We start from the raw sequence: 72089 nt of genomic DNA, 5'->3' as shown, positions 1-72089 counted from the left end.
CATCGGCCTCTATATAACTGTCCTGGGTGAGCAGTATGTCCTGTACTGCAGACTCATTGCAGAAACAATCTTCATCCAAATCGAGGTTAGTGATCTCTTTTCTGATGTCCAAAAGCTCTTTTCAGTCATAGGAAACGATGGCGGAAACATTATGTACAAAAAAAGTTAAGATCAGTGCAAAACAAAACCACAACAAATGACAGAATTGCTCAGACCCCCTTAAAACGTCCACTGGACATTCCAACGCCATTTTGAACATTGAAAAGATCAGCATTAAGATTAGCAAGATCTACTTGCCTTTTCCCAATAGTGATGAAGCCTTCCTTGAGTGGCTGTCATTATGCTGGTGCTGTGTTTTTTTAACACTTGACTGGAATAGCTTTGATTCAGTAACCTCAGGTTACCCCTCATTCACAACCATTTAGCAGGACTTTGAAAAGGACCTGTGATTTCAGGACCCTGTCAATAAGTCACATGTGGAGAGATGAGACTGTTTTCATGGAGAGACCTACTGCTGGGAATAGAGGAAAAGCTCTCCCAGAGTGACGGCTTTGATAGATCCTGTTAGTCAAAAGGTGCTTTAACATGAGTCCTCAGAGTGTGTGACAGGCCCAGTCGATATTGGACTATCATCACTCAGCTCAAATAATGAAACTCTGCTCTCTGACTCCCGTCCCTCTCCTGGAGTTACCTGGCTCAGAGAAAGGGCTTGGTCCTGTTCTAGTTTGGTGTGGGCTCAGTGAAGGCCTCAGTCTTGTTCTAGTCTGGAGTGGGCTCAGTGAACACCTCAGTCCTGTGCTTGTGAAATTAGCTCGAGCTGTTATGAGAGATGAACGGCTATGCATGCTCTCTGATTGGTCAACTTCCTCTCATTAATCAGAGCCAAGATCTAGGACCGAGGAGCTGCAGCCCAACGCACGGCCGCTGACAGCTACTCCAGCCAGAGTTCTCTGGGCTCCTCAGCCATTTACATTTTTGTTATGGACCGATTTGTCTTCTTCTGGGGCAACTTCGTTTCACTGGCTTCATATAATTCTGGCAATTCATAAAAGGCTGCAATATCCAGCAATACCCTTAAGTAATGGATGCTTGCAATCTAATTTGCCCTATTTGAGCTGGCTGAGGGGAACAGCAGAATAACTCCAGAGTGGAGAGTTTTTTGGGAGAATACTTAAGTCCCCGGGGCATTCGCAAGGATACACACAGTCCCTTTATTAAGCACAACAGAGTCTCTGTGTTCAAACCATTCATCAACAGAAACAGGAATGAGCCATTGGCTAGGCTGTAGCTAATATTTCATAGGCAAACTCAATAGTTTTTCTTTCTTTTTTTTCTTTGGGCTGACCTAGCTAGACTAGACTATGTTGGAGAGCCTCCATTGATTCCAAATGTTGCTAGCTGTTTAACTATGAATTTACAGAGGAGTGTTGCTAGTTGAGTAATAGCTTGGCTATTAATGGCTATCCCTTCTTCCATAAATTCTTCTTCATGTCACATGAACCATAATATTGTACCAAACCTGTGGAGGGCCTTTAACACATGCATCTTTTATTATTTATTTGTTTATTCCTTATTTTACCAGGTGAGTTGACTGAGGATACATTCTGATTTACAACAACAACCTATAAATGTGTTATTATATAGCCTACAGTCAAGGAGATATTCTTAGATAAACCGCAGATAAAGGTGAAATAAAATAAATACATTGTCATGAGAGAGGGGAGATATAACAGAGACAGAGGAGAGAGAAGGGATTGGGGTGGTCTCTGTAGGATAGACCCTACTCTGTCTCCACAGTAGAGTATAGAGGAGTAAAGCAGAGTGTAGGGAGGCTACACAGTCTTATCAGTGTTGTGCTGACTCAGCTGAACTCTCCCTCTGAGAGGCTGATGAGGAGGAATGGCCTCGTGGAGGAGCCGGTGATGTGCATCCATAGCTGTCATCATCAACTCCATTCAGGACTGTTGAGTGAAAACATAATCTAGGCCATGAGACTGCTTCATTGTGCTCTGACCTGTTGATTGTGAGGCATGGTGCTTTCAGGAGCTCAGCAGGAACATGTCTATGGAAGCTTTCAGTTCCAGCTGCTGTGGTCTGCCAAGCTGGCTTGGACCTCAGTATTGGAGAGGGGGCAGGAGGTGGATAGGATGGGTTGTTGGCTACTGGCCCATGAATGAAGCATTGAGTTGAGAGCCTCAGGGAAGAGTGAACAGGAATATCTAGAGCACTGTGAATATGTGTACTGTGTTGCATGTGCATGTTTCTCTTTCAAGGAGATCAGAGTGAGCCTGAAATTCACAGCCCTACTGTTTGGATGATTTAACTTTTATGTATACTTTTGGGTTTGGAAAATAGTATGAAAATAGCAACCTGTTTAAGTTATTGGGAATGTACAGGTAGATTTGCTTCCTGTACGTGCCCTAATTAATTGTTTACAATCAATGTCCCACTGTCTCAGAAATGGAAAGCCCCTCAACCTTTCCCCCAGCCACTCAAATAAATACACATGAATTAAAAGTTTTAAAAAAGCAATGATTTGTATATTATTTGATTGCAGTTTGTGGACCGAATCCATATTTATGGGCGTCTGTCAGCATTCTTTGCCTTCAGCATTTTGTGCTGAGCTGTAAATCGAATTCTGTCATGGTAGATCTCTTTGACAGAAAGCTAAGTAAGTGAAAGGATCTAAAATTAATTGAACAGGTTGAACCGAGATCAGCATATAATACTGAATATGAGTGATATTTAGCAAATTAAAGCACACACCTGGCAGTTCAGTGGAATAGTGATGGGGCCTTAAGGGAGAGCGAAACACATTTTTTATATTTGAACTTCTTTGTGTATTGACTATATTGTGAGGTCTGATATGTTATTACTGAGTAATATGAATTACGGTTCAGCTTTTTCTAACTTGATTAACTATTGATGCTGTCTATCAGACACAATTTCACCAAACATCGTAATCTCTACTTGGCTCAGAATCGTACCGCAGCATTATTGATATCAATAGGATTGCAATTGGTGTAGTCTGAAATAGCCTGAAATAACACCATTGACAGTAATTAATAATAGATAAGCAACAACATAAAACTGAAGCTCACAATAAGACACGTTTCCCTGTTCCCCTGAATGTTCTCTGAGAACGTTTGCAGTGTTTTGCCATTGAGGAATCTATTGATCTGTCAGATTTCTTAACTAAACCCTGTATCATCAAGAGCTTTGCTTTAATCTTACTGATACCGTCTTTGCAAATACAAGATCACATTTCACTAACATACACACACAATACCCTTTGGTAATGTAGAATAACCAGGACTGATTGGAAGAGATACCTTGTACTGTCAACAAATCAGAACAAAAGCAGCAACAAAATTAAAGTAGCATCTCCAGAAAACCATTGTAACATTTGGCTAAAGGAAACAGTTTGAATGGGATGTCATCAAGTAAAACAAAAGGATTTAGCTCAACAGCCTTAATGGGATCCACTTATCAGCTATTGATTGACAGAAAGAGAGTTGAGGTGTCAGCAGAGAGCTAATAAGGCTAAGCCACACTCTCCAGGGCCACCGTGGGCAGTGGTGTAAGTATAAATACTTGGAAGTACTATTTAAGTCGTTTTTGGGGTATCTGTACACTACTTTACTATTTATATTTTTGACAACTTTTACTTTTACTCCACTACATTAATGAAAATAATGTACTTTTTACTCCATACATTTTCCCTGATACTCAAAATGACTCGTTACATTTTGAATGCTTAGTAGGACAGGAAAATGGTCCAATTCACGCACTTATCAAGAGGGAATCCCTGGTCATCCCTACTGCCTTGATCTGGCGTACTCACTAAACATAAATGCTTTGTTTGTAAATTCTGAGTGATTGTTGGCTATCCGTAAATAAATACAAATATTTATACTTTTGATATTTATATTTGAGCAAATACATTTACTTTTAAGTGTATTTAAAAGCAGATACTTTTAGACTTTTACTCAAGCAATATTTTACTGGGTGACGTTCACTTTTACTTGAGTAATTTTTTATTTAGGTATCTTTATCAATTGAGCATGGCTCAATGCCAGTCACATGTCAAAATTGTACACTCCCAAAAGAGAAGACACTGTAAACTCTCTTTACAAAATGCAAAGGACGGGATATACCTGCTAATCACTACACTTCCTCAATGACTGTGTTGTATCTACAGTATACAGGTATTCATTCACTCTAATCAACTACTGGGGGAGTGTTTAAGAGCAATTAAAACAGCTAGAAATTATATTGATCACAGACATAGCCATTAGTCCTTATCTAGGCTCCTCAATTACCCAGAAACCCCCTCACAACTTTCCTCTATAAAGGCTCATGTGTGAACACTGAAGAGTGAGGAGTAGGCGGGAATAAAACTTTCATTAATTCAACTGTGGGGTCTTATGTATAACATATACAGTCAGTATTGTATACATGACACATGATTCTGGAGGCTAAAGAAGCAATTTAAATGCATTGCATTATAGAGAGTGTGTTGGCAGAGGATCGATTCTAACACTGGAATATGCAATGCAATGCTGATGTGTGGACTAGGTCACATTAATGGTAAGTAGTGGTGAGCGACTCAGTGAATAGACATGCTTCTACTCTTTAAGTTAAACTAGTAAGATTTACTCACTATTCAGGACATACCCACTATGTCTACATTATTCAGTGTAGGTCCATCTGCTAAATTTGGGTCATCGAAGGGAAACCCACAATGGAAGATATGGAAAATGAGAGTTGAAACTATTCAGTTTTTCATATACACTGAACAAAAATATAAACGCAACATGGAACACTTTCAAATATTTTACTTAGTTACAGTTCATGTAAGGAAATCAGTCAATTGAAAAAAATTCAATAGGTCCTAATCTATGAATTTCATATGACTGTGAATATGTTGGTTACAGATACCCCCAAAAAAGTTTGGGGTGTGGATCAGAAAACCAGTCAGTATCTTGTGTGACCTCCATTTGCTTCAGGCAGCGCAACACATCTCTTTTGCATAGAGTTGATCAGGCTGTTGATGTTGTCCCACTCCACTTCAATGGCTGTGTGAAGTTGCTGGACATTGACGGGAACTGGAACACACTGTCGTACATGTTGATCCAGAGCATCCCAAACATGCTCAATGGGTGACATGTCTGGTGAGTATGCAGGCTATGGAAGAACTCAGACATGTTCAGCTATCAGGAATTGTGTACAGATCCTTGTGACATGGGGCCGTGCATTATCATACTGAAACATGAGGTGATGAATGGCACGACAATGGGCCTCAGGATCTCGCCACAGCATCTCTGTGGATTCAAATTGTCATTGATAAACTGCAGTTGTGTTCATTGTTCGTAGCTTATGCCTGCCCATACCATAACCCCACCGCCACAATGGGGCACTTTGGTCACAACGTTGATATCAGCAAACCGCTAGCCCAGGCTACGCCACTTCTCCAGCGTGCCAGTGGCCATCGAAGGTGAGCATTTGCACACTGAAGTCGGTTACGAAGCAGAACTACAGTGAGGACGACAAACATGCAGATGAGTTTCCCTTAAACAGTTTGTGACAGTTTATGCAGAAATTCTTCCATTGTGCAAACTCACAGTTTCATCAGCTGTCTGGGTGGCTGGTCTCAGACAATCCCGCAGGTGAAGAAGCCAGATGTGGAGGTCCTGGGCTGGCGTGGTTACATGTGTTCTGTGGGTTGTGAGGTCGGATGTACTGCCAAATTCTCTAAAAATGACGTTGAAAGAGGCTTTAAGTAGATAAATGAATATACAATTCTCTGGCAACAGCTCTGGTGGACTTTCCTGCAGCCAGGATGCCAATTGCACACTCCCTCAAAACTTTGGGACTGTGGCATTGTGTTGTGTGACAGAACTGCACATTTTAGAGTGGCCTTTTATCCCCAGCACAAGGTGCACCTGTGTGATCCTGGCTCAGTTAAGATGCCCGTAAGTGACATTGAACAGCTGATTGAACTGTCATGTCACCAAATGCATTCACGGGTCACTACGGAGGAGTTTTGGTTCCTGACAAAGTGAATACCCTGATATCTCCCTCTGAGCATTCGAAACAACTGGGAACTGGGAAATCTCCGACTTCAGTGCATTTAAGACAACTGGGAACTGTCATTCAACTCTGATTTCCAACTCATAAATTGGGTCTCTTTCTAGGGCTCCGACATTCCGACCTGGAGATCACTTACGTCATGAGTTTTATAGTGCTTTCAAGACAACTGGGAACTCTGAAAAATACAAAAATACCTTGTATTTTTCAGAGTTCCCAGTTGTCTTGAAAGCACTATAAAACTCATGGTACCCTTCGTCAGGTAATATCTGCGTGAAGATGGATTCAGTGCTTTCGTCTGCATTAAAAGCAAATATTGATCCAGGTTGGATGTGACTAGGTCTGTGGTGGTGACCGTATTACCACCACACCAGGGGTCATGAAGGCAGTCAAAATCCACGTGACCGTTTAGTCACGGTAATTAGGCTTCTCCAAGCTCTGATGCTGCTGATGGTCATTAATAGCATACCAAACTTGCTAACTAGCTGGTACGCAGAACTCTATTGTCCCTATAATTACGCCGACATCAATGCAAATGTATTCAAAAATCGAATCAAACACTTCACCAGAGCCCATGAGCTCATGTTGCACAACATTTTAATAGGCAGTGCAATTGCGTGAGAAAACTGAATGATGGCCTCTCCTAAAAATAGGAGGATCAGCTTTCTATAGGATATATTTATTTCTCAACTTTCCTAAAATTAAGCACATTGCTTTTTCAGTTAAAGTCGGAAGTTGACATACACCTTAGCCCAATACATTTAAACTCAGTTTCACAATTCCTGACTTTTAATCCTAGTAAAAATTATCTGTCTTAGGTCAGTTAGGATCACCACTAATTTTAAGAATGTGAAATATCAGAATAATAGCAGAGAAAATGATTAATTTCAGCTTTTATTTCTTTCATCACATTCCCAGTGGGTCAGAAGTTTACATACACTCAATTAGTATTTGGTAGCATTGCCTTTAAATGGTTTAACTTGGGTCAAATGTTTCAGATAGCCTTCCACAAGCTTCCCACAATAATTTGGGTGAATTTTGGCCCATTCTGCCTGACAGAGCTGGTGTAACTGAGTCAGGTTTGTAGGCCTCCTTGCTCGCACACACTTTTTCAGTTCTGCCCACAAATTTTCTATGAGGTAAGGGCTTTGTGATGACCACTCTAATACCTTGAATTTGTTGTCCTTAAGCCATTTTGCCTCAACTTTGGAAGTATGTTTGGAGTCATTGTCCATTTGGAAGACCCACTTGCGACCAAGCTTTCGATAAATCCACATAATTTTCCTTCCTCATGAAGCCATCTATTTTGTGAAGTGCACCAGTCCCTCCTTGCAGCAAAGCACCCCCACAACATGATGCTGCCAACACCATTCTTCATGGTTGGGATGGTGTTCTTCAGCTTGCAAGCATACCCCCTTTTCCCTCCAAACATAACAATGATCATTATGGCCAAACAGTTCTATTTTTGTTTCATCAGACCAGAGGACATTTCTCCTAAAAGTAGGATCTTTGTCCCCATGTACAGTTGCAAACTGTAGTCTGGCTTTTTTATGGCGGTTTTTGAATCAGTGGCTTCTTCCTTGCCGAGCGGCCTTTCAGGTTATGTCGATATAGGACTCGTTTTACTGAGGATATAGATACTTTTGTACACGTTTCCTCCAGCATCTTCACAAGGTCCTTTGCTGTTGTTCTGGGATTGATTTGCACTTTTCGCACCGAAGTACGTTAATCTCTAGGAGACAGAATGTGTCTCCTTCCTGAGCGGTATGACGGCTGCATGGTCCCAAGGTGTTTATACTTGTGTACTATTGTTACCTTCAATCCTTGCTCCCGAGGATGAACAAGACTTGTGGAGGTCTACATTTTTTTCTGAGGTCTTGGCTGACTTCTTTTGATTTTCCCATGATGTCAAAGAAAGAGGCACAGAGTTTGAAGGTAGGCATTGAAATACATCCAGAGGTACACCTCCAATTGCCTCAAATTATTTCAAAAAGCCATGACATCATGTTCTTGAGTTTTCCAAGCTGTTTTACCTGTTGCGACGAGCAATCCTGTATCCGGGAGCGTAATTATAGCCTCAAGCTCATTACCATAACGCAACGTTAACTATTCATGAAAATCGCAAATGAAATGAAATAAATATATTGGCTCACAAGCTTAGCCTTTTGTTAACAACACTGTCATCTCAGATTTTCAAAAAATGCTTTTCAACCATAGCTACACAAGCATTTTTGTAAGAGTATTGATAGCTAGCATAGCATTAAGCCTAGCATTCAGAAGGCAACATTTTCACAAAAACAAGAAAAGCATTCAAATAAAATCATTTACCTTTGAAGAACTTCGGATGTTTTCAATGAGGAGACTCTCAGTTAGATAGCAAATGTTCAGTTTTTCCAAAAAGATTATTTGTGTAGGAGAAATCGCTCCGTTTTTTTTCATCACTTTTGGCTAAGAAAAACCCCCGAAAATTCAGTCATTACAACGCAAACTTTTTTCCAAATTAACTCCATAATATCGACAGAAACATGGCAAACGTTGTTTAGAATCAATCCTCAAGGTGTTTTTCACATATCTATTCGATGATAAATCACTCGTGGCAGTTTTGTTTCTCCTCTGTTCAAAATTGAAAAATGCACGCACCTGGAGATTACGCAATAGTTTCGACGGAGGACACCGAGCGGACACCTGGTAAATGTAGTCTCTTATGGTCAATTTTCCAATGATATGCCTACAAATACGTCACAATGCTGCAAACACCTTGGGAAAACGACAGAAAGTGTAGGCTCATTCCTTGCGCATTCACAGCCATATAAGGAGACATTGGAACACAGCGCATTCGAAATCTGGCTCACTTCCTGTATGAAATTTCATCTTGGTTTCTCCTGTAGCATTAGTTCTGTGGCACTCACAGACAATATCTTTGCAGTTTTGGAAACGTCAGAGTGTTTTCTTTCCAAAGCTGTCAATTATATGCATAGTCAAGCATCTTTTCGTGACAAAATGTCTTGTTTAAAACGGGAACGTTTTTCATCCAAAAATGAAATACTGCCCCCAGAGGTTCAAGAGGTTAAAGGCACAGTCAACTTAGTGTATGTAAACTTCTGACTCACTGAAATGTGATACAGTGAATTATAAGTGAAATAATCTGACTGTAAACAATTGTTGAAAAAATTACTTGTGTCATGCACAAAGTAGATGTCATAACCGACATGCCAAAACTATAGTTTGTTAACAAGAAATGTGTGGAGTGGTTGAAAACGAGTTTTAATGACTCCAACCAAAGTGTATGTAAACTTCCGACTTCAAATGTATTTACAACAGGAATATAGCCTACCTGGCTGGTATGAAAAATAACCTCCATTCGCTATGCATAGATGACATGTGATTTTTCCCGCTTACCCTATCAAAACAAATTTCAAACATATATTATTTAGTATATGTAAAGACAAGATGAAATAAAATAATAGTCTTATTTTTGACAATATTAGCCTATCACTTGTGAATGATGCCCGGCATAAGAAACTTTTTCCAATCATAGTCGCACACCTCATGTAGCCTAGCTGTCTACTCGTCGCCGGTTTTATAACCAGAGGTCCTGGCAAGTATCATTATGCGCACCTGCTCCTCATAATTAGGCTCACCTGGACTACATTTCCTCTCTCATTAACTCCCCTATATCTGGCACTCCCTATGTCCGTACGCTATGTCGGTCTATGTTCGTGCACTTGCTGTTGTTCTATGTCCGTGCACTTGCTTCTCGTTTCCCAGTGTCGTCGTTACACTAGCCCATAGGTCAACTGTTACGCTCGTCGTTTGAATGAGGAGACCAAGGTGCAGCGTGGTAGGCGAACATCTTACTTTTATTAAAATGAACACCGAAAAACAACTAAATACAAAACGAACGTAAAGTTCTGCAGGCCACACAGTACCTATACAAAATCAATATCCCACAAACTAAGGTGGGAAATAGGCTGCCTAAGTATGATCACCAATCAGATACAACGATAGACAGCTGCCTCTGATTGGGAACCATACCAGGCCAAACAAAGAAATAGGAAAACTAGATTGCCCAACCTAGTCACACCCTGACCTAACCAAAATAGAGAATAAATAGGATCTCTAAGGTCAGGGCATGACACCAACATGTTTTAATAAGGTTTGTAACACAACTAAAGTGGCCAAATAACTTCTTAAAATTAAGCACATGAATCCGCTTTACAATGGGTGTAGAGCCTAACTGGCATACATAAGCAGAGAGTGAGTTTCAAGTTTGGGGAAGATCATTTTCATCATAACAATTCACCTTTATAATTAAAAGCATTACATGCATAATTACATTTGTGATCACTTTTGACAATGGTGTTTTCCGCTAATGGAACATATGCGCTTATAGCCTGCTACCATTGCTACACTTATAATGTAAAGAAATAGCCTCATAGTTTATACAAATTTTAAGCTAAACGTTCTGTTCTGTTGCGTCAGCCACATTGCGTGAAAAATGTTTTTTGATGCTAGTGGTTGTATTAATTTGGGATCGCATCCCACAACTGTCCCAGACTACTCACAGAAGAGAATAGGTCTGTCTACCTTTGTACTATGGAGGATAGTAGATTGACATAGGCTAGTGCTTTTGCTATTCATCAGGCCTACTCATATTGTTGGCTGACAAAGTAATTGTGGACAGTTCTTCCAATATCTTCAATATGCACCTCGGAACCAGATAAGGACACGCACAGTTCCATCCCAGATATGTCTGTTTTCACTTCTAGCCTGTAAGAAAGACCCGATCACGTGATGTAGTGCACAACGGCCACTGGCCGCAAAGTGCATGGATTTATTTTAGGGTGCATTACGACCACACAAAGGGGATGTCGCCGTGAAATTCTAGGCATTATCAAGTGCTTGTCAAATTGTGAATGAGTGACTGATGTAGTGTGTACAGCCTTCGCAAAAAAACTAAGCAGAGCTCATGCCTTTCAAGCAACTTTTTTCAAATCATCATTAGAGTCGCATCATGCAGCCTTACAATGTATTAAAAATCAAAACATGTAGCCCATCGTTTGTAGAACAACTAAAGTTGCATTAATAACTCTAAATTAAGCATATAGTGTTGGGTACTAACTTCAAAACATGTTACCATATCAGAATGGAGGGTATGGAAATCTACTGTGTGAGAAAGGGGAGTGCAGGAAGAACATGTTATTGTTAAATCTCTAGTATTTTATGGAGAGGAGCAGGGCCACAGTCTGGTTCCAGTCAACAGATAAAGTAGGACAGCCATGAGTTGGGGAGGAGTGAGGAATTTGGGCAGAGATTAGGTCAGATGAAGTGAGAAATAACAGGCATCACTAAAGTCCTGTCTAGAAACAGAGATGTATTGGCTGTCCAGATGTTCAAGGAGACTCAGCATAAGAGGAAGGTATAAATATACGGGCTAGTATAAACACGTCTTTGTTTTATGCAGTTGTGTGACCCAGTGGGTGAATAAACGTGGTTTGAGCTTTACTAGTCGTCCGTGAGTTGTACTTTTGTTTATTCAGAATCTAAGAATAGGAATACCTATTTCTTTGTTAACTGCTCAACACAGAATAGCCGCATGTGCGCACTCCCTCAAATCGTTTGGAGAAAATATCCTTTCTATTTTATTCCGCTTTGTTCAGTTGTATTCTTCATACTATAGAATAATTCCACGGAATTCTAAGTAAGCAAATCTTGTCTGCTAAATGAACTAGTGTAGCCCACAGCCATTTGGCATAGACCTAACATAAGGACTATTCCGAGTGTGCTATTCTGTTCTTCTGAAATAGACTATATTTTCTTCATATCATGCTTCTTTAGACCTGTCTAAAATAAATAATGATTTATTGTGAAGGTGTAGGATATATTACATGGACTCATTAGACTTTTTAAAACATAGATGTTCCTAAGGGCTGCATCAGTGGCTTTTAGGCTGTGTGGAAGCCAGGAGATGCTTCATTTGTTTATGTTAACGGTCAATTACCGTGAGATCGACAGTTATTTTCTTGACAATCACCGGCTGACGAAATTTTGTGACCGCCACAGCCCTAGATATGACAGGGGAGATGAGGTGAGCACTGTTGACCACGACCCCTGACTTTGAGAAGCTCTGATGCGTCATGCATCAAGCACACCCATCTCATTAGTGGTGGTGAGATAAGATACATTGTCAGACTAATTTGCAATTGACTGTCATTGTCCCACATTATAAGTATGTGATGGTCAGTTCAGATGACAATCATAAATACTATTCAAATATTTGTCAATTGACTGCCATAACCCCAAATACAAAAGTAAATATTGTCTGTTAATAATAAATGTAAAAAAGATCACATTGTTGGGGTCCTGAAAATGTACAGATACCAAAATGTGTTCATGGGCCCAAAAAGTTTGGGAACCCCTGCATTAACTCCTTATATCCTGGTACATTGTTCACTAAATCACCAAATAACAATATACCTTGTCTCTTGGCACAAGATAAACTGATAGGCCAAGTGGCACATCTAGGCTTAGGAATCATCATTTCAGACACATGACAAAACACAGAAATCATAACAGGCCCGAGCTAGGAACGCCCCGTAAAGCAGGAAATGCCAGCCCGTGGTCATCCATTTCCGTTAGTCTTTAATCTGAGGAGGGAGCCGCTTGTTGTTGCTGTTGTTTGGGCCCAGCTGCAGGGTAATTAATGGCACTGCTCAGACAGGAGCAGATGAAGAACGGGGAGAGGAATAAAGGTGAGGGATTGAATTGGAGACGCTGAGAGATCGAACAGGCTTACACGTCCGTCAGCACACAGATATTGATATAGTTCACTTGGGCATGGCCGACGTGAGCTGTTTCCCTGAGAGCGGAACCCAAGCAGACAGAGTCAGGGGAGGAACACAGTAGCACTACCTCACTGTGTGGCTCTGGGCCACTGTCTCACACCACACTGGACTCAAACTGTCTGGGTTGTTCTGGAGCACTTCATCCACTAGACCAGGTGGGCAGATGGGCAATTTTGATGGGGGTAGGGGCCACAGAAAATCAGAACTCTTCAGGGACACAGTGGCTCGCGGGTCTGCGTACCCACATCCATACCCACACATGCAGTCAGAACCGGCCGTAGCCTTTTGGTGTCCTGACCTGAAATTTTGTTGCCCACCTCCTCTCACACATTGGAGTTTTATTTCCTGCAAAGGTAACTATCAGAATATTGCTATGTGATGCTATTTTCCGAAGTCTAGAGACTCTTTTGTAAACATTTCTGGTCCATTTCAGCTGCCGGGCTGTCTGCAGAGAGAGAGGTAACAGGGAAAGTGAAGAGAAAGAGCCAGCCAGTAAGAAGAAGGGAGAGGTGTCTGGTGCAGTTCAGAACTTTAGTAATGGTGTTTACGTAGAAAAGTATATTCTGGCCCAGTATGTGCCCGAGTCTGTGAGTGTGCATTCATGTGTGTGTGTGTGTGTGTGTGTGTGTGTGTGTGTGTGTGTGTGTGTGTGTGTGTGTGTGTGTGTGTGGGGGGGTGTGTGTGTGTGTGTGTGTGTGTGTGTGTGTGTGTGTGTGTGTGTGTGGGTGTGGGTGTGTGTGTGTGTGTGTGTGTGTGTGTGTGTGTGTGTGTGTGGGTGTGGGTGTGGGTGTGGGTGGGTGTGGGTGTGGGTGTGGGTGAGGGTGAGTAAGCAGGAGAGAAAGAGTTGTGTTGATGGGAGGATGCAGTGAAGAAGAAGACTGGAGGAGCAGATGGTGTTGAATTCTCAGTGTTTATTTCCAGAGTTCAGTCTTTACGGCTCATATACTGACTTAATTATGAGACAGAGGGAATGAACCCCTGGAAGAGAGATTTAAAAAGGGAAGAAAATCTTCATTAAGCCCACCAGGTGCTAGCAGCACTGATAAAAAATGACTTTGCACTCCCCCCATGATCCCTTTAACTTTAACAATACAGTGGTTGTAAAAGAAGTCACAATAGGTAATACATTGATTTGTACAACAGTAGTTAAGAACAATATATGTTTGTGAGGGCCTTCAATTGGGGCAAGTAGAAATTATAGTAAATATAAAACACCCACTAAAGTAAAAACAAACAAACATTGATATCAGACAGTACTGCAGAGTAGATCAGGAAGATGATTGGAAATAAAATAAAAAACACTATTCCACAACATCCCTTTACAAAACAATCAAGACCTCACTGCAGTAGCTACCTAATTTGGACCTTTTTGATGTGCGATTGCTCACAAATAGAACAGGTTTCGTGTCATTTTATCAGTGTGTTGTTCTTCACAGAATTAAATAAACGAGGGCGGGATTGTGAAATAATCGTTCTTTTTGGAGATTCCATCCACAGTCACAAATATTCCACATACATTATGGGATATTTGAGGAAACAAAGCTGAGTTATGCGTTGATTTTGAGTTAACATTTTACTCCACAAGAGAAAAATTGCTTTTAAAATCAATAGTAAAATAGAAGTAGAATTGAAGGAGTCACAATATTGGTACCACAAAGAACTATCCTTTATGAATCATGAACAGAGTAAGGCTTACCCTCAAGTCTTTAGGGGGTAAAATACATCCAGTGCTTCTATTCATCTTGTTCTATGGCCTAATGTGTTCCACTACATGGTACTGTTTTGGAGAGGCTGAGATTCATGGGAATCCCGTAGCCTGCTGGATTATGCTTATGTCACCTTGGTCAAGATAGAGGAATGTGATAATGGGATCCTCTACTCATCATCATATTTTAATGCACAGAAGATGCTGCCACAAGAATCTCAGCCAATGCTTAAAATGGGATGCTTATTCTGATGCTTGCTCTGCAACTGTTGACTCGTGATTAACGCTGAGTGAAAATGTTCAGTGAGAGAATGAGGGGATATTCAGAGAGACCATATACAGTATTTTCCAGGACATTTGCCAGGTCAATTTGTACTTCACACATTTGTATTTCATATGTATACAACTTGGTGAAGCAGAGTGGGAGTTGCAGTAGTGCGTTTCAGTGCTGTCTGAGGGAACGAGAGTTCAATGCCCTCGACTTGTCTGTATGAGCTCAAACTCTGTGCTACATTATTAATACCTTGTTCAGCAGACAGTTCTGAATTTTTTTTTCTCCTCTGCAACATCCAACCTTATTCTCTTCCATTGAATTAACTGGATGTCAGTAAAAGAGCACTGCTAACAGTCACAAATACACACATGCGCACACACTAACAAACACACACAAAGACTGGCATGTACTACATCCTCTATTTCCTCTGATGTAATATGGAAAGGGGCATACCTAGTCAGTTGTCCAATGGAAATGTGTCTTCCGCATTTAACCCAGCCCCTCTGAATCAGAGAGGTGCATGGGGCTGCCTTAATCGACATACAAGTCTTCGGCGGCCGGGGAACAGTGCGTTAACTGCCTTGCTCAGGGGCAGAATTATTTTTTACCAAATCAGCTAGGGGATTCAATTCAGCAACCTTCCGGTTCCTGGCCCAAAGCTCTAACCACTAGGCTACCTGCCGCCCCATGATATACAGAATTAAGGCACATGGTCACATAGTGCAGTCTTTCACTACAGAGAAACATATGTGGTAACCTTATTTTGTCCAGAGAGGAAGAAAATCCATAGTTTAATGTTATCAGACATCCTACTATCAGCCAAGTACTGATCTAGACAAATAGCCAACTAAAGGAGGCAGATTAAAAGTGTGTGTGTGCTCGCGCGCATGTGTGTACACATGCAAGACAGAGTGTGAGAGAGCGAAAGAGAGGCCTCAAAATACAAACTCATATTAAACTAAATGAACTGAAAAAGAAACCGCAGACTTTGCGAATGACTTAAAGCTAGAATCCTTAATTGAAACAAGATCAAAGCGGTCACCTCACCTCAGTTTTGGCAAAAAGCTGAGAGATGGACCTGGAGAAATGCAACCACTCAAATTCATAGAGCTATGGATGCAATGATGTCAAAATGATAGTTTTACCCATGTTTTTACCCTATATAAAGTTAGTTTACATTTACATTGCTTACAAAAATTACTGTAAAACAAGCTTCTATTTTGGTTTCTGATGGCATGGCAGTTGAAGCTCATGAAGCATTTCTAAGTTATATTCTTCAAGAATCAAATGGGTATATATCAATAAGTCCAAAATGGATGTAGCAACTAAGGATTCTAGCTTTAAGGACAAATTTGGCTGGCATTTAGAGATTGGATTACTTTTACAGCGGTCTATTACCCACAAATTGATGTGGACAAAAGCAAGTCAGGCATGGCCATTACAAAAGGAAATAGGTCATTTAGCAAAATTAGAAAGCTGGTGTAAATACCACACAACAAAATGCCACAGCCCTTTTTCACTTGAAACATATCTGAGAATTACAATCCGTGAAGAGAATTCCTATGCTCATAATTCACTGTACCTATACATTGACGTGATTTAAGACAACAGCAGCAGCAGTCTGCAAAACTCGCTATGTGAACTCCTTTATCTCCAACGTTTGCGTATAATTAGCTGTTTAAAAAATCCCCAATGGTAAATCACATTTCATGGACAAGTAATCTGAGGTTGATGATGGTTCTCAAGGTAAACTGTCTTTCACAAGAAGAATATGAATATTTACAATTCATATATGAATAAATAATGTTTGGAAGCACTTTCATTGAAAGAACTCTCGCCAGAAGCACACGCTTTTAACTTTAGCCACCACGGGACATCCACTAATGGATGAGTGTTGTACTTATTATCATCCACATTGTTGCCATCTAAAACGACACAAGGCGAGACCCAGATGCAGACACAGGAGGCAGATGGTTATAGTCTCTGATATTTATTGAACAACGAGGGGCAGGCAAGAGGCAGGTCGAGGACAGACAAGAGTTCATAGCCAGGTCAGAGTGCAAACGGTACAGGGTGGCAGGCAGGCTCGAGGTCAGAGGCAGGCAGAATGGTCAGGCAGGCAGGCTCAGTGTCAGGGCAGTCAAAAGGTCAGAACTGGAAGGACTAGAAAAGAGAGACTAGCAAAAACAGGCGCTTGGAAAAACGCTGGTTGACTTGGCAAGACAAGACAGACTGGCAACAGACAAACAGAGAAGACAGGTACCCTGATACACTGAGGGTAATAGGGAAGATGGGTGACACCTGGAGGAGGGTGGAGACAATCACAAGGACAGGTGAAACCGATCAGGGTGTGACACCATCCAACCGTAAAATGGCACTGTGAACTTGATTTGCATTGAGCTGGGTTAATCAACGTAAATGACCTAACTGACACTAAAAAATGCAAATGCCAGTTATGTACAGGCATGCTAATGGATCAAATGGAATTTTTTTTCTTCTGTCATCAGAATATAATGAATAAAATGTCACTATGTATTCTAGCTGAAATGAACCTATTAGTTTTATTGAGAATGTTCCATGATGACCAAAGGCATGTACCAGTACTCAACCTACATATCAAAACACTACTACAAGAACATGTCCTGTGCACTATTAGAAGAAAATGTGATATGTAGAACCTAAAGGGGTTCTTCAGCTGTCCCCTCAGAGAACCCTTTGAAGAACCATTTTTGGTTCCAGTTAGAACTCTTTTGGTTAAAGGTAGAACCTTTTGCACAGAGGGTTTTACATGGAACTTAAAAGTGTTTTACCTGAAACAAAAAAGGTTTTGACTTGGAACCAAAAAAGGTTATTTTATGGGGACAGTCGAAGAGCCCTTTTTGAACACTTTTTTCTAAGAGTGTGCCTACATCCTATCCCTTGTTCCTATTGCAATTCCATGGGTCTATATTTAATTTCTACTTTTTTTTTTACAATCTCACAATTTATTTCATGTCTCCTTCTCTTTGTAACGACTCTCCTCTTCTGACGAGGAGTAAGAGATGTCGGACCAATGTGCAGCGTGGTAAGTGTCCATAACGATACTTTATTTACATGAACACTAAACTAGAAAATAACAACGTGAAATACTGAAAAACGAAACAGTCCCATGTGGCACAAACACTGACACGGAAAATAATCACCCACAACTCAAAAGTGAAACCAGGCTACCTAAGTATGGTTCTCAATCAGGAACAACAATTGACAGCTGCCTATGATTGAGAACAGTACCAGGCCAAACACAGAAATTCCAAATCATAGAAAAAGGAACATAGACAACCCACCGAACTCACGCCCTGACCATTCTAAAACAAAGACATAACAGAAGAACTACCCCCCAAAGGTGCGGACTCCGGCCGCAAAACCTGAACCTATAGGGGAGGGTCTGGGTGGATGTCTGTCCGCGGTGGCGGCTCTGGTGCGGGACGTGGACCCCACTCCACCATAGTCTTTCTCCGCCTCTTTAACCGCCTCCGTGGCCTCTTTAGCGCGGCGACCCTCACCGCCGACCTCGGACTGAGGACCCTAGCCACGGGTCCCGAGTCGCCACACTCCCCGTGTGCCTCCTCCAAGAAATTTTGGGGGCTGCCTCTCGGGCTTCCAACCGTGCTGCCTCCTCATACCACCGCCTCTCGGCTTTCGCTGCCTCCAGCTCCGGGCGATACTCTCCCGGCTGTACCCAGGGTCCCTTGCCATCCAGGATCTCCTCCCATGTCCAGGAGTCTGGAGATTGCTGCTGCCCGTTACCACGCTGCTTGGTCCTTTGGTGGTGGGTGATTCTGTAACGACTCTCCTCTTCTTCTGACGAGGAGTAAGAGATGTCGGACCAATGTGCAGCGTGGTAAGTGTCCATAACGATACTTTATTTACATGAACACTAAACTAGAAAATAACAACGTGAAATACCGAAACAAACGAAACAGTCCCGTGTGGCACGGAAAATAATCCCCCACAACTCAAAAGTGAAACCAGGCTACCTAAGCATGGTTCTCAATCAGGAACAACGATTGACAGCTGCCTCTGATTGAGAACCATACCAGGCCAAACACAGAAATCCCAAATTATAGAAAAAGGAACATAGACAACCCACCCAACTCACGCCCTGGCCATACTAAAACAAAGACATAACAAAAGAACTAAGGTCAGAACGTGACACTCTTGGTGCTTTTCTGAATTGAAACTGAACATAACCGACACAAATACTCTATATTATTGACAGAGAAAATACACCTTTCTGTTATAAAAACATTTATATTACCTTACATATTGCGTCAAGGTATTGATTTCCCAGTCACATAGATGATGATGGAGAAGATAATGGCTTTTTAAAGACTAATAGTACCTGGTAAGGGACATATTGCAAATTACTGGGGGGGTAGTGTTTTATTCCTGGTTTACATTCGCTCTTTGCAGGTTTTCCATCCTAGCAAAATGTCCTATTCCGCTTGCATGCGCCTCACCTATATCAATGTGTTTTGGTACTTGCCTTACTATACCACAGGTCAGTAGTCTACCAGTGTAATGGTCTATCCTGCCTTCTATCCACCATTCAGTGACAATAGTGGTAGGTGGATCGTTTGTCCAGATCTGCAATAGGCTATCTAGCAATCATGCCGCACATAAAAACATTAAAAGCTGCATCCATTTTTGAAATGAATCGACAAGAACAAATAGGAATAGCTGATAGGCAGAAGAGAGGCCAGATGCATCATTGAGCATGAAAGAACAGCTTCACTACTGATCTTGTTTAAGGGACAATACAATTATCCTACCTTGACTAGCCTACAACACCATAATGCGATGAATAGTTGCATTTTTGTTTTCAAGCGAGTACGACATTCTAGCCTACTCCAGTGAACATGTCATGTGAAGAACAGCTCAAAAGCCCTGTGATTTGAATGTTTCATTTGATTTGGATCAGTTGTGGCTCTACGCTCAACAGTTTATAAGGTCTAGAAAGGCACAAGAGCAGGCCAGTCTGGCTGTATTTTTTACTTCTGATACAGAATGCGCTGTCTGTTGCAGATCATCATAGGCTACTTCAAAAGTATCCTGTAGGCATGCGCACGTTCATCCAAAATATAATTCCAAGATCCTCAAAATGTCTTGACATGAACCAGGTTTACATGCAACCTTTTGATGCGAGTAAAGTAACCTACATGTCTGATAAAAAAGCGTCACTGCATCATGATAAGCATTCAGTTTATTATGCTACAGATGAAATAGGTTATGAACTTCATAGGGTGGTGAAAGTGCACAGTGATGAGGATGATTTTCCTTTCAATAAATATTGAGGGTCTTATTCTGGTTACATGATGATCGAAGCTTGGCTGCCATTGACAAATAAATATTATCTTGCACATTGATCTATAAAAATCTCATCATGTCGTATGCTATACCTGCACTGGCTAGATGTTTACCATTCGGCCATCAGATTTGCCACCAATGCTCCTCATAGGACACATCAATGCACAATATACTCCTCTGTAAACTGGTCATCTCTGTATACCCGTCACAAGACCCACTGGTTGATGCTTATTTATAAAACCCTCTTAGGCCTCACTCCCCCCATCTGAGATATCTACTGCAGCCGTCATCCTTCACACACAGCACCCGTTCTGCCAGTCACATTCCGTTGAAGGTCCCCAAAGCACACACATCCTTTGGTCGCTCGTCTTTTCAGTTTGCTGTAGCTAGCGACTGGAACGAGCTGCAACAAACCCTCAAACTGGACAGTTTTGTCTCAATCTCTTCATTCAAAGACTCAATCATGGACACTCTTACTGACAGTTGTGACTGCTTTGGGTGATGCATTGTTGTCTCTACCTTCTTGCCCTTTGTGTCGTTGTCTGTTCCCAATAATGTTTGTACCATGTTTTGTGCTGCTACCATGTTGTGCTGCTGCCATGTTGTGTTGCTACCATGCTGTGTTGTCACGTGTTGCTGCCATGCTATGATGCTGCCTTAGGTCTCTCTTTATGTAGTCTTGTGTTGTCCTATATTTTTATTGAATTTATTTATATTTTTAATCCTAGCCCCTGTTCCCAAAGCAGGCCATTTGCCTTTTGATAGACCGTCATTGAAAAATCTGCTAGCTGTTGGCTAGATTGCACATACCAATACCAGAGCAGGCACATTCGCTATACCTTCACACATTTTTTTTGTGTGACAAAACCATCAGTATGCCTATAGTGGAAATGAAGGAAACCCATTTAACTAGTATTTGGGAATTTGGGAATTTCACCTTAAAAGGTATGTTTATGTGCACTACATGTGTATCGATGTACAGTCTTTCATCTGCGACAAGTCCATTTGATGGAAAGAACTCTGATGGGAAAAAGCTCCAGGGTTTCCCTTAGCTGGAAATTGCCTGCATTTGGCCTATACAACAAATTCAGTTCCTGCTATGTTTGCCGCAATATAATAGCCTGTTTGTATTTTCCCTATAAACAATGGCTTGACTTCCTTCTGATATTGCCCCGATACAGTTTAGAAACTGTTGTGAAGGTTTGGTGTGGCTTTTATTAAGCTTTAACTACTGCAATCCTTTGACATAAAGGCAGTGTGCACTGACGCTCCAACTGGCACCGACAGTTGAACTTGAGGTGAGGAAGAATGTTTCAGGCCTTATAATGTAACAATTTAATGCTTATCTTTTTACAAAATATTCTGATTGAAAATGAACAAATTACCCTCCTTCTGTACACCTATATCGGTATAGCAGACGCAGTAGCCATCTGACATAATGAAATGCATGTCGGTGTCGTTGCATGACGCCGGCAAATCTCCATCTCTCTCGGGCTAGGCCTAAGTTTCTCTTCCTTTATTTACAGTATATTTCAAAAGTATTCAGACCCCTTGACTTTTCCACATTTTCCAACGTTATAGCCTTATTCTAAAATGGATTAAATTGTTGTTTTTTCATCAATCTACAAATAATACCCCAGAGTTCCTCTGTGGAAATGTGAGAACCTTCCAGAAGGACAACAATCTCTTCAGCAGTCCCCCAATCAGGCCTTTATGGTAGAGTGGCCAGACGGAAACCACTCCTCAGTAAAAGGCACATGACAGCCTGCTTGGAGTTTGCCAAAAGGCACCTAAAGGACTCAGACCTGATGAAACCAACATTGAACTCTTTGGCCTGAATGCCAAGCGTCACTTGGAGGAAACCTTTCACCATCCCTACGGTGAAGCATGGTGGTGGCAGCATCATGTTGTGGGGATGTTTTTCAGTGGAAGTGACTCGGAGACTAGTCAGGATTGAGGGAAAGATGAACAGAGCAAAGTAGAGAGAGATCCTTGATGAAAACCTGCTTCAGAGTGCTCAGGACCTCATAATGGGGTGAAGGTTCACCTTCCAACCGGACAATGACCCTAACCACACAGCCAAGACAACACAGGAGTGGATTTGGGACAAGTCTCTGAATGTCCTTGAGTGTACCAGCCAGAGCCCGGACTTCAACCCGATCGAACATCTCTGGGGAGACCTGAAAATAGCTGTGCAGCGAAACTTCCCATCCAACCTGACAGAGCTTGAGAGGATCTGCAGAGAAGAATGGGAGATACATGTGTGCCAAGCTTGTAGCTTCATACCCAAGAAGACTCAAGGCTTTAATCAATGCCAAAGTTGCTTCAACAAAGTACTGAGTAAAGTGTCTGAATACATATGCAAATACAATATTTCGAAGAAAAAAAAAACGTTTTTGATTTGTCATTATGGGGTATTGTGTGTAGATTGATGTTTTAGAATAAGGCTGTAATATAACAAAATGTGGAATAAGTCAAGGGATCTGAATACTTCCTGAATGCACTGTATTAACCCTCCTCTAAACCTGTTCAACTGCAGGTGATGTGGCAAACCCCTGACTAAAGTTATGGATAGAATAATGAAAAGGATGTGCAGTAAGCCTGTTTTTATACTTTTGTTAAAGTTAAACATAAATTACTATATCTTGCGACTCCTCAACCTCCAGGAACCCCATGTAGTGCACCACCCCACATCCTGTGGCAGACTGCACTAGCATCGAATAGTCCCCACGATATGCAACTTTTCAGGGAAGTCAGGAACCAATACACGCAGTCAGTCAGGAAAGCAATGGCTAGCTTTTTCAAACAGAAATTTGTAGTCCTGTAGCTCTAACTCCAAAAGGTTTTGGGACACTGTAAAGTCCATTGAGAAAAATAGCACCTCCTCCCAGCTCCCCACTGCACTGAGGCTAGGTAACACTGTCACCACCGATAAATCCACAAAAATCGAGAATTTCAACAAGCATTTCTCTACGGCTGGCCATGCTTTCCTCCTAGCTACCCCAACCCTGGCCAACAGCTCCACACACCCCGCAGCTACTTGCCCAAGACTCCCCAGCTTCTTCTTCACCCAAATCCAGACAGCAGATGTTCTGAAAGAGCTGCAAAACCTGGACCAGTACAAATCAGCTGGGCTAGACAATCTGGACCGTCTCTTTCTAAAATTATCTGCCGCCATTGTTGCAACCCCTATTACCAGTCTGTTCAACCTCTCTTTCATATCGTCCGAGATCCCTAAAGATTGGAAAGCTGCCGCGGTCATCCCCCCTCTTCAAAGGGGGTGACACTCTAGACCCAAACAGTTGCAAACCTATATCCATCCTGCGCTGCCTTTCTAGTCTTCAAAAGCCAAGTTAATAAACAGATCACTGACCATTTTGAATCCCACCGTACCTTATCCACTGTGCAATCCGGTTCCCGAGCTGGTCACGGGTGCACCTCAGCCACGCTCAAGGTACTAAACAATATCATAACCGCCATCGATAAAAGACAGTACTGTGCAGCCGTCTTCATCCACCTGGCCAAGGCTTTCGACTCTGTCAATCACTGTATTCTTTTCGGCAGACTCAACAGCCTTGGTTTCTCAAATGACTGCCTCATCTGGTTCACCAACTACTTCTCAGACAGAGTTCAGTGTGTCAAATCGGAGGGCATGTTGTCCGGACCTCTGGCAGTCTCTATGGGGTACCACAGGGTTCAATTCTTTGGCCGACTCTTTTCTCTGTATATATCAACAATGTCGCTCTTGCTGCGGGTGATTCCCTGATCCACCTCACCGCAGACGACACCATTCTGTATACATCTGGCCCTTCTTTGGAGACTGTGTTAACAAACCTCCAAACGAGCTTCAATGCCATAGAACAGTCCTTCCGTGGCCTCCAAATGCTCTTAAACGCTAATCAAACTAAATGCATGCTTTTCAACCGTTTGCTGCCCGCACCAACCCGCCCGACTAGCATCACTACAAATACCTAGGTGTCTAGCTAGACTGTAAACTCTCGTTCCAGACTCATATTAAACATCTCCAATCCAAAATGAAATCTAGAATCGGCTTCCTTTTTCGCAACAAAGCATCCTTCACTCACGCCGCCAAACATACCCTCGTAAAACTAACTATCCTACCAATCCTCGGATTCGGCGATGTCATTCACAAAATAGCCTCCAACACTCTACTCAGCAAACTGGATGCAGTCTATCACAGTGCCATCCGTTTTGTCACCAACGCCACATATAACACCCACCAATGTATGCTCTCGTCGGCTGACCGTCGCTACATATTCGTCGCCAGGCCCACTGGCTCCAGGTCATCTATAAGTCTTTGCTAGGTAAAGCTCCACCTTATCTCAGCTTACTCGTCACGATAACAACACCCACCCGTAGCACACGCTCCAGCAGGTATATCTCACTGGTCATCCCCAAAGACAATACCTCCTTTGGCCACCTTTCCTTTAAGTTCTCTGCTGCCAATGACTGGAACGAATTGTAAAAATTGCTGAAGCTGGAGACGTATATGTCTCTCACTAACTTTAAACATCAGCTATCTGAGCAGCAAACCGATTACTGCAGCTGTACATAGCCCGTCTGTAAATAGCCCATCCAATCTACCTACCTCATCCCCATATTGTTTTTAATTTACTTTTCTGCTCTTTTGCACACCAGTATTTCTACTTGCACATCTTCATCTGCACATCTATCACTCCAGTGTTCATTTGCTAAATTGTAATTACTTCGCTACTATGGCCTATATGTACACACTGTACATAGACTTTATTTTTTTATATTGTGTTATTGACTGTACGCTTATTTATTCCATGTGTAACTCTGTGTTGTTGTTTGTGTCGCACTGCTTTGCTTTATCTTGGCCAGGTCGCAGTTGCAAATGGGAACTTGTTCTCAACTAGCCTACCAGTTTAAATAAAGGTGAAATAAAATAATATAAAAAAATCAGGAGAGGGGAATTTGCCACTGGTGGAGCTGACAACACATGATGGAAGCATCACTTAGTTGTCTTGCCCCAGCCGCTGTCCTCACAGGTCCCACTCCAGACACAGCCTTTAGGAAGCAAAGCTGAATTGTCTACAACGAACAAAACAAGCATCTGTTCAGCACCATAGATACAACGACATTCAGGTTACCCATCTGGGTAACTCTCTCTCGATACCATCATTACCATTGATACAATGCCTTCAGAGTATTCAAACCCCTTGTCATTTTCCAAAAAATAAAATGTGTTACAGCCTGAATTTAAAATGGATGAAATTGAGATTTTGTTTCACTGGCCTTCACACAATACCCAATAATGTCAAAGTGATATTATGTTTTTAGATATTCTTCTAAATTCATTAAAAATGAAAGGCTGAAATGTCTCGAGTCAGTAAGTATTCAACCCCTTTGTTATGGCAAGCCTAAATACGCTCAGGAGTAAAATGTGCTTAACAAGTCACATAATAAGTTGTATGGACTCCCTCTGTGTGCGATAACAGTGTTTAACATGATTTTTTAATGACTACCACATCTATGTACCCCACACATCCAATTATCTGTAAGGTACCTCAGTCAAGAATTTTAAACACAGATTCAAACACAAAGACCAGGGAAGTTTTCCAATGCCTCACAAAGAAGGGCATCTACAAGTATTAGTAGATAGGTTAAGAAAAAGCAGACATTGAGTATCCCTTTGAGCATGGTGAAGTTATTAATTACACTTGGCTGGTGTATCAAAAGATACAGGCATCCTTCCTAACTTAGTTGCCGGAGAGGAAGGAAACCACACAGGGGTTTCACCATGAGGGCAATGGTGACTTTAAAACAGTTACAGAGTTTAAGGTTTGATTACCATCATTGTATTACTCCACAATACTAACCTAAATGACAGAGTGAAAAGAAGGAAGCCTGTACAGAATACCAATATTCAAAAACATGAATCCTGTTTTCAATAATGCACTAAAGTAAAACAGTAAAAAAATGTGGCAAAGAAATTTACTTAATGTTGAATACAAAGACGTATGTTTGTTCCAAATCCAACACAACACATCACTGAGTACAAATTCATTTTTTCAAATCAAATTAAATGTTATTGGTCAAATGTTCCAAATACAACAGATTCAGACTTTTCAGTGAAATGCTTACTTAGGAGCTCATTCCCAACAATGCATGTAAGACAAAGTAAGGCAAAGCTTTGTAAGACAAAACACAAGTAAAGACAAATATTTTCTGAGTAAAAAAAGAAATGAGTAAAACAATGAAACCAATAACAAGGCTATAGACAAGGAGAACCTGTACCAGTCAATGTGCAGGGGTTAGTTGGGGTAATTGAGGTAATACAGTATGTACATGTGGGTAGGAGTAAAAGTGCCTAGGCTATCAGGATGTACAGTATAATAAACAGAAGTGAAGCATGGGGGTGGAAACATCCTGCTTTGGGGCTTTTTTCTGCAAAGGGACCAGGACGACTGATCCGTGTAAAGGAAAGAATGAATGGGGCCATGTATCGTGAGATTTTGAGTGAAAACCTCCTTCCATCAGCAAGGGCATTGAAGATGAAACGTGGCTGGGTCTTTCAGCATGACAATGATCCCAAACACACCACCCGGGCAACGAAGGAGTGGCTTCGTAAGAAGCATTTCAAGGTCCTGGAGTGGCCTAGCCAGTCTCCAGATCTCAACCCCATAGAAAATCTTTGGAGGGAGTTGAAAGTCCGTGTTGCCCAGCAACAGCCCCAAAACATCACTGCTCTAGAGGAGATCTGTCTGCATGGAGGAATGGGCCGAAATACCAGCAACAGTGTGTGAAAACCTTGTGAAGACTTACAGAAAATGTTTGACATCTGTCATTGCCAACAAAGGGTATATAACAAAGTATTGAGATAAACTTTTGTTATTGACCAAATACTTATTTTCCACCATAATTTGCAAATAAATTCATAAAAAATCCTACAATGTGCTTTTCTGGATTTTTTCTTCTCATTTTGTCTGTCATATTTGAAGTGTACCTATGATGAAAATTACAGGCCTCTTTCATATTTTTAAGTGGGAGAACTTGCACAATTGGTGGCTGACTAAATACTTTTTTGCCCCACTGTAACTGCGGACATGCAAGGTAACGTTACTCATTTCAAAACCTTTATAGTGTTATACTCAATGCATAGGTAGCTAGCTACATTCTTCTATTAGCTATGGAAAACAATTCTAATTGTGTCAGAAGTATTAGCATGTGTTGTATTTTGAAGCTACCCTGGCCGTATGGCTCCCAAGTGGTGCAGCTGTCTAAGGCACAGCGTCTCAGTGCTAGAGGTGTCACTGCAAACACCCAGGTTCAAATCCAGACTGAGTTTCTATCAAAGTAAGTGCCTTATTTTGCTATAATAGTTTCTGTATGTCGTGTTATACCGTTTCTACTGTAGCTCACTGTGTGTGGAGCATAATATATTTGTGTATGTTCCTTATAACCGTGGACATGCAAAGTAACGTTACTCATTTCATAACCTTTATGGTGTTATATTCAATTGTGCTTATGTAGCTAGCTACATTATTCTATTAGCTCTGTAAAACAATGCTAATTGTGTCAGACAAGTATTGGCTAGTTGTATTTTGAAGCTACCCTGGAAAAATAAAAATTATATATTCTTATACCACTTGGTCGTTTTCTGAGTGCATTCCACAAAACTGTTTATCATGTCTGCATTATCCCCTGCCCCCATTTTGAGTTTATAGCCAAGCACACAGTCTGGTTAGATTTTTCTCTCTCCCATCAGGTGGTCCACCTTCCCTGTGGCCCACATGGTTGCTGTATGGAAAGGACATGGATGTCTCGTATGTCATGCCACTTTACTGCCAATTGTTGATATTTCTTATTTTATATAACAGGTCATTTAGGATGGCAATAGCATTGTTGATGAAATGCAGTCATCGCAGCAGAACTAGGAAGCAGTCTTGGGAAAAGAGGGTGACAAAGAAGGAAGTTGCAAACATAGGATCTGTGCTCCAGTATTCTCTTAGGGAGTTATTCTTTACTATCCCCATGAGGAGGACTGTCACCAGGAAGGCATACATTTCACTAACGGTGGTTGTCCCCCCCACTCCTGGTTTTCTCTTCTCCTGTAGCTCCAAGGCATAGCGATTGGTCTCTACTATGTCTCCCACCAGCTCCTCTGTCAGAAACAACTTGAAGCACTCTGCCTCAGATGGAAATGGCAAGGGGCGTTGCACTCCAGACTGGAACTCATCAAAGCAAACAGCAGGGCCAGGAGGGGTGAAATGGCTGGCAGCCTTCCAGCTAACACAGAACTCCTGTACTTCATCCACTGTCTGTCTGCCTTCATGACCACCAGCATCTTCAAAGGGAACTGGGACTTTGTCAGTGGACAAGGGGTCCTCCGATTCAGGGTTCTCAATGGCTGGGGGGCAGCTCCTCACTGTCAGAATCTGATTCCTGACTTTCAGACTCATTGTCAGAATTTTTTTAAATCTCCAGATTTTCCGCATTTGTGAGTTGTCTCCTTTTGAAAGACATTGCTAATGCTACAGCTTAGCTCACTAGCTACGTACATAAACAACAACACTGAATGGTTCAGAGTGGATGAGAGAGGTTACGCGACTGACCGCCTGCATGTGCCATTTGAATGAATAAATCACTAACAGAAAATGATTTGTGTGTTAATTATTGATATATTTACTGTTTTATTCACATATTTTTCAATTACCGGTGATAATTAATGCATTCCAATTTTTGCATAGATTGTAATGGGCACATAGTATGTGTGTAAAATATTTTTTTGAAGGTTGTACTGATTATGATGAGCAAAGCTAATTCCAGCTATGTGTGGAGCCATGTTTGTTGACATACAATGCATTCTGGGTTTCACATAATCGTCTGTCAGACCAAAGAGGCTATAACAAAATGAGGTGAGTAAAGGTTCACTAATTTTTTGAGAACTTCAGGAAGTTAATTGTGGGATGTGAATGATGGTAGACGACACACCCCTTCAAAATGCATACCACAAATAGACCAAACTCATCTTGTCTTCTCTTATCTTTGGTTCATGTGAGAATAAAAAGCATGGCTGCGCGCTGAATCTAATCATTTTCGGGTTACTTTCGATTTCTAGAAAGTGTTTTACGCAATTATTTCGATCAATGGTGAGCTCACCCGTGATGTGATTAATTATACATAGTAATTGCTGTTATTGCTATTAATTGCTAGAATTGATATTAGAAAATATGACCACTTGTGTTTCGTCAACCTTTCATCAGGTAGCGCTAGGACAAATGTAACCTACATTTTTCCGGTTTGGATGATTGTGCTACGCTATAGATACTTCTGTGAATATCTGAACATTGCATCCAAAAATAAACTGCTCACATTCTGGACATAACTTTGTAAGGACTGTGTTTGTATTTAAATATAATTTTTACTTCGATTTTATTTGACTTTTTCTATATAGAAACCGAGCATCAGAACAGAAATGCATAAATTACAAAAAAAACATTGATTACATAATTTACCTAGACTTCTTCAGAAAGGCGTATTGGGCTAGTTGAAAGAGCGGGTGGAGTCTTACCACATGGAGTGCCACAAGCAGTTCCTGTACACACTTGCATCGTCAATGCCCGCAGGGGATGAGGAAAACACCAAGATCGTCAATATCTCTCACTGGCACTGATTCTTAAGTGTGACGCTCTATCCTTCATCACTTTTCCTTCTTCTCCTTCCTGCAGCGGCCAAAATTATGGTGTGTCTAGACTCTTCAACAGAAACCAACATAAAAAAAAGAGCCAATTTTTTTTTTAAACGCTTCACTGTCCATATACATATGGAGAGGAGATGATGTTCGAGCAGGAGAGGGGGGGGTTCTGTGTCTGGATTATATGTATATATATATATAGAGAGAGAGAGAGACAGAGACAGAGGGGAGGAGAGAGAGAGAGAAAGGGAGGGGAGAGAGAGGGAGATGTCAAAAGAGATAGGGCTGACAGACTAACATCCCACTGGGCACAGACAGACGTCTGGTTTTGATTTACATTTGGTTGAGTTGGCAACTAATATGAAATCAACAAAAAATGTTACCATGTCATTGGATTTGGGTGAAAAAATTACTAAATTCCCTTACGTTGATTACTTTTTACAAATCCCCAAAAATATTAAATGCCCTTACATTGACGACTTTAAAAAAATCCAACCTGTTTTCCAGGTTGATTTAATGTCATCACATAGATTTTTGGAGTTGAAATTACGTGTAAACAACGTTGACTTCTCACCAGTGATGTAATCATTACCAGTAACCTTTTCCACTTTTCCACTCAAGGTCAAGCCCAACTCTCCTCTGCTCTCTCTCTTTCTCCTCTCTATTTCTCCTCAGATCTTCAGGCTCAAAGCATCAGTCCACTAGATATAAACAGTTGACCGGCCAGATAGGACAAGAGAGCTATAGTACCAGATAGTACCAGTTGGCCGGCCAGATATGAACATTTGGCCGGCCAGATAGGACAAGAGAGCTATAGTACCAGATAGTACCAGTTGGCCAGCCAGATATGAACATTTGGCCGTCCAGATAGGACAAGAGAGCTATAGTACCAGATAGTACTAATTGGCCGGCCGGATGGGAGAAGTCGGCCAACCAGATGGGATCCATCAGATATTATCAGTCGGCTTGCCAGATGAGACCAGTCGGCCGGACCAGTCAACCAGCCTGAAAGGACCAGTCGGCCAGACAGCCAGATAGGACCAGTCGGCCTGCCAGATGGGATCCGTCAGATATTATCAGTCGGCTTGCCAGATAAGACCAGTCGGCCGGACCAGTCAACCAGCCTGAAAGGACCAGTCGGCCAGACAGCCAGATAGGACCAGTCGGCCGGCCAGATGGGACCAGTCGGCCGATCATCCGGAATAGTTCCAGTCGGCCAGACAGCCAGATAGTACCAGTTGGCCGGCCAGATAGTAACAGTCGCCTTCATCTCCAAGTCCGACAGCTATTCAGTCGTACCCGTCATCTTGTGACTCATTCCGATATAGAATTATTCAATACTTCATGCTTTCTCTTTGCTTGAGCTCTGTCTCAGCCAATCAGAAGAGCTCCTTAAAAGGTCAGAATGAAGACTGTTGCCCACGGTGACAAGAGGTCAAAAGGTTTCTAGGATTGCAGTATGAGTGGCAAATGTTTTCGGTTTGCTTTTCTTTCTTTTCTCCCTTACCCACTTATTTTTCCCTCCCTCTTTTATTTGGGTTCCGATGTGATTTCTAATGGATTTTTTAAATAAAAAAACAAACAAAAGAAAAAACATACTTTTTGCGATCTGTGTATTCTGGTTCTTTGTCCTGTATTGGTCAGACCTTGCCCTGACTCACACACACTCATGCACTCACTCAAACTCCCAAATGATCATCAATACAAATGCTGTCTTACCCCTTCCGCAATCTTCCTATACTTTTACAATAAGTATCCATGTTGTCAAAACACCCAAGAAGTGTTATTGTGTAAAATGTTGGAATTTGGGGTAAGTTACCAGAAAGTTAAATCAAATATTTATTTAAACTTATTGATTGAATTACTTAATTATTACATTATTATGTCATATGTACACAACACACACACACACACACACACACACACACACACACACACACACACACACACACACACACACACACACACACACACACACACACACACACACACACACACACACACACACACACAGTTATATATCAGACGTGCACTATGTACTAAGCTTTCTCCCTAAACAACAGATCATAAGATAATAACATTAAATACTATGAACAACATCATAACACTAATCTACAATCATCATAATCAATATCATAACATTTATAATCAGCAGCATCATCAGAGATAAACTCCAACAATAAACCAAATTGACTTGTGAAAAACATGACTTCTTTTTTTATGATCGAATACAATGTATACAACACAAAGCAGACAAAAATGTACCTAGTCTCTTAATAAACTCCATGTTAAAAATTCTGGGGGAAAAAAACAATACAAAAAGGAATAATGGTGGTTGCAGTCACTCCTTTTAGACTTCTTCCAGGGTTATAGAAAGATAAACAAATTCTGAACTTGTGTTCTTAAAATACGAACAATTTAAGTTTTTCATTTTAACTAGGCAAGTCAGTTAAGAACAATGACAGCCTAGGAACAGTGGGTTAACTGCCTTGTTCAGGGGCAGAATGACATATTTTTACCATGACAGCTCGGGGATTCGATTTAGCAACCTTTCGGTTACTGGCTCGAACCACTAAGCTACCTGCCGCCACATTTTGTGCACCAGTGCTCTGCTGACCATACATTTTAAAACACAAAACTGACCTAAGATTAGCATGTAGGGTCAGCATCATTCTTGTCATACTCCGTCCTCTGGGCTGCTCTCTCCTCTCCCGGACTGGCTTCAGCTCTGGAGCTCAGCGAGACCATCTCCATGGCATTGACATTGTCATAAAGATCCATACTGCTCACCCTGTTCACTCTCTTCTGCCTCCTGGTGGTCTAGGAGGCACCCTCTCCATCTAGTTCAAATGACTTGTCACATCTGAGTAAATGTCTTTACCTTGAAGTGCAGTGATGGCTGTCAGTAGGATCACCAGCACTACAATGTGTCTGATGAGGAAGGTTGGTAGAGGAGAGGCTGCAAATAGAAACAAGTTTGATGAAGTGACTGATCATCATCAGTTAAATATGTGGGAAATCTGTCAATGAAAAAATGATAAGTCTGAATTATGTTCAGTTACCTGAAAGTGAGAGTTATGAGAGAAAACATAATTCTCATAAACACAGCTGTAGTTCCGTTGGTGGGAGTCATCAGCAGCAGGGAAGAGGAAGGCAGAAGTGTGATTGACAGCTGTCTGGGTCTGGGTTCTGTTGGAGCCGGTGAAAGTGAGGAGGAATGAGCTTCCTGTGTACTTTGGCTGAGTGGAACAGGTGATGGTGAATCTGTGGCCCCTGAACACCTCGGGCCCCTAGTGGCCCCTGGAGACCCCTCACATTTAGTAATTTAGGACGATATGAGGCTGGACCAGAAGATCTGTAACAATAGAAGAGAACAGGAACAACCTCTTCAACTAGTTTCCTACAGATATGACAATAACATCAGCATGTACCAGTGCTAGCCACCCTCCTTCACAGGGCAACATGAGTAGTGTCACTGAGACACCATATGTTAATATCAGGTTTAAGCAGGACATCTGTAAAAAGAGGAGAATAAAAGAAAATGTAGCTACTCAACTACTTTCCTCCATTGGATATGACAATAACATTGTTGTGTCAGTGCTAGCAAGCAGCGACGTTCACTGAGATGTGCAGAGGAAGTTGTATGCATGAAGGAAATCAGTTGAATATAATGTCACATATCAATGTTATTACCTGAGCAGATCACTTTGTATCCAGGAAGGAGATCACAAGTCCTCGATTAACAGTGGAGCCACAACCCAGTCCTATCTGGCTAGCCGACTGGTACTTGCTGGCCGGCCGGAACCGACTGGTCCAAAGAGTTCCTCTTTGGGATGTGAAAGGTAGTAAGTATCCCTCTGTCTGTGTGGGGGCCAACGCTGGGGTGTGCGAAGAGGCATGCAGCCTCCTAAATCTCTGCTAGCTGTCCCTGCCCCTGTGCACACTCTTGACAACAGAGGCATTCCTCATCTGTGACCATCACCCGTTAGAGAGGTAGCTATGGCTATGATGTTGCTAGGTAGTTGTTGGTTGCTGGGATGGGACTTTTAACTCTAGATCCTGCTAGCTATCAGCAGTTAGTTAGCTGCTACCTAGCTACAACATAAGTTAAAACCTGTTGAAACTCTAGGGGCAGTATTTCATTTTTGGATGAAAAACGTTCCCGTTTTAAACAAGATATTTTGTCACTAAAAGATGCTCGACTATGCATATAAACACTCCGACGTTTCCAAAACTGCAAAGATATTATCTGTGAGTGCCACAGAACTGATGCTACAGGCGAAACCAAGATGAAACTTCAAACAGGAAGTGAGCAACATTTTTGAGGCACTGTTTTCCATTGTCTCCTTATATGGCTGTGAATGCGTAAGGAATGAGCCTACACTTTCTGTCGTTTCCCCAAGGTGTTTGCAGCATTGTGACGTATTTGTAGGCATTTCATTGGAAGATTGACCATAAGAGACCACATTTACCAGGTGTCCGCCTGGTGTCCTGCGTCGAAATTGGTGCGTAATCTCCAGGTGCAAGTATTCTTCCATGTGGATTCAGAGGAGAAAGCAGACTTCCACGAACGATATATCATCGAATAGATATGTGAAAAACACCTTGAGGATTGATTCTAAACAACGTTTGCCATGTTTCAGTCGATATTATGGAGTTAATTTGGAAAAAAGTTAGGCGTTTTGATGACTGAATTTTCGTTTTTTTTTGGTAGCCAAACTCGATGAACAAAACGGAGCGATTTCTCCTACACAAAGAATCTTTTTGGAAAAACTGAACATTTGCTATCTAACTGAGAGTCTCCTCATTGAAAACATCCGAAGTTCTTCAAAGGTAAATTATTTCATTTGAATGCTTTTTCAATACTCTTACACAAATGCTTGTTTTGCTATGGTTGAAAAGCATATTTTGAAAATCTGAGATGACAGTGTTGTTAACAAAAGGCTAAGCTTGAGAGCTAGCATATTTATTTCATTTCATTTGCGATTTTCATGAATAGTTAACGTTGCGTTATGGTAATTGGCTTGAGGCTGTATTTACGATCCCGGATCCGGGATGGCTAGTATCAAGAGGTTTTAACAGAAACATATTCAAATGCAAACATTCTGGCTTTAATAAAATTGTGAATATTGCTGAGAATAAAACAAAATATATTGAGCGTCAATGTCAATGCTATCAATTGGGTATTACAGTCAAGATTAAGACCATGCTGATAGATGCCTGGGAGAGGAGGGAAGGCTGGAGTGTATTCATTCTGACGATTCTGTGGCAAAATGTTTCATAAACAGCAGCAAATGGAATGGGTAGGGACCTACCTGAATTTGTCCAATAGAAACTCTTGTTTCGCTCTGTTTGCTTCCATTTGGTAAACGGTTTCTGTTATTAACACGCCCCTGTTTGTTTGGCTGGCTAACTTTATGGAGAGAGCATCGATGCAGCTGCAGGGAACAGTGTGACTTTTTCTCAAAATAGTACAGAGGTGTAGATGGCTTTGGCTAGGTAACTGCTATTTGACTTGACATGAAACTACACTAGAATTTTAATCCCGGGACTGAGTTAGTGCATAGCAGCTAATTCTTGTATGACATGTATTTGTAGAACGTTAAGTCACCTATTAACTAAGGTGAATGAAGCGACAAGATAATAATGGCTGGAGTAAATGTTGCTTGTTTTTGCTGTTCTCCAAAATGCATTTGAGTTTTTAGCTTTCCTTCATTTTATTTATGGTAAAGATAGCAGGGAAAATATTTATTTTAATTACATCAACAACATCTTTCTCAGATATTCAAACGGAAGGCACTTCTGATATTTAATCTTTCTTTATGATTTGAATGTCACTGTTGACAACTTAATGGAATTTCTTAAATGTCTCCTGGGATCTTGCTTATGGGATAATGCTAATATTTCAACCCCTCTTTTTGCAAGAAAACTAGTGACCATTAAGGGGATACAGTTCTCAGCTGAGGTGCAAAATTTAGTTCAGGAATATGGAAACTCACTTTAACATTCATTGGCCAATCAAAACCAAATATTTTCTGGACTATCATCGATGATGTTCTCTTTCCAAGAACTAGACTTTTCACTTGAGAAACAGATATGACTAGCACTGTTGATTATATAATATTGCACTGAAAGCTGCAGAACGTACAGTGCACTAACAATCTGTGCTTCGGAGTGAATTTAGTGTGTGTTTCTTCATCTGGACAAATGTATTGTGGTGCTAAGAAAAGTAAAGTACCTAGACGAAGGCCTTGGGTAGTTCTTCTCAGAACTGTTTTCTGTATAAACACTTCTGGGATAACGTCAGCTGTCCTCCAGGCTACTGGAACCACAGAAGGACACTTGATGTTACCATAGCAACTCGCTGCCTTCCTCAAACTCCCTTTGTATTCATTTGTTATTATGCAAAATGAGAGGGATTAGAACTGGAGTGACTGCAGGCAGACATTATTGTTTTTGTCCAACACCCATCATTATGCAAAGAATGCAGCCTTGATTTGTTCAAGTCTTTTATTTTCATATACTGACAGTTCCTTCGTTTCCTTATGCCCCCAGAGTAATTACAAGGTAATACTGGAGTAAGTCAAAAAATGTTTCAGACAATATGATGCTAATATGATAGAACCATATGTATTCTGCCCTATGAAAGCATAGAGGTCACTGCCTAGGGAGACTCATTAAAAAAACTCTTATAAAGCTCCTAAAACCAGGCACCCCAACGTTATAGAAAATATAAGTGTTGTGACTGTGGAAGGTTTTCCCTGACACTTGTGAAATGGATGCTGTTGATGTGTCTCCGTCTTACCTTTCACTTGGGGGAATGTGAGAGAAGAGAGGGACCAGACAGACAGCTCCTACTAGGCTGGGCTCTCGGAAGCCAGAGCTCTGATGTAAAGGTCACTTATGCTCTGAGATAAATAAAACAACACCTGGCTCTGAGAGCAGCTGCAGGCCTCCAGCCAAGTCCTACAGAGAGACAGACAGGTCTCCCAGGTGCCAAATACAGCAGCGAACTGGACTGGCCTGGGGATGGACATTAAACACTTTATCCTTGGGGACGGCTGAGGGCTGGGTGCTGCTCTCCCATGCTAGATTATCTAGGACATGGTTTAAAGTTCAAATGAAGCCACTGTCTGGCTGTCTAAATAACTAGTCCATCATCTCTATAATGATTATTCCCTACAGGCTGATCTACGCAAATCTGAAGGATTTGGGCCAAAACACGGTTCATTCTGTGCTCAGTCATTCTCTTAATGTTCAATACACTGAGTGCTCCAACGGTAAAAACCTTTTGAATCCAGTCTAATTTGAAATATTGAGCAAATGTCTCCATCTATTTAGAGACATGGTGCCTCGGCTGAAAAAATGTTCTCCATGTTTCATTGAATTGTGTTAGCCTTGAAATGAACTAGATTTGTAACAATTGTTTTTCATGCAGAATGGAGCAAATTAACAAAAAGAAAGAGACAAAGTAAAAAAATAAGCAAGTTTCCTCTATTTTGTGAAATATCTGTACGGGAAGAGTCCATAAGTAGAGGGGTTCCAGGCTCAGGGAGGAGAGGTGTCAGGTCCTCTTGAAATTCTATGCATGGAAACCTAGGTGGACAGCTGCTGATGTCGGGATGCATACAGACACTGAAAATACTGTATGTGAGGAACACACACAGATCTGACCCGAGAGAATAATAGTGAGTGACAGGCAGCTCAACCGCATTGCCACATCACACTCACACACACACACACACTGTTGTGTCTGAGTAAAGATAAGGCTTGGGGAAATACTGACAGACATCTTATGCTGCAAGCGAGGAAAGAAGTGAGCATGGTATGTATTGATGACTAACCATGTCTATGATTGTTTTAGTAATATTCTAGTGGGTTGTAAGGTAAAGGCCTCTGGTAAGACACAGCTAATAAATGGCTGCCTAATAACTTATTTTTCATAATTCAGAGAGCAATACACCCATAGCAAGCAAATAACACTTGAAATTGGTACACCTCCTATGCCTAAATATTTTTATTTAGTCTGTGGGGGGTTTTTCCGTGAGTTTCCCTGACTACTTCCTCTCCTGTCCCGGTGAAATATTTCTGAAAAACAGCACCTAAAGAGATAGTTTGGGGTTTTGTCAAGTTTGGGGTTTTGTCAATGAGGTCCTTTATGTACTTCCCCAGAGTCAGATGAACTTGTGGATACCATTTTAATGTACTTAAGTTTATTATGAAGGAAGTTAGAGGTACAGTGCCAGTCAAAAAAGTTGACACACCTACTCATTCCAGAGTTTTTCTTTATTTTTACATTGTAGAATACAATGTACATTGTACATTTCTACATTGTAGAATAATAATGAAGACATCAAAACTATGAAATAACACACAACCAAAAAAAGTGTTAAACAAATCAAAATATTTTTTATATGAGATTCTTCAAAGTAGCCACCCTTTGCCTTCATGGCAGCTTCGACCATGAAGGCCTGATTCACGCAGTCTCCTCTGAACAGCTTATGTTGAGATGTGTCTGTTACTTGAACTCCGTGAAGCATTTATTTGGGCTTCAATCTGAGGTGCAGTTAACTCTAATGAACTTATCTTCTGCAGCAGAGGTAACTCTGGGTCTTCCTTTCCTGTGGCAGTCCTCATGAGAGACATATTTATCATAGTGCTTGATGGTTTTTGCGAGTTCTTGACATTTTCCAGTTTGACTGACCTTCATGTCTTAAAGTAATGATGGACTGCCATTTCTCTATGATTATTTGAGCTGTTATTGCCATAATATGGACTTGATCTTCTCTATACCACACCTACCTTGTCACAACACAGCTGACTGGCTCAAACACATTAAGAAAGAAAGAAATTCCACAAGTTAATTTTTAACAATGCACACCTGTTAATTGAATTGCATCCCAGTTGACTACATCATGAAGATGGTTGAGAGAATGCCAAGAGTGTGCAAATCTGTCATTAAGGCAAAGGGTGGCTACTTTGAAGATACTCAAATATAAAAATAAAAAAAAATGTTTAACTTTTTTTGGTTACTACATTATTCCGTATATGTTATTTCATAGTGTTGATGTCTTCACTATTATTCTGCAATGTAGAAAAATATATATATAAAGAAAACCCTTGAATGAGTAGGTGGGTCCAAAATTTCGGCAGGTACTGTAGTTTTCAAGCCCATGACTATTAGCTGTTCCCATAGACTTCCAGTCAATGTGCTAACGCTAGTTAACAACATCCTTCAAACTTCCTTCACTACTGATTAGAAACAACGTAGCGATGCTTGTATCAAAGTAACAAAACCAGGTGATGATGACGTTCAAAGTCGCACCACCACTATCTGACAGGTGTTGGAAGTTGGATTTAATCTAGATATTTCACATTCTTTGCAGGTGGAAAGATCACTCAGGTTGGGCAAACGGCAGAGGAATCTATCCTGAAATCAACTTGATTGACTATTGACTTTTGAGAAGGCCTATTTGGATATTTTTTAAATTCTCAAACAGTGATTATAAATGAAATAGCTTTAGTAGTTGTTATGGGTAATTATGAAATGATGCATCCAAAGTGTTTTGTTAATATGTAAAAGTGAGTTAAAAAATGTTTAATTCAAACCAAAAGCAAAGCTGACCAGCAGATACCACATGATAAATCACGTACAAAGCTGTTTGATCACTCAGTCAGTGGATAAGGAGCATTGACGGCAAATCTGATGGCCGAATGTTAAAGAACATCTAGCCGCTCGAGAGCACCCTTCCCTGCCGATCTATGAATGATGTCTCCATAATCTGGCATGGGTAGGATGGTCATCTGAATCAGGGTTAGTTTGGCAGCTGGGTTGAAATAGGAGCGATTACGATAGAGCAAACCAAGTCTAGATTTAACTTTAGCCTGCAGCTTTGATATGTGCTGAGAGAAGGACAGTGTACCATCTAGCCATACTCCCAAGTACTTGTATGAGGTGACTACCTCAAGCTCTAAACCCTCAGAGGTAGTAATCACACCTGTGGGGAGAGGGGCATTCTTCTTACCAAACCACATTACCTTTGTTTTGGAGGTGTTCAGGACAAGGTTAAGGGTAGAGAAAGCTTGTTGGACACTAAGAAAGCTTTGTTGTAGAGCATTTAACACTAAATCTGGGGAGGGGCCAGCTGAGTATAAGACTATCATCTGCATATACATGGATGAGAGCGCTTCCTATTGCCTGAGCTATGTTGTTGATGTAAATTGAGAAGAGAGTGGGTTCTATGATCGAGCCTTGGTGTACTCCATTGGTGGCAGGCAGTGGTTGAGACAGCAGATTTTCTGACTTTATACACTGCACTCTTTGAGAGAGGTAGTTAGCAAACCAGGCCAAAGACCCCTCAGAGACACCAATACTCCTTAGCCGGCGCACAATAAAGGAATATTCTACAGTATCAAAAGCTTTGGCCAAGTCGATAAAAATAACAGCACAACATTGCTTAGTATCAAGGGCAATTCTACCATCATTGAAGACCTTTAAGGTTGCAGTGACACATCCATTATCTGAGCGGAAACCAGATTGCATACCAGAGAGAATACTATAGATATCAAGAAAGCCAGTCAGTTGATTATTGATAAGTTTTTCCAACACCTTTGATAAACAGGGCAAAATAGAAATAAGCCTACAACAATTAGGATCAGCTTGATCTCCCCCTTTAAATAAAGGACGAACTGTGGCTGCCTTCCAAGCAATGGGATCCTCCCCAGAAAGGAGAGACAGGTTAAAACGGTTGACGATAGGCTTGGTGATGATAAGGGCAGCAACCTTAAAGAAGAAAGGTTCTAAACCATCTGACCCAGATTATTTTTTGGGGTCAAGTTTCAGGAGATCCTTTAGCACCTCAGACTCAGTGACTGCCTGCAGGGAGAAATTTTGTTGCGGGGCAGGGGAAAAAGAGGGAGAAGAATCGGGGATATTCACATTAGAAGGGTAGGGAGATGAGGAAATATTGGACGGGCAAGGAGGCAAATAGGAATTGAATCGCACTGACACCGCGCTTTTGAGGGAACCACGGTGCATTGTTTAGTGTGCTCCCGGGTGGGGAGAGAGTGTTCACACCAGTCCACACGAACAAGAGTAAAGGTGTAAACGCACCCGCGTTCGGAAAAACCACTCCAAACCCATTCGGTGTGTAAGCGCACTAAATCAGGGATACTCAACTCTTACCCTATGAGGTCCGAAGCCTGCGGTTTTCTGTTCTACCTGATAATTAATTGCACACACCAGGTGTGTGCAATTAAGTGGAACTGCAGTGGAACTGACTTTGATGTCCAGAGTTGAGATTCAGGGGTCTAGATATTATTCTCCAGTTCTCACCTGACTGGTGGCTCAGCCTGTAGAGCAGTAATATCCTGTGGAGGCACGGGAGTGAATCCCAGTATAGGCTCCATTGTATTTAAAACTTGAGCTTCGATAAGCATAGGTTGTTTCTGTTTTTTATTTAACATCCGAAATCTGGCGGTGGAATCACATCCTAAATCATGCTAAATCATGCAATGGAGTTACACCCTTAATCGTGCAAATCTTTTGTAAATGTATTTTTTGTAAAAAAGCATATATGGATAGTTTCTAAGTAACATTACCACATGATCAATGACTTCCGAAGCTTAGTTTTATCATGTGCTTCACCGTGGTGCCCGTGCTTTCTTCGATGCAAAGTTGCTTTCAAACACCGACCTCTACTGAACACCTTATTTAGCAATTTACTTAGATTTTTTAAGTTCATAGCACCTGAACGGTATCTCAGCAGTTAGGGACGGGGATTTGGGGTCAGACAACAGTATAGGTACAAGACTGAATCCTGGCTATGGTTGAACAACTCATTTATGTGAAACAACACTATCTTTCCATTGTTCTTCAAATAAATTGTTTTATTTAGTGTAGCCTATGATAATCTTTTGTCTTCAGCATACTAAATAATTCCACAGATGTACAGTTTTTGAAAAAATTGTGAACCTGGAGGCAAAAAGGTTATGTAGGATGTGGGTTGCGAAACCCACATTGTAACTAAATTACATTTACCAATGCTCACACCTATCCATTGCTTCACTAGTTTCGACGGATGCAATGGGAAAACACATCTATAAAAAATAAAACATGCCTATATTTATTCCTGACCAGTTGATGTCAATAATGTGCACTGTATTAAAAGCTCTACGTAATTAAAAAAATGTCCAGCACAATTTGTTAAGAAAGTCTTGGTTTCCCATCACTAGACATTACTGTTGCATTTACTAGTGATGTTACCTTTGATGCCGGAGCGCCGAGGCATACCTTGAAATTGCTCAGCAGTGTACTACAAAGCAGTGTGCCGATGCCTGTATCACTTTATAAGAAGCATGTAATCAATGACGTCCAAAGTTTAGTTTCCTCAAACAACCACCTGATAGTTTTGGTATTGGTTTAGTAAAAGACAAAAAGGCTACGCTGTGCATGCACTACGGGGTGAGGGACGTCATCTATAATAATTTGGCTGCTCTAAATTATTTTGACCAGCAGGTGCCACGTGTACACTGTACTGATCGAAGCCTCGCGTAATTAACATATTGTCTGGAAAACCTCAGTGCTTCATGTAAGCTTGTATTCACTATAGTGTTTTTGTTTCATCATCTTTGACATAGAAATGGAGGCTTTCTCCTTGAGGAAACCCACTGGAAAAATATTAAAGGGTAGATGGGTCTTGGGTTTGAACAGATAGTTCTGCATGTCTGCTCTTTTCTACAACCTGTAGGAAACACAATATATGGTCTTTAGTTGTAGGTTTCCCACTTATGGGTGGCACAAATTGGGGAAGGGGAATGGGAAGGGTATATTGAAATGAATACTGTAGTATTTAATATAGTTTAAAAAGTGTTGTGTTGGGGCCTCTCGAGTCACTACACCCTGGGGTTTGATCAAAGGATGTGTTGTGACCGGGAGTCCCATATGGCGGCGCACAATTGGCCCAGCTTCATCCAGGTTAGTGGCGGGTTTGGGCGGGGGTGATTTACTAGGCTCGAGCAACTCCTTGTGGTGGGCCGGGTGCCTGCAAGCTGACCCGGTCCTCAGTTGAAGGGTGTTTCCTCTGATACATTTGTTAAGCGAGCAGGTGTTAAGAAGCGAAGTTTCGGAGGACGCATGACTCAACCTTCATCTCTCCCGAGCCTGTGGTGGAGTTGCAGCGATTTGAAGAGATCATAATCATGAAAAAGGGGGTAGTAAAAAAAAGCAAGTGTAGTGTTTTTGGAGACATTACTGTAGTATTTACTTCAGTATTTTTTGTGGAGAATACTGTAGTATTTACTTCAGTATTTTGTGTGGAGAATACTGTAGTATTTACTGTAGTATTGTACAGTATACTAGAACATTCTATAGTAAGTAATACATAAAAAAATGCTGGGTTAAAAATAACCCAATTTGGGTAAATATTAGACAGAACACACAGTTATTTTGACCCAGCCAATTGGGTTGTTAGGTTGTTGAGCTATCACCCAATGGGTCAGATCAGAAGGCTGGAGTGGCTTAGTAGGGGCATGACTTTTAAATAGTTATTTTTGGCCATCCGTCATTCCAATTCATGTTCATGTATTGTCATCACATCTTAAGGTTGAGCACTGACACTTTTTTTGCACCCCTTTTCCTCCCCAATTGGTAGTTACAGTCTTGCCCCATCGCCGCAACTCTGTACGGACTCGGGAGAGGCTAAGGTCGAGAGCCATGCGTCCTCCAAAACAAAGCCCTGCTATGCCACATTGCTTCCTGACACTCCTCGCCCGGTAGCCAGCCGCACCAATGTGTTAGAGGAAACACCGTACAACTGGTGACCGAAGTAAGCATGCAGGCCCGCCACAGGCGTCTACAAGGGCATCCCGGCCATCCTAACCCGGACATTAAATATGTAATGTGCCAGACTATTGAAGGAAAACATACATTTGCAGTATAGAAACTTAAAATTATTAAAAGGAATGACATTTATTCTCATGTGGCCAAAAAGAGCTATCTGAAAGCCACGCCACAATAGGCCACACCTCCTGGAAATAACCTGATTACCCAAACAATGGTTGTGACCCAACTCTGTTCTGTCCACTATTTACCGAGCACTGGGTTGTTTTAACCCAGCCTTGATTGAGGGATTCTACAGTGTGTAGCATAGTATTCTACAGTACACAACAGTTTACTACATAATTCTATAGTAAATACTGTAGTATTTGAAATTAAACTGTAATATTTTTTCAAATGGGTTTCTTTGTATATACCTATAATCATTTTATTAGTATGGGGTAGCCAGAGTGCAAAGGCTTAAATGAATTCACCCTAAAATGCAATGACACCATTAGTTCAAATTGTCCACTTGAGTGTTTGTAAACAACTATGTAATTGAGTTGAAGATTATGCAGTACAAACTCACATGCTTTGTGCTCATTTTGTAGTCTGAAAATCTGTTTAAGTGCAGCTGAAGGAAAAAATGATTTCTATAGTTGAAAAGGGTCTATATTGATATTAGTCGTAAACATTGTACTAGTTGCAAAATTGACAAAATTGTAAGTGGTAGAACTTTGGACATAAAGTGAGTATCTTTCAAAACAGAGTTTTGACTCACTGTTCAAAGTGTGTTTGTCACAGCTTATTGGAGTGTTGAGTTTGAATTACAATTATGTCATGCTACCTCTTGCCCATCAACATGTGTGACAACCCCCAGTTACCATGTGGTCTGCTCCAGCAGCGGTAGCACGACATGTTATACATTATATTAACCAGGTACTCAATTGGCCGCTCTAACAATGAAAAATGGAAGGGAAGAGACAAGATCAGGTGGGACCATTCTAGCTAATGAGAGGGCAGATATTAGTGTGAACAACAGGCACAACTTCAATATAAAGTGCTTTTTCTGGGATGTTGCTGGGATGTCCCTTGTCCTACTTATATCAGTACACTTGTAACAACCTAAGCACTATGAAGCTTCTATTCGATCAAATATACCTCATATTTATTTTATTTTTATTTAACCTTTATTTAACTTGACAAGTCAGTTAAAAACAAATTCTTATTTACAATAATGGCCTAGGAACAGTGGGTTAATTGCCTTGTTCAGGGGCAGAACAACAGATTTTTGCCTTGTTAGCTCAGAGATTCAATCTAGCAACCTTTCGGTTACGGGCCCAACGCTCTAACCACTAAGCTACCTGCTGCCCCAAATAAGCAAATAACATTTTTTATGACCTCTCACCTGCTGAAGAATACAGACTTTGAGCCGAGTTATCCCTCTCGCTTTGCCTCTTCCTCACTAGTAGCAGCTTGGTGTGCAATGCACATAATACTCAACAATCTTGAGCAGATGGCCAGGAGCCCTAGGACCATGCCTCAGGACTACCTGGCCTGATGACTCCTTGCTGTCCCCAGTCCACCTGGTCATGCTGCTGCTCCAGTTTCAGCTGTTCTGCCTGCGGCTATGGAACCCTGACCTGTTCACCGGACGTGCTACCTGTCCCTGACCTGCTGTTTTCAACTCTCTAGAGACAGCAGGAGCGGTAGAGATACTCTGAATGATCGGCTATGAATAGCCAACTGACATTTACTCCTGAAGTGCTGACCTGTTGCACCCTCTACAACCACTGTGATTATTATTATTTGACCCTGCTGGTCATCTATGAACATTTGAACATCTTGTACATGTACTGTTATAATCTCCACCCGGCACAGCCAGAAGAGGACTGGCCTCCCCTCATACCCTGGTTCCTCTCTAGGTGTCTTCCTAGGTTCTGGCCTTTCTATGGAGTTTTCCTAGCCACCATGCTTCTACACCTGCATTCCTTGCTGTTTGGGATTTTAGGCTGGGTTTCTGTACAGCACTTTGTGACATCAGCTGATGTAAGAAGGGCTTTATACATACATTTGATTGATTGATTGATTTGGATTACAGCCGTCACTAGCTACTATTTCTGTGGGCTGTCAACTGTCAAACCCGAGACTGGTGTGTTGTTGGTAAGTTTGTTTATGTTATAGCTAGCTTACTACATCATTTGGTAATGCTAGCGAGCCAGGCTGACTATGATACTGTGATGTAACTAGCTAAATAATAGCTCTCCCTAACATGTAATGTCAGAGAGGAAGATTTGCAAAGCTAACGTTACACCTGACGAAATGTTGATAAGATGTAGCCAGCTAGCTTTCAATAATGTTTCACCTCAAACTGGGTAGCTAAGATCCCTGCTAGCTAACATCAGCTAGCTAGCTCAATTATCAAGAAAACCTGATGACATGTTTTATGCATATAGCCAGCTTACTTTCAGCAATGTTTCTACTCGAACTGACTAGCTAAGCTAGCTACCTCAAATAATCAAGCAATGCTGATGAAATGTTTGATGTAGCCAGCTTGCTTTCAATAATGTTTCAAGCTAGCCACAAAAGCTAGCATTGGGGAAGCTAGGTAGGTACCTAGCTAGCTTGTCTCGTCTCTCCTTATGTCCGCTGTTAGATCTTTCCCGGGTTCAAATCTCAGATTTCAGAAATGAGTCAGGAGAGGAGAAATCATCAACTTTAAAATGTTTCTCCATAGCAAAGCTAGCTTCGCTTACCTCACTGTCACTAGTCACTACTTACCTTTGGTTTGATATGACAGGGCACCAACGAGCAGTTTGGGATGTGAATTCTCAATTCAATCACCTGGTAATAAATATTAGTGATAGCAATATCACTCAAAGTAGAAGTTGTATTTTCTACTGAGATTGCAAGACAATTCGTATGTTGATGTATTGTTCATCGGTTATGAATGTTTCAACCTCTGTGTTGACAAGTAATGTTTTTACCTTCAGCTTCTGGTGCAAAGAACACCAAAAACTACACTAACCAGGAGCTTTGTGGTCTGTATCGTCCAATCACAGAGCAGATACAAGTCACAAGATCTGTGAGGGAACACACCTGTGTTCGCCAACTGAGCACACCACTTGCATCTGCTCTGTGATTGGGCGATACAGCAGCTATCAAGCAGCATCATCTGCTCGCCAACAGATCATGTTTCTTGCATCGTCTCAGTGACTAGATGACACAGACCTAAATGCTGTATGGGATGAGTATTTTGTTTGCCACCTAACTCTGGTTTGTACAGTCTTGTACTCTTAACTTTTTTTTAACTTCTTGACCATACTTGAGACGCAGACGTCTCAATTATGCACCTGGAAATGCAAATGCACTACGCTAAATGCTAAATGTACTCGTTACAACTCAATCCTTGATCAAAATTCACAAGCAGGGTATTGAATTAAAGCTACACTCGTTGTGAACCTAGCCAGCAAGTCAGATTTTTAAAATGCTTTTCTGCGAAAGCATGAGAAGCTATTATCTGATAGCATGCACCCCCCAAAATGCCAGCACGACACGTAAACAACAGATTTTGCGGTAGCCGGCGCTACCCAAAACGCAGAAATAAAATATAAAACATTCATTACCTTTGACGAGCTTCTTTCTTGGCACTCCTATATGCCCCATAAACATCACTATTGGGTCTTTTTTTCGTTTAAATCGGTCCATATATACCCAAAATAGCTTTGTATGGAAGCTGTGTCATTCAGAAAAAAACATCGTTTTTAAACGCTGCGTCATTTTTTAAAATTAAAAAAGTCGACGATAAACTTTCACAAAACACTTCGAAATCCTTTTGTAATCCAACTTTAGGTATTAGTAAACGTTTATAATCTATCAAAATGATTACAGGGCGATGTGTATTCAATAGGTCCTCGCTTGCAAATCAATGGCTGCCAATGTCTTCATTAACAACATCCGGGTGAAGACTGGGAAAATGGATGCCAGATAGATGGATTTTCCAACAATTAATTCAATTGAAAATGACGACAATGGCGACATCGTGTGGAATTTGTATGAATTGCAGGCAGGTCGATATTAAATTCTGTTCTCTTTTAACAACTCGTGGAAGTGACTTATGGAAATTATTTTTAGCTTTCAGAGAGCAGTTTTTCTTGCATTTTTCAATGATACACACGATCTGTTATAGTCACAGCCGTGATTTAACCAGTTTTAGAAACTTCAGAGTGTTTTCTATCCACACATACTAATCATATGCATATACTATATTCCTGGCATGAGTAGCAGGACGCTGAAAAGTTGCGCGATTTTTAACAGAATTTTCGAAAAAGGAGGGGGTAGAAGTAAGAGGTTTTAAGGCAATTTCTACCATTTTGTATTAATGGTTCACCCCAGAGATTTTTGTACCTATTAAATGTTAGGAACCATGATAACCAGCATGTTGTTGAAAACTGTATGCTGAAAATGAGTGGCCGTGTCAATTCCGGAGCCATAACCACGAAGTGGGGCACGACCCGTTGAATGATACCCAAGAAACACCCACATCAAACGACATCCCCAAGACAACTCACGTTAGTCTTCAGTCATGGCCACTAGCATTTCTTAATGAACAAGCTAAAAAACGAGGCCAAAGTTCAGCCCTCGTTTAAAGAATGAGGAAGAGTGCCAATGTGCCTGCTACATTATGTGAAGTTTCCCTCCATTTCTCCCCACACAATGTTTGTTTGCTAACCTACAGTAGCTACTATGCTATCACTAATTAATTCAAACATTGTGTTTAGTATCACAAACATCAAGTAAAAGCACAAACTGCAGAGTTAGGTAATCGTATAATGTAGGCAATTTAAACGTATATAGGCTATTTATTTTGTTCAAATACAAACCAGCTTTCTTCACCAATGAACTGGCTCCCAGGTGAGCAAGCATAGGTAGAGTTCACATTTTTAGCCACAAGCTGTGCGCCTCTTGTTATTTGGTTTCTCCCGTTTCATTCAAAGTTAATCAGAAACATTCATGTTTATGCAAATTCTTTTTTTGTTTTGATACATTTTTTAATTGTTTACCATTGTAATATAGAGTGAGCATAAATATTGGCTTTCAAGCGAGTTATCACTGTTTATTAAGAATTGAGGCTACCTGTGTAGGTGATTGAATGGTTAATGGCATGTTATAGTAGATTTTTTTTTAAAGACGCCTGTTCTCCCCATTCATCCATTGATGTGAACGCAATTATACAAGAGCTCCTGTTCCTCTTATAGAATATTAGCGCATAAGTATTGTGGAGCTCCTGCACCAAAATATAAACAGTACCAGCACCCAAAATCAGTACCGGAACCTACAGTATTTCAGGCTGTAGCCTAATAAACTGCATTGGTTTCCCAAGTCGTAGTGGGAGGACCACACATCATACCATCACACGAATCTAAGTTTTTACGTCTTCAATATGATGGTTATTATATCAACAGTTGCACATAAAAGCGTTTCCCCCACCATTTCTCGCATAATTAATTTTACGAAATAACAAATTATCTGTAGGAATTTATACAATTGTACCGAAACTACTTATTTCCATCAAATATGTTTTTTTTTAATACAGTATGACTTTATTCACATAAAATTGTGGATGGAAATGTGGTTAATGGCTGTATAACTTTAGAACATCACCATAGGACAGGGGAGCCATAGGATCAAAAGGAAAACGGTGGTGGGTCCCCTCATCATCTTAGACTATAGTGTGTATGTGTGTGTGTGTGTGTGTGTGTGTGTGTGTGTGTGTGTGTGTGTGTGTGTGTGTGTGTGTGTGTGTGTGTGTGTGTGTGTGTGCCTGCGTGCAAGAGAGATTGTAGACACTGATTTGTATGTATACTGAGAAAATATATAAATGCAACATGTAAAGTGTTGGTCCCATGTTTCATGAGTTGAAATAAAAGATCCCAGAAGTGTTCCATAAACACAAAAGCTTATTATTCTCAAATTTGGTGCACAAATGTGTTTATATCCCCGTTAGTGTGCATTTCTCCAAAGCCAAGATAGTCCATCTACCTTACAGATGTGGTATGTCAAGAAGCTGATTAAACAGCATGATCATTACACATTTGCACCTTGTGCTGGGGCCAATAAAAGGCCACTTTTGTCACACAACACAATGCCAAGGATGTCTCAAGTTTTGGCAATTGGCATGCCTACTGCAGGAATGTACACCAGAGCTGTTGCCAGAAAATTGATGGTTAATTTCCCTACCATTAGAGAATTTAGCAGTACGTCCAACCGGCCTCACAACTGCAGACCATCTGTAACCACCCCAGCACAGAAGCTCCACATCATGCTTATTCACCTGCGGGATCGTCTGAAACTAAACCTCCCGGAGAGCTGATGAAACTAAGGAGTATTCTGTCTGTAAGAAAAGCCCTTTTGTGGGGAAAAACACAGTCTGATTGGCTGGGCTTGCTCCCCAGGTGCTGGGCCTGGCTTCCAAGTGGATGGGCCTTCCCAGGCCCATTCATAGCTGATTCCCTGCCCAGTCATGTGAAATCCATTGATTAGGGCCTAATGAATTAATTTCAATTGACTGATTTCCATTGTTGTATGTTGTGTTTATATTCTTCTTTCAAATTCTCTTGAGGCTGTTTTTTTTAAAGGTGTTATGTCCATGACATGGTACACGTACAATCCAATAATGAGGAGGCAGGAAGGTAAGTTTAGGCTAATGACTCTATGGTGCAGGCAATGTACATGAACTTCTGGTCGGCAAGTGACCGTAAACTTCCACATCTATGGGGCGCGCACGGTATGGAAGTGTCTGTGCACGTTCCATAATGTGCCCACCACCACTATACGCAATACACAACAAAAGGGACACATGCATTAATGATTGATCATAGTGCAGTCCAAAATGGAAAGCACATCCCCCTCTCATCTATCCACCATGAATCCATTCTTTCACCTTTCACAGTTGGTCAGTTATGGGAAATAGCCTTCTTTTTGCAATCAGTCAATCATGACAAACTGTAATTTTTAAAAGAAGGAGGGAGTCTTGGGGAAATGGGGAAGAAAAATGCATGCAATTGGCACTTGTCTGATTTTAGACCGTATTTCACTGTATGTTGATGTGAGATAATATGTAGCTTGTGTGGGAGTTGCAGGACTTTAGAGATGAATTAACATGTCCCTAATGAAGAATAATTCAACATGAATCATGATTCATTGATCTTTAGCACAACAAGCACAGTTAGGAGTAAAAAGGCACAGCCCAGGTGTAAGGACTCACTGTACCACACGTTGATGGGCGGTGTTACTACACTCATTACTGGGCCTATGGGCCATGATACTGAAGGCACAATCATGGCATAGCCCAAATCAGCTACAAATCACCTTCTGCAGCTTACTGTATCAACCTCAGTAATGAAACATGATACCGCAGCCCAATAAATGTATATTCTACTGAGGGCACAGTAACAGTCTCACCAGCTCACTGGGCTGTGACAAAACGCTTGGGCTATTTTAGAATATATCTGCGTAAACATTTCTCATCTAATGCAATGTTCAGCCACTTCTATTTAAAGGAGAACACTGCCGACCCAAACACGCTAAATTATACTGCCGAAGAAGGCATGACAAATGAATGTGGATTCTCAAAGAGCTGCTTAGCAATAGCAGTATTCAATGGGAATTAACTTGGTTTAGCTTCACTAGTGTATGGTTGGAAGGACATTAAATATGGTTGCTTTGCCCTGTGCCCTGTGTCTGTCTGGCTAGAGGAAAGAGAAAAATGGGGTTGACATGATTATGCCCTCTGGTTTATTAATACGCATCACTTTTTAATTCCACATAATAAATAATGTATTGGAATTGTGACAATATGCACCTTGGCCATTCCCCACGGGCAATCAGATTGATGGCAGGGGCTAGCACCAGGTCTTGGCCCCTGCTGACAACATTAGCCATAAATTAATGTTCAGACACTAATGCAGAAAATTTATGATGTGAAAAACACAAGGCTTACTAAGAACACTGCAGCTGCTGCCCCTGACACCAAAGGCTTAGCACATAATGTCCTTAAGTGGGATACTGTACATTTACTGTATTTGTGCAAATATGCAACAGAAGTTTTGCATGTGGGTAGACAGTATTGTATGATACCAGGGAAGCTGACGGTATTCTCAGAATATGTGTGAGTGTGTATGATTTGCGTTGGCACCAGAGCTACTGTAGCTGAGTGTATTATCAGTGTGTGTGTGCATATGTTAGAGAGAGAGTGTTTTTGAGTAAGTGTATGTTCTATATATATATACTAGGGGTACAGTACTAGTGAGAGCCAGATGTGTTTTGTCCTGGGGTACAGTACTAGTGAGAGTCAGTTGTGTTTTGTCCTGGGGTACAGTACTAGTGAGAGTCAGTTGTGTTTTGTCTTGGGGTACAGTACTAGTGAGTGCATGATCTGTTTTGTACTAGGGGTACAGTACTAGTGAGAGTCAGTTCTGTTCTGCACTAGGGGTACAGTACTAGTAAGAGTCAGTTCTGTTCTGCACTAGGGGTACAGTACTAGTGAGTGTATGTTCTGTTTTGTACTAGGGGTACAGTACTAGTGAGAGTCAGTTGTGTTTTGTCCTAGGGGTACAGTACTAGTAAGAGTCAGTTCTGTTTTGTACTAGGGGGTACAGTACTAGTGAGTGTATGTTCTGTTTTGTACTAGGGGTACAGTACTAGTGAGAGTCAGTTGTGTTTTGTCCTAGGGGTACAGTACCTGTGAGAGTCAGTTGTATTTTGTCCTAGGGGGTACAGTACTAGTGAGTGCATGTTCTGTTTTGTACTAGGGGTACGGTACTAGTGAGTGTATGTTCTGTTTTGTACTAGGGGTACAGTACTGGTGAGAGTCAGTTGTGTTTTGCACTAGCGGTGCAATACCAGTGAGAGTCAGTTGTATTTTGTCCTAGGGGTACAGTACTAGTGAGTGCATGTTCTGTTCTGTACTAGAGGTACAGTACTAGTGAGTGTATGTTCTGTTTTGTACTAGGGGTACAGTACTATTGAGTATATGTTCTGTTCTGTACTAGGAGTACAGTACTAGTGAGTGTATGTTGTGTGTGGTACTACTGTAGGGATAGCTGGTGAGGCTTGGTAAGAGCATCTGTTTCAAGAATAATGTGCGTCCCTCCCTCCTCTCGCACACTCTCATCATTAACAGTGTTTATATAAATCTGCAGCCCACTCCTGTGGTTGGTGAGGGTGCTGGAAAGTGAGGGGTTAGATGACACACACAGGGATATCAAACTCTATCAGTTCCGGGGATGAGCAGCCTTAAAGCTGGAATCCGTTTGGGAAATTAGAACAACAAAGACATTACTTCAAACAACGACCACTGTATTTTCTCTCTGACATCATTGCACGCTGGATAGAACAGCAGAGTATGCTCTACAATTTATTTTTTACAACAATGCTGGATGCTCATTTCCTCAAAACAAAAACAATAACAAAAGGCACCTGGGGCGGTCAGTGACGCTGTCAAAAATGTTATCAAATCAAATGTTAGTAGTCACATTCAACGACATACAACACTTTGGGGACGGCAAGTAGCCTAGTGGTTAGAGCATTGGACTAATAACCAAAAGGTTGCAAGATTGAATCCCCAAGCGACAAGGTAAAAAATCTGTAGTTCTGTTTGTTTATTCCATGTGTAACTCTGTGCCGTTGGTGTCGCACTGCTTTTCTTCATCTTGGCCAGGTTGCAGTTGTAAATGAGAACTTGTTCTCAACTGGCCTACCTGGTTAAATAAAGGTGAAATAAAAAAATAAACTTGCGCCAAATACAACAGGTGTAGACCTAAGAGTGAAATGATTACTTACAAGCCACTAACTACCAAAGCAGTTAAAAATATGAATAAGAATAAGAAATAAAAGGAACAAGTAATTAAAGAGCAGCAGTAATATAACAATAGCGAGACTACAGTTGTCGTACATTTACATACACTTGGAGTCATTAAAACAAATTTTCAACTACTCCACAAATTTCTTCTAAACATATTATAGTTTTGGAAAGTAGGTTAGGACATCTACTTTGTGCATGACACAAGTAATTTTTCCAACAATTGTTTACAGACAGCTTATTTCACTTATAATTCACTGTATCACAATTCCAGTGTGTCAGAAGTTTACCTACACTAAGTTGACTGTGCCTTTAAACAGCTTGGAAAATTCCAGAAAATTATGTCATGGCTTTAGAAGCTTCTGATAGGCTAATTGGCATAATTTGAGTCAATTGGAGGTGTATCTGTGGATGTATTTCAAGGCCTACCTTCAAACTCAGTGTCTCTACTTGACATCATGGGAAAATCAAAAAAAAAATTGGGGAAAAAAGCTTCTGCCAGTTCATGTAGGGTAATCGCTGTTCTGATGTCCAGATGTTATTTTCTGTCAAAAGAGACCGTATCAGCAACATTATGTACAGAATAAGTAAAAATGTTTTTTTACAAACAACGCAAAAAAAAAAAAACAGTTAGTTAGGAGCACATAAAACATCAGCCATCTTCTCTAGCGCCATGATAAAGTGTTGCGCCCATCACGAATCTCAGCTTAAAAATTGGTGATCGCTTCAACAGTACCAGTCAAAAGTTTAGATACGCCTAATCTTTCAAGGCTTTTTCTTTAGTATTACTATTTGACATTGTAGAATAATAGTGAAGACTTTAAAACTATGCAGTAACACATATGGAAAAAGTGTTAAACAAATCAAAATATATTTAATATTTTTGATTATTCAAAGTAGCCACCCTTTGCCTTGATGACAGCTTTGCACACTCTTGGCTTTCTCTCAACTCTCAAAGGAATTCCCACATATGCTGGGTCTTTTTTGGCTGCTTTTCCTTCATTCTGTTGTCCAACTCATCCCAAACCATCTCAATAGAGTTGAGGTCAGGTGATTGTGGAGACCAGGTCATCTGATGCAGCACGACGTCGCTCTCCTTCTTGGTCAAACAGCACTTACACAGCCTGAAGGTGTGGGTCATTGTCCTGTTGAAAAACAAATGATAGTGGGACAAAGCGCAAACCAGATTGGATGGAGTATCACTGCAGAATGCTGTTGTAGCCATGCTGGTTAAGTGTGCCTTGAATTCTGAATAAATCACAGACAGTGTGTCCAGCAAAGCACCCCCACAACATCACACCTCCTCCTTCATGCTTCACGGTGGAAACCACACATGCGGAGATTATCTGTTCACCTTCTCTGCGTCTCACAAAGACACGGTGGTTGGAACCAAAAATCTCAAATTTGCACTCATCAGACCAAAGGAGATATTTCCACTGGTTTAATGTCCATTGCTTGTGTTTCTTGGCCCAAGAAAGTATCTTCTTATTATTGGTGTCCTTTAGTAGTAGTTTCTTTTTAGCAATTCAATCATGAAAGCCTGATTCACGCAGTCTCCTCTAAACAGTTCATTTTGAGATGTGTCTGTTACTTGAAATCTGTGAAGCATTTATTTGTGCTGCAATATTATGTGCAGTTAACTCTAATGAACTTACTCTGTGCAGCAGAGGGAACTCGGGATTCTTTATTTCTGTGGTTGTCCTCATGAGAGTGTCACGCCCAGATCTGTTTCACCTGTTCCTGTGATTGTCTCCACCCCCCCCAGGTGTCGCTTATTTTCCCAGTGTATTTATTCTAGTGTTTCCTGTCTCTGTTTGTCTTGTATGTTAGTCAAGTCAACAAGCATATTTTTCCCCATACTCTTTTTGCAATTCTTTTTTCAATTGTCCTCCCGGTGTTGACCCCTGCCTGACTCTGGACTTCTTTCCTGCCTGCCTGATCATCCTGCCTGCCTGATCATCCTGCCTGCCCTTCGGTACCTTTAGGACTCTGAACTGGTTTTGAACCTTTTGCCTGTCCACAACCATTCTCTTGCCTTCCCCTATTGGATTAATAACTCTTGTAAGACTCCAACCATCTCCCTCCTGTGTCTGCACCTGGGTCTTGCCTTGTGTCATGATAGAGAGCCAGTTTCATCATAGCGCTTGATGGTTTATGCGACTGCACTTGGAGAAACTTTCTGCATTGACTGACCATCATGTCTTAAAGTAATGATGGACTGTCGTTTCTCTTTGCTTATTTGAACTGGTCTTGCCATAATATTGACTTGGTCTTTTAACAAATAGGGCTTTCATCTGTATACCACCAGTACCTTGTCACTACACAACTGATTGGCTCAAATGTAATAAGAAGGAAAGAAATTCCACAAATGAACGTTTAACAAAGCACACCTGTTAACTGAAATTCATTCCAGGTGACTACCTCATGAAGCTGGTTGCGAGAATGCCAAGAGTGTTTAAAGCTGTCATCAATGCAAATGGTGGATACTTTGAAGAATCTCAAATATATACTGTATATATTTTGATTTGTATAACACTTTTTTGGTTATTACTGTACATGATTCCATATGTGTTATTTCATAGTTTTGATGTCTTCTATTATTCTACATTGTAGAAAATAAAGAAAAACCCTGGAATGATTAGGTGAGTCAATTCCTGTTAGAAGCTCCTTTGGCAATGGTTACAGCTATGAGTCTTTCTGGGTCTCGAAGATCTTTGCACACCTGGATTGTACACTTTGTAATTAAATATATATTCTTCAATCTCTGTCAAGTTGGGTGTTGATCATTGCTAGACCGCCATTTCCAAGTCTTGCCATAGATTTTTAAGCCGCTTTTAGTCAAAACTGTAACTAGGCCACTCAGGAACATTTAATGCTGTCTTGGTAAGCAACCCCAGGGCATACTTGGCCTTGTGTTTAAAGTTATGGTCCTACTGAAAGGTGAATTTGTCTCCCAGTGTTTGCTGGAAGCAGACTTAAATAGGTTTTCCTCTAGGACTTTGCCTGTTCTTAGCTCTATTCCATTTATTTTTATTAAATACAACTCCCTAGTCCTTGGCAATGACAAGCATACCCAAACTCGGTGATGTGTTCTGTTGGATTTGCCCCAAACATAAAGCTGTGTATTCATGACTAAGTGAATTTCTTTGCCACATGTTTTGCAGTTTTACGTAGTGCCACATTGCAAACAGGATGCATGTTTTGGAATATTTGTATTCTGTACAGGCTTCGTTCTTATTATGTGACTTGTTAAGCAACCTTTTACTTCTGAACTTATTTAGGCTTGCCATAACTAAGTGGTTGAGTACTTATTGACTCAAGACATTCAAAAAAAGTAGAATCCTACTTTGACATTATGGGGTATTGTGTGTAGGCCAGTGACACAAAATCTAAATTTAATACATTTTAAATTCAGGCTATAACACAATAAAATGTGGAAAAAGTCAAGGGTGTGAATACTTTCAGAAGGCACTGTATTACTCTCTTTCTCCCTCTTCCAGAATTATCTTAATTAATTATGGAGGTCCTTTCTTTCTCCCCAGAGACTACTGACTGTCACATCAACATACTGCTATGATTAATTGGAGTCTCATTTACATTTAGACCTGATGTGTATGAGCATTTAAACCACTAACATTTAAACCACATATTTCCATTTGAACACATACCTAAAAATACCCCAAACCTTTTAACAAGATGCTGTGATCAGAGATGGTGAATTTCTAAGTGTGAGAAAAATGGTTATGTGATGACATAATGGATGATGTATGTATATTAGTGGTTCCCAACCTTTTTCGATTACTGTATCACCAAGTATATTTTGCTCTGCCCAGACTTCCGCTGAAGTACCCCCTCATGTGCATTTTACCAGTAAGCCTATGGTCTCTTGAGTCTTCTCAAGTACCCCCTGTGGATAGGCCAAGTACCCCCAGTCCTAGTACCTCTGGTTAGGAAACACTGAGCTAAAGGACAAGTCCTCTTTGAGATTCAGAGGGCAAACCTCGCCTGTCTTTCTCTGCTCATATCAAGCTGCTGATTAAAACCTGCCCCCACACCTCTCCTCTCCCAGTGTTGACAGAACCTCGGGATGGGATGTCTGAATGCCCTGGAACTGGAAACCTGCAAGGTTTGACACTGATTTACTGCATGCATGGTGTTCTACCTACAGTACACAACATACACTACTATCACTTACATGTGTTTACCCTAAAGATTCAAGTTTTGGGTTTCCATGGATTTTAGTCACCCACATCCCAGGTTAGTCTCTCGCTAGTCCCTGGTGTTTAAATCAACTGACAGGTTCAGCATTAACCCAGATTGTGAACATAAAGGGCACAGAATCCTACATTATCTCCCTCCCACAGAGCGGGGACATGGCACATTAATCACAGGCAAAGCTACCCACAACACATGCACGTACGCACCCCCCTCAATTCACTGGTCAATTCACTCCACGTAACAATAGGAGTACACAGCGCCGCAAGGGTCAAAGATGATGCTCTTTAATTACAAGAATGGATGAAAGGTTTTCTTCCTCCCTTTTCTCCTCAATGAAATGCAATCACACCATAATCAGCCATTCTGAGGTCAAAATTTACCGTATAGAATATAACTGCTGCTATCAAATGCCCTTGGGATTATTTCATTCTAATGCAACGGGGCTCTTTGTAATATGAAAATGAAAAATAACGTTTAAAATGTCAGTGCCTGATTCAGTCGAACACTGCCTTCTCAGGCCTTTGTACCTATCTACTGGAAATGTGCATGAAATGTTGATTTTCAATTACTTATGGTATTGACCTCATGATTGAGAATTGTAACTGAGAATTAGCTAATGACTACTTGTTAAATATTCCAAAAGTTTCATGGTGGGATAATTAATGATGTAATTAAATGCAGAGGGTGCATTGCAGAATTATCTGAAAATTCATGGGAGTATATTTCATACATTACCTCTGTCTCCAACAATATCTGATTATTGTAACATTATTAAATTTGTTGAAAATGAATGTGCAGGCTCCTTTATGTGCCTCTTTTCAAGCAACCATCTGGATCATCAACACATATTAATCAATCACAGACCAGTATTGTGGAGAGATTGGCTACAGATGGTTGGTAGAGCCGGCCTTCAGTACTTCCGGATCCATAATTTGACCATCTTTATACAAATCAGACACAGTCCAAACTCTCATTATAGAATACTTCAGATTGTACAGTCAATCAAGTCGGCAGATAGTACAATTACATTTAAACATGTTTCATAAAGGATGTCCATTCCAAAACCCACCTGCATCCAGGGTCTATACATTCTTAAGCTAAAAAAAAAGGGGACTAGACCCTCCCTAATTAAGGGGACTAGACCCTCCCTATAAAAATGGGTAAATATTTGAAGATTATTATTCAAGAAATTGAATGGAAAAAGGTGTGGATATCTTTTATTTTAAGTGAAGAGAATCTAAAACACAAATGGTTCAGTACATTATAATAAATATAACTTATTGGACTCCTAAAATGTACAAGGCATAAATGACAACTGACAGCAAATGTTGTAATGTTAATCAGATGATGGTGGACTTGTACATATTGGACATAAGTTGGAAGCATGCTGGCATTTCTTTCTCCTTGACAGCAGTTTTATTGTGACTGCAAATGTATCATGATTACCAAATATATCCTTATTATATCAATGACGTATTTCATTATTACTTACATTTTGTTGCAGCCCTCCCATATATGCAACATTCTTGTTTAGACTTTTTGTTAGGATGGAATTGTGATATCTAAGGGAAGAAAAGTATAGATAGTGTATTTTTGATATGTTGTAAATAAATCATTGTTAGTAAAAACAAACAAAATATTTCACATATGTCCTTCTCTCTTTGTGTATTTTCTTTGGCTTTTTAAACATTTTACACAACGACCATAACAACATACTTGAATTAATATAATATGAATGATATTGCAAGTAAGCATGTTAATTATGGTCATTAATGAAAATGCTGGGCGAGAATTTTTTGGGGTGTAAACCTGTTAATACCTCATCATTGCTTCTGTCACACCTACAAGCTTTAAGCCGTCTTACATAATGTCACATTGACAAAAGCCTTATATAATGGACAACCTGGCACATGGATAAGCTCCTCTTTATTGGAATGGCCCTCTGTGTATATGTTTTTGGCATAGCGTCTTACAAAAAGTGGTACAGTTAGTCTGGTAACAGAACAACAATGGAATGAGAATATCATGTTACATTCAACATTTCAATTACTTTGTTTTGAATGACATTATTACTAAGATTATGTATGCAGTTGGCATAATACATGACCGTTGTACATAATGAACTGGGTTTAATGTTTTATGCAGTTATATTTTCTCCGTTTTTCTTTTCTTTTTGTTGTATGTGTCAAACTCTAACACCTACTAATGAAGTACACTCACACTGCATTTTAAGTCACTTTTTAACAGTGCATAAACATTGCTGTTGCAGTCACAATAGAGGCATGGAATACTGTAGATAAAACATTTCCCAGCCCACATTCTCTAAAGCACAGTGTAATTATACAGGTACACTGCTGACTTTACGTAAAGTGATGAGGAATGATCTTCTGATGAAGACCTTGCCTGGGGCGGCTTAGTGGATTTATGTCTTGCTCTATGCGGGAGGGAAGAGGGGAGCAGGCGGGAGCAAAGGGGAGAAAGGACAAATGCACTTTATTTTAATAAGGTGTTGTCACAGCAGATAGCCAGGTCCTATATCAGCTATGCAGTGGCTTTGGGAGCTCTGCCAGCCATGCTGAATACAGCTCTGTTTCACTGGAGCTCTTGTGTGGGTGTCATGGACCCCAAATAAAAGTCTCCCACCTGCACCAACTGTTTAATCTGTAGCATGTCGTTTGGCACTGCAATTTGTTAGGGTGGCAGGTAGCCTAGCGATTAGAGTGTTGGGCCAGTAACTGAAAGGTTGCTGCTTTCTAATACCCATGCTGACAAAGTGAAAAACTCTCACTTGCTCCAGGGGTGCCAAACTACTATGGCTGACCCTGTAAAACAACACATTTCACTACACCTACCTGATGTATGTGACAATAAAACATCTTATTTTTTCGTAAATATGAATCCAGCTCTGTATAGCTAACTCCGCCACCCTGTAGAGTACTAATAAAATCTAAAAATCAATCCCTCATTCTATACACTGCCTGCTGGTGCTCCCTGATGAACTGAGTGTACAAATCAGCTCTATAGGAACCAGGGAACTATGAGATTGGTCCTGGCCACTACATGGCCTGTTTGGTTATTCTGAAAGACCAGGATGAGGAGGAATGCATCTCTTGCCACTGCATCTAATAGTCACTGAGAGAAATAATGCATAGGAAAGATAGAATACACAATTAGCTTACTTCCATATAATAGCACAAGATACTGGGACAGTGAACCATGTACAGTACAGTGTGTTCCTCTAAACAATAAACATACTACCACCACTAATCCATCCACCTCTTGATTAGTACTAGAATAAGTCAGTTCTTAGAAGTCATTATGGTCTAATCACTCAGTAAACACCAAGTCAGCCATTCCTCTGAGAGTGAATCACTCTCTGCTATGTCAATATCATAATCACTATTTATCCCCTATGTATCCAACACACAATAGATTGCTTAACTGCAGCTAGAAGCTGCTTGATAAATATTTATTGACATGATCACACGGCCTATTTGCTGGCATAGCAATATTTCCATGACATTGGATTCGGTTTATATGAATGCATATTTCAAACTCATTGGCCATTCATGCATATGATGCGCTAACTGTGCATTATGACCACATAACACGCATTTTACCTCGCTTTAGGTAAAGGGTTACAAGCTCATCTTTCATTGCATATGTGTTAATGGCTATTTTTTGAGAAATGTATAGTCAAACGGTGGTGTGAGGCTGTGTTATAATTTCAGATCAAATATATTCTCTGCCTGTACAAACGTGGGAATAGGTTACAACAGAAAATAATATGTCACACAGGGGAAAAGGAACTTTTTTTTCACTTAAAATATTCAGGGTATGGTTGAAATGTAAATAAAAAAAAATAAACTGTATTAGTATGTAAACTAAATATTTCTGTATTTAATTTTCAATACATTTGCTAAAAAAAACTTTGTCATTATGGGGTATCGTGTGTAGATTTATAAACTGTGTCATGTATAAACTGCTAACATAATAAAAATCACTTATCCTTGATTAGACACTCTCCTGAGGCACAAAAAGGTGCTATTTAGAACTTAAAAGGGTTATTCGGCTGTCCTTGTAGGAGAACCCTTTTTGGTTCCAGGTAGAAACCTTTTGAGTTCCATGTAGAACTATTTCCACAGAAAGATCTACATGGAACCCCAAAAATTCTACCTGGAACCAAAAAGGGTTCTAGAACTAGACATGTTTAATTCTATAGCGTTTACTGACAATTACACGTTGGGAGCACGTGGCCAAAGAGCTCTATTTTCATGTCATCTGACCATAGCACCGGTTCCAATGCAAGTGCCAATGCCGTTTCTCAAACTCCAGGCGGTGCTATGGTCATATGACATTAAAATAGAGCACTTAGGCCACGTGCTCCCAACGTGCAATTTTCAGTAAACGATAGAGAAGTCCATGAAAGCAGATTGAGGATATCAAGGATCTGGAAAGATTATATATGGAGGAATGATCTGAGATCCCTCCCAATGTGTTCTCCAATCTCTTTGATCTCTAGGGGCGCTATTTCATTTTTGGATAAAAAACGTTCCCGTTTTAAGCGCGATATTTTGTCACGAAAAAATGCTCGACTATGCATATTCTTGACAGTTTTTGAAAGAAAACACTCTGAAGTTTCAGAATCTGCAAAGATATTGTCTGTAAGTGCCCCAGAACTCATTCTACAGGCGAAACCAAGATGATGCGTCAACCAGGAAATGAGCAGAATTTCTGAAGCTCTGTTTTCCATTGTCTCCTTATATGGCTGTGATTGCGCAAGGAATGAGCCTACACTTTCTGTCGTTCCCCCAAGGTGTTAGCAGCATTGTGACGTATTTGTAGGCATATCATTGGAAGATTGACCATAAGAGACTACATTTTCCAAGTGTCCGCCTGGTGTCCTGCGTGGAATTCGGTGCGCAATTGCCAGCTGCTTGTACTTTTCCATTTGATTGAGGGGAGAGACCATGCTTCCAAGAACGATATATCAATTAAGAGATATGTGAAAAACACCTTGAGGATTGATTCTAAACAACGTTTGCCATGTTTTCAGTCGATATTATGGAGTTAATTTGGAAAAAAGTTCGCGTTTTGAGGACTGAATTTTCTGTTTTTTTTGGTAGCCAAATGTGATGCATAAAACGGAGCTATTTCTAATACACAAAGAATCTTTTTGGAAAAACTGAGCATCTGCTATCTAACTGAGAGTATCCTCATTGAAAACATCAGAAGTTCTTCAAAGGTAAATTATTTTATTTGAAGGCTTTTATGTTTTTGTTGAAATGTTGCGTGCTGGATGCTAACGCTAATGCTAACGCTAAATGCTACGCTAGCTAGCTACTTTTACACAAATTATTGTTTTCCTATGGTTGAGAAGCATATTTTGAAAATCTGAGATGACAGTGTTGTTTACAAAAGGCTAAGCTTGAGAGATGGCATATTTATTTCATTTCATTTGCGATTTTCATGAATAGTTAACGTTGCGTTATGGTAATGAGCTTGAGTCTGTATTCCTGATACCGGATCCGGGATGGGGAGATCAGAGAGGTTAACCTGTTGCGACGAGCAATCCCGTATCCGGGAGCGTAATTATAGCCTCAAGCTCATTACCATAACGCAACGTTAACTATTCATGAAAATCGAAAATGAAATGAAATAAATATATTGGCTCACAAGCTTAGCCTTTTGTTAACAACACTGTCATCTCAGATTTTCAAAAAATGCTTTTCAACCATAGCTACACAAGCATTTGTGTAAGAGTATTGATAGCTAGCATAGCATTAAGCCTAGCATTCAGCAGGCAACATTTTCACAAAAACAAGAAAAGCATTCAAATAAAATAATTTACCTTTGAAGAACTTCGGATGTTTTCAATGAGGAGACTCTCAGTTAGACAGCAAATGTTCAGTTTTTCCAAAAAGATTATTTGTGTAGGAGAAATCGCTCCGTTTTGTTCATCACGTTTGGCTAAGAAAAAAAAACGAAAATTCAGTCATTACAATGCAAACTTTTTTCCAAATGAACTCCATAATATCGACAGAAACATGGCAAACGTTGTTTAGAATCAATCCTCAAGGTGTTTTTCACATATCTATTCGATGATAAATCACTCGTGGCAGTTTTGTTTCTCCTCTGTTCAAAATGGAAAAATGCACACACCTGGAGATTACGCAATAGTTTCGACAGAGGACACCGAGCGGACACCTGGTAAATGTAGTCTCTTATGGTCAATTTTCCAATGATATGCCTACAAATACGTCACAATGCTGCAAACACCTTGGGGAAACGACAGAAAGTGTAGGCTCATTCCTTGCGCATTCACAGCCATATAAGGAGACATTGGAACACAGCGCATTCGAAATCTGGCTCACTTCCTGTATGAAATTTCATCTTGGTTTCGCCTGTAGCATTAGTTCTGTGGCACTCACAGACAATATCTTTGCAGTTTTGGAAACGTCAGAGTGTTTTCTTTTCAAAGCTTACATATGCATAGTCAAGCATCTTTTCGTGACAAAATATCTTGTTTAAAACGGGAACGTTTTTCATCCAAAAATGAAATACTGCCCTCAGAGGTTCAAGAGGTTAAAACCATTTAGAAAAAGTCTCAGTTTCATTATCCTAGCAAGAGCAGGGTACTAGGGTATTGAAAACAGGTGTGCCAATAACTTTGACCCCTATCGTTTTCACATTTGTTTGTATTACTTGTTAAACAAAATATATTTCTCTGAGCAATTGTATTTGTTTAAAATCATATAATTTCCCCAAAATAATTATCATACACTACAGCTCAGTAATTGTATTATTTATTTTATACAGTCCTTTTTGCTCATCTTTATTAAGGGTACCAATAATTATGTACCTGGCTGTATATAGGCCTACACAATTCAGTTTTTCGCTAATGTTTTTCTACTTTTCCATCGACAGTCAGCCAATAATTTATGTACAAGGGAACTCACCTATCCATCAATCCAGTCAGGAAATGTGACAGGAGTGTCACATTTCCCTGCTCAAATCATCAAAGGCCTCCTCCTTGCCAAGCTCTGAACCTGCCTATGAGCATAAACATAACTCAGAAGAGAAGAATCAAAGACTGCTGTGTCAGCGAATGGTGTTCTGTAGTTCATTTTCTTGTATGATTGTCTTCGCAAACAGCTGCTCCTCACACTTTAAAAGGCTGGCAGCAGTAGGTAAAGCATGTTTCAGTGGGGTGGTGCTAGGCCCCGGTGATTTATCCTAAACTCACCCTGCATTGGGAGGAGAATGGATGCCAAGTCATAGGAGATTTATGAGTCTGCGTCCTGTGCCCTTTTACATGATAAGTATGAGAATGCTCTTATTGATTTATCCCTTGCTGCCACAGTGGAAATCAAAATGGATTTCTGAATTGGCTCGACTCTTAAATCCCGACCATGAAGAATTCTGATTTATGGGCCTGACGTCAGGGGAGGGGCGCTCTACACACCAACTTATTCAATCAAACCTGTTGAGCTGCCTTTTGAATACCGTAAAACTTTAAAATCCAAGTCTCAAATAGATGACCGTACCTTATAATAGCCGGGCAATGGCACAAATTTCAGCAAATAAATGCAAGGTCTAAATTAATTATTTATGAGGTTACCAAGAATTAACATGAAATATAAAAAAATAAGCTATATGGTATTTATGTTACTTTTTGGGGGCCTTATTGTTATTAGCCCATACCAACACACGGAATAACAGATTCACTACATGGAACAACAGGAAGTCCCCCCCAAAAAATGTAAAGGAAGTTGGTTCTGAAGTGTCTGTCCTATATCTGAAAGATATAACAAAGATCAGGAAACATTTATTTTATTTTGTAGATGTATTTAACCCCTTATTTTTGGCACTAAACAGTCTCCATAACAAAACTCATATGGACACCTGCTCGTCGATCATCTAATTCCAAAATCATTACCTTTAATATGGAGTTGGTTTCCCCTTTGCTGCTATAACAGCCTCCACTCTTCCAAGGCTTCCACTTGATGATGGAACATTGCTACAGGGATTTGCTTCTATTCAGCAACAAGAGCATTAGTGAGGTTGGGCACTGATGTTGGGTGATGTGGCCTGGCTCGCAGTCGGAATTCCAATTCATCCCAAAAGTGTTTGATAGGGTTGAGGTAAGGGCTCTGTGCAGGCCAGTCAAGTTTTTCCACACCAATCTTGAAAACCTGTTTCTGAATAGACCTGCCTTTGATCACAGTGGCATTGTCATGCTGAAACAGGAAACGACCTTCCCCAAACTACCACAAAATTAGAAGCATAGAATCGTCTAGAATGTCATTGTATGCTGAAGTGTTAAGATTTCTCTTAACTGGAACCAACGGGCCTCGCCCGAACCATGAAAAACAGCCCCAGACCATTATTCCTGCTCCACCAAATTTTGCAGTTAGCACTATGCATTTGGGCAGGTAGTACTCTCCTGGAATCTGCCAAAGCCAGATTCGTCCATCGGACTGCCAGATGGCGAGCTCTACACCACTCCAGCCGATGCTTGCCATTGCACATGGGGATCTTAGGCTTGTGTGTGGCTGCTCGGCCATACCTCAAACACTAAAAACATCAGGTAGGGCAGCAGCTGGTCCCAGTTCCTCCCATCTCTCTCGATGACCTTCTTCAGCATCTGTTTCAGTGTCTTATTGAAGCGTTCCACCAGGCCGTCGGTTTGTGGATGGTACATACTAGTCCTCACCTGTTTGATTCGCAACAGATTGCAGACATCCTTCATCACACGAGAGATGAACGCAGTGCCCTGGTCCATCAGGATTTCCCAAGGTTTACCCACCCGGCTAAATAAATGGAAGAGCTCCTATGCGATACCTTTTTCTGCCGCCGTGCGTAGCGGGATTGCCTCAGGATACCGGGTGGTGTAATCAATGATTACCAGGATGTATTGGTGTCCCCTCGCGGTCTTCACCAACGGACCCACCAGATCCATTGCCACCCGCTCGAATGGCACTCCTATAATGGGCAAGGGAACCAAAGGGTTTCGATACTGCACCCTCGGAGCTATGATCTGGCACTCCGGGTAACTACGGCAGTAATCCTAAATGGTGCGCTTGACTCCGGGCCAGTGGAACCGGTTCCCAATCCGCTCCCTGGTTTTCTCCATCCCCAGATTTGCCCCAAGCAGGTGGGTTTGGGCAAGCCGCAACACAGTCCTAACATACTGGCTGGGTATGAGTAACAAGTATTTTGTCTCCCCATGATGCTTTACAACCTGACACAATAAATTATGCTTGATAGCGAAGTGGGGGTAGCACTAATCACTTACCCAAGGTAACAGTACGCCATCCACCGCAATCACCTGGCCCCTAGCGTTCTGGAGATTTGGGTCTTCTAATTGGGCCGTCCCGAACTGACCCGTGAGGATTCCCGTGTTGGGAGGTCCATCTAGGGCCTCCATAAAGGGGAGCCTGAGGTCTTCCTCGCATGGTGGCTCGCTTGCCGGAGCGGGGTCGTCTCCGACTCGGGCCCAGTGGACACCTGTTGTGGCGGGGGTTGGGTTGCACAGGCCACCGTCTTTTTTCATTTTCTTCCTACCTCCCGTGCTCGCCTCCCCAGGACCCTCTTCCACAGTGCCTGGATGAGAGGGCAGACAGGGTGGACAGGGTGGAATACTGTTAAATATTGCCTAAACATTTATTACAAAAAATTACACATCTATTTTTATTAATATTTTCAATGTCACTCAAAATCAACCTCACAAAACCAATATATGTATTTACATTCCTTACCAATCAATGACAGTTATAGGCCTACATTAGGTATCCTAACACTTCCTGTTTGTTTTTTATGAAGATGGTAATACAAATCCTGTCTTAAAGATCAAAAATAGTCTCATCCAACATTGGCTCCTCGTAGTTAAAAGAGACAAAGCCATCTACTAGGCCTGGAGGCCTATATTCTTCATCCCACTGGCCGGAGCTCGGAATCGGTCCGTACCTCACCATTTGTACCTCACCATTTGTTGCGGCATTGACCTCCAGAGTCCTGGTAATCAAACCTCTCACACAGGGGACCAAACAACATCCACACAGAACCAACACACTCATACAGGCGAAAGTTGCCCACAACACAGTGATTATGACATTTTCCATTTCCCAAACACACTGTCAAACCAATTTGTTAGAGCATTATCCACCCCAGAGTTCTCTGCTAATTCATGAGCTAATGTGGTTAAACCAGCCAGGGCCTTGGTCACTGATCCGTCTGGAGCTGTGTTATCGGGGATGAAGGTACAACATTCTGCTCCGAGTATCACACACACACCACCCTTTTCATCCAGTCAAACCTCCAATGCTATTATATTCTGCCACACCATCAAACTAGTTGCAGCTGTCTGTTCTGCCAACCCTTGGGTCGCATCTCTAGTATAGTTGATGAAACGCTGTTGGTTATCCTCTTCTACACGGAATGGTACTATGGTGTCAACCGAAACCTGATCAAATCCAACATACCATAACCCGAGATCCTCTTTCTTTACGTTTTTAATGGTAATTCGTACCTTTAGGAAATACTTCTCTCGCTCCGGAATACAGTCACAAACCCTCACCTTCACTATACTCCATATTCTTCCATACTGGGTATGTGGATTTATATAGCCCTCTCTCTCTCTCGGTGTGAGCTATGACCTGTTTCCATGAACTACACGGGGACCTGCACAGATATCTTCCATAATGGCTCATAGCCCTAGACTGCCATGGGGTCAGAGACCCTATTTGGTCTACATAGAACTCAACTGAGACATCCTTCCTGATCTCCACTCTCACTTCCTTTTTACCCAGATCAAGTGATCTCTTATGCTTGGTTAATACAAAATCCTCACCATCTACACTATGGGTCAAGTTTTCCACCTTCTGCATTCTCGGATGGGTCATGGTGTATTAGGAATATGGCTCCCACAATAAGACAGCTCAGACCAATCAGCACTCCTGTAAAGCCCCACCCTTTCCCGGAGAACATATCATCAGCTAGAGGCCAGCCCACACATCCAAGATGGCAGCATGTCAAGTAATTTGTCTGTGGCTAGTACATTTTAACCTACTAATAACCTATTTATTTATGGTTGAGTAACTTCCTTGTTGTGTAGTGCAATTTTTTTTTTTTCTGGTGTAAAGATCACGGGTCTCTCTCAACTCGACACTTCATTACTTGAAGTTTACAAAGTAACCATATCTCTGGCTGGCCTGAGTTCCTAGTTCATCCGCGGAGTGTCTCGTCCAAGCTGTTCCTTTTTGCTCTTTGCCTGGCTGTCAGTGGCATCTCAACAATCCCCAACCCGTTCTCTCAAATCGACCTCAACACCCAATCTACTCACACACGCAAATACTCACATTCAGACTCATACATACACGCTGTCCCTCTCTCACCTTACCTTCGTTGGCCTCTAGTTTTTAAAAACATTTGTCAGAGAAAATGACAATTTTCTTGGTGTTCCTTTGTGCACAGACTTTACTGAACTCTGGAGAAAACAAACATTGTCGCTGGGTGAGTACATCTGACAATGTGCTCTCCAGTCCATTAGACATTTTGTCTGCAGGAACTCGCTCATTTTCACTTGGTCCACTCGTCCAAGTGCCGATGTATTTGTGGTATGATGTGAACAGTACAAATCTGTCACTACCAAAGTCGAATGGTTTTAAATGACTGTTTTGTATTGTCTGGAAACTCACTTGTAGAATTTGCTTGCAGTAGGTCTCTTAATTAACTTCTTGGTAACAAGGGGCAGATGAAATGCATGCCCAAATTCAACTGCCTGCTACTCATCCCCAGAAGATAAGATATGCATATTATTAGTAGATTTGGGTGGAAAAAACTCTTCTAAAACTGTTTGAATCATGTCTGTGAGTATAACAGAACTTATTTAGCAGGCGGACTGAGGACAAACCATTCAGATTGTTTTTTTTTGAGGTCACTCTCTTTTCAATGGGTTTCATTGGGAATCCAGATTTCTAAGGGACCTTCTTGCAGTTCCTATCGCTTACATTGAATGTCAACAGTCTTTCGAAATTGGTTGAGGTTATTCCTTTGTGTAATGAAGAAGTACAGCCATCTTCAACGAGGGTCACTTGAAGTGTACTGTTAGATAGAGGCGCATGGCCAGAAAGCATGCTTCAGTTTGTTTTCTTCCTGTATTGAACACAGATCATCCCGTCTTCAATTTTATCTATTATTTACGTAAAAAAATACCTAAAGTTGTAGTACAAAAGTAGTTTGAAATGTTTTGGCAAAGTTTACAGGTAACTTTTGAGATATTTTGTAGTCACATTGAGCAAGTTGGAACTGGTGTTTTTCTGGATCAAATGTGCCAAATAAATGGACATTTTGGATATATATCGAAGGAATTAATCGAAATAAAGGAACATTTGCTATGTTTATGGGACATATTGGAGTGCCAACAAAATAAGCTTGTCAAAGGTAAGGCATGAATTATATTATTATTTCTGCGTTTTGTGTCGCGTGTGCAGGGTTGAAATATGCTTTTCTCTCTTTGTTTACTATGGTGCTATCCTCAGATAATAGCATCGTTTGCTTTCGCCGACAAGCCTTTTTGAAATCTGACATCTTGGCTTGATTCACAACAAGTGTAGCTTTAATTTGCTCTCTTGCATGTGTGATTTAATCAAAGTTAGATTTTTAGAGAAATTTATTTGAATTTGGAGCTCTGCTAGCGTCTCACATATCCCAGAGAGGTTACAAAGAGAAGCCGTGCAAGGTTATTACACAGATGTGCCTAGTTATTATTCTTTTGTTGATATCAGGTAACGTGCAACCTAACCTTGGCCCTGATATGCAATGTCTCCAAACCCCCTCTGATTTTAAATCAAGATCTGGTTTTGGGTTAAAGGGTTAAAGGGCGGGATAATCATTGGTTTTCTTCTGAGCTGTCTTGTATTATTCACGACCGTAATCTAGCCTGGGCTAAAGCAAGGAAATCATGTTCTGATGCTGATTGGCTTATTTTTGGCAGTTACCACTGGGGCTATTAAGTCTATGTCTGGTAACAGTAATGTTAATGAATTACCGTCATGTGTTTTGAAGGACTCTGTTGCTGTATATGACAAAACTGAAATGCTGAATTGTTTCAATGAGCACTTTGTATCATCTGGTAGGCTGTTTGATTCAGTGTCCTCTGTCGATGTACCATCCTGTGTGGAGGAATCAGTGAGAGCTGGTCAAACTTTTAGCTTTTTGCCATTCTCAGTGCAGGTGGTACATAAAGCCCTGAAATCCTTAGATCAGAGAAAGCCTGCAAGTCCTGATCTTTTGGATCCCTGCTTTTTAAACCTGGCAGCTGATTTCATAGCTGAACCACTTACATATCTGTTCAATCTAACCCTGGAATGTAATGAAATTCCAAAAATCTGGAAATCAGCATTTGTCCTACCACTTTTAAAAGGGGGAGATCAAACACGTTTAAATAATTATAGGCCAATCTCAAAGCTGTCACCCCTGTTGAAAATACTTGAAACCCTTGTGAGTGAACAGCTAAAAGTGTTTTTATTTAATAACTATATTTTATCAATGTACCAATCGGGCTTCAGGAAGAAGCATAGCACAATTACAGCAGCCATGAAGGTTTTAAATGATATCACTGAAGCCCTTGACAAAAAAACAGCACTGTGTCTCACTTTTTAGTGATCTCTCTAAGGCTTTTGATACAGTTGATCATGCTATACTAAGGCAGAGATTGTCGAGTGTAGGTCTTTCAGAGCATGCAGTTGCATGGTTTGCTAACTATGTGTAACTATCAATTTGATGGGCTTAGGTCTGTTAAATTGTCCGTCTCTAATGGTGTGTCCCAAGGATCTGTACTTGGTCCTCTCTTATTCACTATTTATATAAATGATTTAGACAAAAATGTCCAAAATGCGCAACTTAATTTTTATGCTGATGATACTGTTATTTACTGTTGTGCCTCGTCTCTTACAAAAGCTTTCCAGAACTTGCAAACTGCTTTTTATACTGTTCAACATACCTTGTGTCAATTGAAGCTTATCCTCAATACTGACAAAACTAAACTAATGGTGTTTTCTAAAGCAAGAAATAGACCTCTGAACCTTTCACCTATTACTACCTGTCAGGGCAAGGAGATTGAGGTTGCAACTTCATAAATATCTTGGAATTTTAATTGATGACGGCCCCTCTTCTAAATTGCATATTCATTCAACAACTTTAAAAAAAATTGAAGCGGAAATTGGGATTTTATTTTAGGAATAAGGCC

The sequence above is a fragment of the Oncorhynchus clarkii genome, chromosome 5, assembly GCF_045791955.1.
Source record: "Oncorhynchus clarkii lewisi isolate Uvic-CL-2024 chromosome 5, UVic_Ocla_1.0, whole genome shotgun sequence".
Classification (NCBI taxonomy): Eukaryota; Metazoa; Chordata; class Actinopteri; order Salmoniformes; family Salmonidae; genus Oncorhynchus; species Oncorhynchus clarkii.
Note: the sequence above shows the minus strand (reverse complement) of the source record.